This window comes from Stegostoma tigrinum, chromosome 5 (assembly GCF_030684315.1).
Source record: "Stegostoma tigrinum isolate sSteTig4 chromosome 5, sSteTig4.hap1, whole genome shotgun sequence".
NCBI classification, from domain to species: domain Eukaryota; kingdom Metazoa; phylum Chordata; class Chondrichthyes; order Orectolobiformes; family Stegostomatidae; genus Stegostoma; species Stegostoma tigrinum.
Genome location: NC_081358.1, coordinates 28693275 through 28765363, shown reverse-complemented (window position 1 = coordinate 28765363; position 72089 = coordinate 28693275). Strand labels below are relative to the sequence as shown.

General features: G+C 40.9%; 2 protein-coding genes across 3 annotated transcripts in view; both read right to left on the bottom strand.

Annotated features, from left to right (window-relative positions):
- The window catches only part of ncoa2 (nuclear receptor coactivator 2), a 282597-nt gene extending 266662 nt beyond the window's left edge, over positions 1-15935 (bottom strand). For both annotated transcript variants that reach the window (XM_048528567.2, XM_048528568.2), the window contains exon 1: positions 15731-15935. The gene's annotated coding sequence lies outside the window, so the exon portion shown is untranslated. The remainder of the gene's footprint in view (positions 1-15730) is intronic.
- Positions 15936-43429: 27494 nt separating this feature from the next.
- On the bottom strand, positions 43430-70298 carry tram1 (translocation associated membrane protein 1). The gene is made up of 11 exons (XM_048529372.2): positions 70062-70298; positions 62172-62235; positions 60345-60463; positions 60148-60264; positions 59999-60057; positions 55314-55398; positions 53713-53783; positions 53224-53328; positions 50201-50344; positions 47174-47334; positions 43430-46387 (listed from the first exon to the last, which is right to left on the bottom strand). Exons 1-11 carry the CDS (start codon positions 70179-70181, stop codon positions 46314-46316), a joined length of 1119 nt encoding a protein of 372 aa, XP_048385329.2. The 5' UTR covers positions 70182-70298; the 3' UTR covers positions 43430-46313.
- Positions 70299-72089: the final 1791 nt, after the last annotated feature.

Here is a 72089-nt window from a genome sequence, read left to right as displayed (position 1 = left end):
CCAAGCGGAGGCTTGGGGACCACTTTGCAGAACACCTACACTTGGTTCGTAATAAACAACTGCACCTCCCAGTCGCGAACCATTTCAGCTCCCCCTCCCATTCCTTAGACGACATGTGGCACTGCAGGAGGCCCAGGACAAACAACAATGCCACCCGAAAGCTGCACGAACAGCAACTCATTCTGCTTGGGAACCCTGCAGCCCAATGATATCAATGTGGATTTCACAAGCTTAAAATCTCCCCTCCCTCCACTGCATCCCCAAACCAGCCCAGCTCATCCCCACCTCCCTAACCTGTTCTTCCTCTCCCCTATCCCCTCCTCCCACCTAATGCTGCACCCCTATTTCCTTCCAACAAACCTCATCCAGCCCCTTGACCAGTCTGTAGTGCCCAGACTGACCTATCCCCTCCCTACCTTAACACATCTCTACTGGGTCCATCCCCACCTCTTTGACCTGTGTCTCCTCTCCACCCTTCTTCTCCTCTATCCATCTTTGATCCGCCTCCCCTTCTCTCCCCCTGCCCCTTATCTGATGGTCTCGGCCCGAAACGTCAGCTTTTGCGCTCAGAAGATGCTGCTTGGCCTAGTGTGTTCATCCAGCTCTACACTTTGTTCTCTTAGATTTTTAAGGATATTCCCGAGACTAGAGGGTTTGAATTATAAGGAGAGGCTGGGACTTCTCCCCCTTCAAGGTAGGAGGCTGAGGGCTGAGCAAGATCAACAAGTTGAGAAAACCTAGTTGGCATGGGTGAATTGGGCCAAACAGTCTGATCCCATGCTGTGTGGGAACAGAAATCAAACAAAAATCAGAAAATGCTAGAAACACAGTGGGAAAGTGGAGGTCCACTCGTTTAAGATTAACCGTGCATGTGAGAGACAGAAAAAAAAAGTGCAAGAAAAAAATGAAGTGAGAATTAGCCAGAGAGCTCAGCAGTCCACTTGCCTCCAGTGAACATGCTCTTGAAAACCAGCTCCTCTTCCTTCCTCCTTTGTATGCACATGTCCATTATAAAATGGAGTTTGCATAGGGTTTACATGTAACTGAAATAGGTTTTGTACACTGTGAGAGAACATTATGTTTGAACAGGTTAATGAGTTGGATTGCTACAACTCAGCCACTTTATTGTGTACAACGTGATGAAGTGTAAGATGTGATGAGGTGTTAACAGTGCTAATCGGTAAATAGTACCCGTTAAGATTCTGCAACTGTGAACTGTAAGAATTGAATTAGCTGTTACTGACTTTGATTGAGGCCCCAAATGGAGTGACAGATGGTACAGAAAGGGCTATTTTCCTAATACAGCATTTAGAGAAATAAATTAAATCACAATTTCTGGAGTTTTTTTTCAGCTAAACAGCTTCTTTTTGACCTAAAAGAAATATTTTGGTAAACTGAGTTTATATTTCATTCTATTACTTATGCAAGCTTCACCACATTGTCAATTTAACAACAGAATTACACATACAACATTCAAGTGTATAAGAGCAGTCAATCCTGACATAGTTTCCAGAAACACTGACGAAGTACGTGTCATCCACTATATCCTGCACAGATGGCTCAAACCTGCAAGGCTCCGTACTGACCTGCAGCACCAGTCCCCACTGGTATTATCAGGGTAGTTTGCCTAGACTGTAAAAGATTGGTGCCAATCTGGACAATCGAGTTCCTGCAACTGTTGGTCAACCTGAAACTTTCTTTCAGAGTTCTACTTCATGAAACACCATTTGTGGTGCTGGAAACTCTCAACAACATTCACTTTAAAAGTGTGCTCTTAAGTCCATATTTGGTCAGAATTTTTTTTAAAAAGACACTTGTGCACAATGCCAAGCATTCCTTGTGATTCTCCCTCATCCCCAAGAGAAATAATATTGCAAAATTACCTTTTTCCACACAGAACCTGTTAAACAGTTTCTTAGCACAACGAAGCATTCAGCCTAATCCTCAGTGAATGAGAAGTACAGCTATTAGACAATTAAATAAAGCTTGGCTATCTTCCAGAAACTCCAAAAGCCATGACATGAAAATGGTACCACTGAGGCTGTGGCATTCACACAGGCATGCCTGTACTCTAATGTCTGACAGAATCACAGAATTATAGAAATCCTACAGTATGGAAAGAAGCCCTTTGGCCTATCAAGTCTGTACCAATCCTCCAAAGAGCAACCCAACCAAACCAACTCCCCTACCTATCCCTGTAACTGTGCATTTGCTACCTAGGCACATCCCATCACTACAGACAATGTAGCATGGCCAATGCACCTAACCTGCACACCTCTGGACAGTGGGAGGAAACCAGAACACTCAGCAGATGCCCATGCAGAAATGGGAAGAACATGCAGCTCCACACAGAGTGTTGCCTGGGGATGGAACTGAACCTGGGTCCCTGGCACTGTGAGGCTGCAGTGCTAAACACTGTGCTGCCCCAAAGGAGTATTTGCTGGGGAAAATCAAACTGGGCTTCCCACGTGGTAGGCAAGAATTCTATCACTGAACCACCTAATAAACGCAAAATCCTTGTGAATCTTGCTTGCATATAACCAGAATTCCAGTACAGACAACAATTCACCCCCATGTATTCAGAAAACTTGCAAATGGAATTTGTATATAGTAAGATACGCAGAATTGGCTCAATAGTCTTCAGCTGTCCATATTAGTTGAGTTCAGCCAGGATAGTAACAGCTATCTTTTAAAAAAACAACAGAACAATGGATGCTGTAAATCAGAAACAAAAACAAAATTTACTGGAAAAGTTCAACAGGTTTGACAGCATCCGTGAAAAGAAATCAGTTAATGTTTTGGGTCTGATGACCCCTTCCTCAGTTCTGTTTTTGTTTGTGAACTGCAATCTTTTGATGCTTAATTGATATTCAATTAATTTTGCTGATAAATAATCAAATTTTATTGTCGATGTCTAATTTGCTCATATTTAATGAATGTTCATTTAGGGTCAACCTAATTTTTATACAGGGCCATAGCGGTGTACAGCACAGAAATAGAGCCCTTGCTGACCAGATATCCTAAACCAATCTAGTCCCATTTTCCAGAATTTGGACCTCTAACCCCTTCCTATTCATATACACATGCAGGAGCCTTTTAAAAGTTGTAGTTGTACCATCCTCCACCACTTCCTCTGGCAGTTCATTCCATGAATGCACCATGCTGCGTGAGAAAAAGTTCCCCCTTAGGTCCCTTTTAAATCTTTCCCATCTCACCTTAAACCTATGCCCTCTAGTTTGGGACTCCCCCAACCCAAGTAAAATTTTTTAAAAAAGTAAAATACATTGCTTATTACCTTATTTATGCCCCTGATGATTTTATAAACCTCTGTAAGGTCATCCCTCAGCCTTCAATGCTCCAGGAAAAACAGCCCAAGCCCATTCAGCCTCTCCCTATAGCTCAAGCCCTCCAATCCCGGCAACATCCTTGTAAATCTTTTCTGAACCTGTTCAGGTTCCACAATATTCTTCCTACAACATGGAGATCAAAATTGCATACAGTATTCCAATAGAGGCCAAACCAAGGACCTGTACAGCCACAACATGACCTCCCAACTCTTACATTCAATGCACCAACCAATAAAGGCAGGCCTCCTCATTATGTGGGGAGGTGGTGGCCTTGTGTATTATCGCTGGACTGCTAATTGAGAGACGAAGATAACATTCTGGAGATAGTAGGAAATGTAGATGCTGGAAAATCTGAGATGACAAAGTGTAGAGCTGGATGAACACAGCAGGCCAAGCAGCATTAGAGGAGCAGGAAGGCTGATGTTTCGGGCCTACACCCTTCCAAAATCCCAGGGGTCTAGGCCCGAAACGTCAGCCTTCCTGCTCCTCTGATACTGCTTGGCCTGCTGTGTTCATCCAGCTCTACACCTTGTTATCTATCATTCTGGAGACCTAGGTTTGAATCCTTCCACAGCAGATGGTGAATTTGAACTCAATAAAAATATTGTTCATTGCTGGAAAAACCCATCTGGTTCACTAATGTCATTTAAGGAAGGATACTCCCATCCTTGCCTGCTCTGGCCTATCATGTGTGCCAGACCCACAGCAATGTGGTTGACTCTCAATTAGGGATCGACAATAAATGCTGCCTAGCCAACGACGCCCCACATCCTATGAATGATTAAAAGGAAAAAAAACAAATGCCTTCTTTACTCTCCTATCTATCTGCAACTCCACTTTCAAGGAACAATGAACCCGCACTACAAGGTCTCTATCTTCAAAATATATATTTGATCACACCTCACAGAACACACAAGTCAGTAATATAAAGGATATAGCTTTACTACTACCACTGCCATAAGATCACTGCTCCACCAAACGAGGTAGCTCACACAGGCAGTGTGTGTCATTCCCAAGAATCATTGCATTTACATTCATCTTTAAAAGAAGCTCTGATTTTAGTTTTTGGCACATTGAATGATTCAGTCAGTACAAACAAACACAGCTTAAGCATCAGTTATTGTGGAATTCATGGCAAACAGTAAAAGTGGTCATGAGATGAAATTTTTAAATAACTCCATTAAACTTTAGTATGAATTGTAGTTACTGCTGCATTTTAAATGTTCCAAAATCTGTTTGTTCCAAAAAAACACAGGATTGAATAGTGAAAAGTATTGGGTTTACCATGTGCCTTTGTCTGAGAAATCAACATAAAAGAAAGCCTTGCATTTCTCACAACCTCAGGCAATCCCAAAGCAAACGAAGGACTTTTTGAAGTATAGTCACTCTAGTATGTAGAAATATGGGATCATTTTTGCAATCTGCGCAAACAGCCAAATTCACACGTACATAGGTTACTGAATCCAAGTTCCCGATGAGCATAATTCCCTTCTGGTGGGAGGTTTAAATGGTGAAAATACTCCTATCATTTCTTCCTCTTCCCATCACAAACACCAAACGATAACATGTAGCTATAATACATTCCGATGAATAATTAGTACAAATTAATGCTCTACCATCATTTCCAAAGTCACATTTGTTCTGTTGATCTAATTAATAAAAGGAACAACACGTGGAAACACAACAAAAAGACCCATGACAAAATAAAAGAACTGCGGATGCTGTAAATCAGAAACAAAAACAGAAGTTGCTGGAAAAACTCAGCAGGTTTGGTAGCATCTGCGAAGAGAAATTAGAGTTAATGTTCCGGGTCCGGTGACCCTTCCTCTCAAGAGCCTGAGACTGTCAGCCCACACTGAGTTACCTGCTCTCCGCTCGAGTCGCAATTTGAACATTACAGCAGTCTCAGCACCCGAAGCTCGGCGGTGGGGGTGGTGAAGCAGCCGGGTTAAAAATGTCAAATATTAACCAGGGCTCCTGCTCATTGATTATCTAGAGATGTCTTTTGTAAATGTCCTACGTAGTTAAATGACCTGCTGATAAACTGGCCAAAAACATGTGGGAAAAGAAGTTATTGGTTGAGGTGTCAGGAGGTAATCGGTATTTGTGAAACTACATCTCAACAAGTCAATGTTTTGACAAAATTTGCCAACAAGCCATTATTTTCTATTTCACTTTAAAACCATAACAATCCCAGTGTGCTTTTTATTCAGATAAATACTTTCATAATATTGGGATTGATGTACTTTACTACATAATGCAAACAGTAACATTCCAACAAGCAACAGTCAACAGGCACCTGACTCCATTAGCACTTAATTACACAATAAGCTTCATGTAGATTAAGCATTATTGTTTCAGTGCTGAGTAATAAGTCACAGAACAATGGATTGTAATGCCACTGAAACTGTTTTATATACATGAGTCACGCAGGAACGTAAGCAGTATTCGTTTATTTCTGTCCTGCCCTCAAGTTTTTGAATACCTGATCTGAAACCTGTTCACAAATCAGTCATTCATACAAGGGCTCTCCTCAATGGCTAAGCAAGTTTACTGAAACAAGTGAACTGAAAAGATGCTTGGCTGAAGTACTAGAATGGGTGTTTGCAGTTCTATGGCTACCAGCGGGAAAATAGGAACTATTTTTGTGAAAAAGGTATGACGATCTGGAATGTGCACCTAAAAGGGTGGTGAAAGTAAATTCAATTTTATCTTCCAAAACAAAAATCTGATAAATTCATGAACGGGAAACATTTGCAGGGATGAGATAGAGACCCGAAACAGAAACAGAAGTGGCTGGACTCATTGATTATCTCTTTCAAAAAAAGTGACTCAGGCATGATGGGTCAAATGGCTTCAGCCCCATGGGGCTGGAAGATTCCGTTGCCATGATGCATCCATACATGTCACACTAAATAGCAAGATGCTGGAGATCTAAAATAAAAACAAAACATGCTGAAAATACTCAGCAGGTCAAGCAGCATCTCTGGCAAGGGACAGGATTAACATTTCACATCCACAATGAGATCTCACTGAGAAGTCATGACGAACTGCCACAAATTCTTTAAACTCAAGAGGGGTTGCAATTCCAAGGTCTGCTCTCTCCCTCACCCAAACACCACTTTAATTTTCTTGGTATTAAGCAGTTTTAACTTGTCGATTCCAAGACTGAGTTTTGATTGTGCATCAACAGACTATTTATTTCACTATGGGGGACAAACCTGTTTCTGATCCTATCCTCACACAAAAATCAATAGATAATGGGCAGGCATCATTGTACAACTGTGAGGAGTGGGAGCCCTAGCTGATTTTAAATCTCATTCATAGCCTGGAAAAGTAAACCCAATTACAATATTCTATTGCTATAGAAACTGAGTCAGTCTAGACTCTGAGCGAACAAGGTGCCATTCTGGTGTTTGTGTTTCAGCTCTCACCAGACAGGTCTCCTGCTTCCTAAGCCTCAGGTTGCTATTCATGCTTATCTTTACAGCACAAAAAAATTCTAATTTATATCAAACCTCTCCCAGCCTGAGGGCATCTCAGAGCATTTTATCCAGAATAAACTAAGCTTGAAACACACATAAACCCACACAGTAAGATTCCACAAATAGCATTGAGGCAATTAATCTGTTTTTGGTGGTATTGGTTGAGGGATAAACATTATTTAGGACAGCTCCAGGCTTCTTTCAGTGTTGCTACGTCATATTCTACACATATTCCAAAACTTCTGCTCTGTCAAGCCGGTGGTTCTCCTACTAATTGTCAGCTGAAATGGCAGCTACATTATATACACAAACTTTATGTAAGCCCAAAACCTTTCAATTCATGCACCACTTAATCAAAGTTGAAAACTTTCATAATAGAATGAGACAGAAATATTCAGCAGGTCAGGCAGCATTTACGGAGAGAGAAAGAGTTATTATTTTGAATCTTAAGATATTCTGATGAAAAGTCTTGTTAGGTTCAAAACATTAACTTGTATCTCACTCCAGATGTGAGTTTTTCTAGCATTCTCAATTTTTATTTCCAATCTCCAATGTTCATGGTACTTGGCTTTTATTTGAAAGCTTTTATGACTGGCAGAATCTATTTTGTAAACTACAAACACTAAACATAATAGTTATGGAAATTCAAGAAACAGCTAATTTATTTTAAAAGAGGATTTTTAAACATAGGAAGCATCTCAGTGATCTAATCATTAGATACAGTTAATCACTGCATTTACCTGTGTTTTCCAATGTTATTTTCATATACAGCAAGATTTTTTTTAAAAAGTCTAAATATTTCTTTCCCACATTCAGAATAATTCTATGAAGGAAATTGAAGGAAACATTCTATGATATTTCTATGAAATTGTGCTGTTTATTTCTGGGCATGCAACTCTACCTTATTTGGTCTGATGGGAGTAAAAGCAGAAAGGTATTTAAATTAGAATGTTAAACATGACAAATACAGCTTTGGGACATCTAAAATTGTAAGCATAATTTAAAATAGTGTAATAATCAAGGTTTGTCGTTCAGCTGCTTGCCTGGGTTCTGAATAATTATACAGCAAACAAACACTGATGGCACATCAGGTTTAAAAATCAGTCAAGAATTATACTTCAGCAAGTTCAAAATTCAATTTAATTATTGTTGGGGGGGGGGGGGGGGAGAAAGAGAGAGTGTTTCATTCCATTGATACTGTACGTTTCCCACACTACACTGTCCCAAAGGTGTCAAAGCTTAATGATATCCCTCATGCATGTGAATTAGAAGTTTCTGGTTTCAACTTCCGCTCCAGAAACTCGAGCACAAAACTGAGGTTGACATTTCACTGCAACACAGTTCTAGAACGTCAAACCTGTTATCTTTCAAATGAGACATTGAACATTTGGATGTTAAAGCTTCTGAGGACCAGTATGAAGAAAATCAGACCTCATCCCCAGTGTCTCCCTAATATTTGATCCACATACAATGTTGCAAACTGAGTGGTCACTATCATTTTTTTAAAAAAGATTCATTAATGCAATGTGGACGCCATTAGCAAGACTAGAATTTACTGCCCATCCCTAATTGCCCAGAGGGGCAGTTAATAGTCAACCACATCGCTGTGGGTCTGGGAGCCTGGATTGCAGTTTCCTCCCCTAAAAGGACACTGGTGGGGCAGATACGTTTTTCCAATAATTGACAATTCATGGTCATCATTAAACTCTTAATTCCAGATTTTATTGAATTCAAATATTCCACAACCTGCTGCAGCAGGATTCAAACCAACGTCCCCAGAACTTTACCTGGGAGTCAGGATTAACAATCCAGCAATAATGCCATAAGGCCGTCCCCTCCCCTACTGGCTCTAAAACTTTGCTGATTGCAAATTAACTGTTTCCTGCACTACTCTTTCAAATCTTCATTTTACTGCTGTATTCATCATTACACCACAAATTTAAGATTTGATTAATACAGGAACATTTCAACATACTCAAATCAACCCAGTTTTAGTATTGTCAAAACAATGTTCCTTTCCCCAGCCCAGTATAGTGCTTTGATGGACCGTAACAGTACAGAATAGCAATTTATTGTCCCTTGTATTTATGAAAATACATTGAGATGTGCATATGTTGCCACAATTTGGCACCATTTTAATTACAGAAATTATAAAAAGGAATAATTGAGACAAAGTTAGGACAAAGTTCATCTTTTGTTTCCTCCATGGCAATGCTGTGGGATGCCACTGCCAAAGCCATCCGTGGGGCTGCCAAAGCAGGGAATTATTCAGCAGCACAATGGGAAATCAGAAAATACTAGAAAAGCATCCACATCACATAACTTTGTTTTCTTTTAGCTTATCATATAATTCAGAGGCAAAGTTACGAACATTTACGATTTAAGAATTATACTAAATAGTTACAAACAGTACACAAATGTTCTAGAAAAATTCCCTATTTAAGTATTGTAAATGTTGGCTAATCACATTTGCTTCAGCAAAACTAACTGCGAATACCCACATTAAAATAAACATATTTATAATTATAGCACAAGTGTAACAAACTGGGCTTGTATTGGTAGATTGTGGAGTTGTGCCTGGTGTATTAATAGGAACAGTCCAACTTTTCCAACTGGCAAAATAGCTTTCAAAATATCTGGTGAAGCAGCAGCCAGGAGAAGAGGCGAGTTTCAGGGAATGTTGAAAAAGATAAAAGGAAAGACAGGAAAATAAGACAAGACAGACCTTGAAGACCCTTTTATCTTTAAAATCTCTCACTGTAAATCACCCCAAAGTTGGTACATGCAGTTTGCTGGTTAGTACTGGTTGCTTTTCTTACGAAGAGCAAATAACTCCCAGTCAGTTTCTAGATTCGCAACTAAGGTCAAATAACTAAATTTCCTTTATAGAGGAAAACGATTCAGCATTTCTACCTGCATCATTATAAAATAATAGCTTCTTCCACATTAGCTTCTTAAGTCCACAAAGAAAATATGCCTTTCGGATGTACAAAAACTACAACATAACAATCCAACTTCTGTTAACAGCCACAGAAAAAGAATGTGCAGTTACAGAAAATACTGCTACATTATTACAATATCTGCTTAAAAAAAAGGTGAATCATAGTTGAATAAACTGCAGAGTTTGAAATGTCAATTTTGCTCACGATTCGTCTGCTACATTTCTGACTTCAAATATATATTTTAAGGGGCGGGGGAGAAAGGGATGGAACGCAGACGACAAAACAATATCTTTACTATAGAACAGAGGAAGAAAAACGGGACAGTCAACACAAATCAGATATATCAATCGTATTACTTCGCAACATTACTGGAAGCCTTGGAATAAGTTTTTCACATACTATCTCATCCACAGAATACACGTACCAAACGGAAAGAAGAAAATACTTTCTTTTGCAGCTCAAACAAAAACATAATTTTTAAAAATAACAAAGTTAATGTCTTCCATGAATGGAACTACACCCAAATTAAATCAACAAGAGCTGCAGATGCTGAAAATCTGAAACAAATTCAAAGTGCTGGAGAAACTCCAAGTCTAGCAGCAACTGTAGAGTGACAAACAGAGTTAACATTGAGTCCAATGATCCTTTGTCAGAACTAGGTGGGAAAGGGTGATATTTATGATGACAGGGTGACAGAGCAGGGGGAGGGTAAACAGAGTACATGGAGATGGAGCCCAGAAAGGAGGGAGCAAAAGGGATAAGCAACATATAGCTGATAAGGTGAGAGACAGAGGATGCTAACGAGAAGTTTACATACTTGAAAATAGATTGACTGTACTGGCAGCAACACATACAAAACAGAACTCAAGGATACAGGGAGTAGGCTAACAAAAATAGAAGTGTCCATGTTCTGAAATTATTAACCTCATTGTTGAATCCTGAAGGCTGTAAAAGGTATCTAGTAAGAAGATCAGGTACTTTTCATCCAGCTTGCATTAAGCTTTGCTGGAGCAATACAGCAGGCCTAGGACCAAAATGGTGACAAGGGAACACAGTGGTACGAAGGGGCAGGAAACTAGAAACCCAGGGGCACTTTATGGACAGTCAGCAGGGGTTCTACAAAATGATCACCCAGACAGCGCTCGTCTCCTAGTGTAGTGTACAGGAAACTACATTGTGAGCAGTGAATACAGTGAAGTGCAGGCAAATCGCTGCTTCACCAAAAAGGAGTGTCTGGGGCTTTGGATAGCGAGGAGGAATAAGTACATGGTCAGGCATTGAACTTTCTGCAACTGCATGGGAAGGTACCATGAGAATCGAGGGAGATGTTCAGAGTGGAGCAGGAGTGCACCAGGGTACAGGGGCACTTAAATTGTCACAACCAAATTATAGTTTTTCCTTAGGTCTAATAAACCACATTTAAGGAGAGCAGATGCTAAGAATGAAATGCTATAAAAGGAACAATTGGGAATTATTAAAAAGGATTCAAAGGAAAAATGCAGCAGCATTAAGAATATTTACCAAAAATTGGCAGAGAGCGTACCCTTGAAACCAAATTAAAAAGAAAATCAGCAAAGAAAGTGGAAATATTAAGGGATGCGAAAATTGCACGACAAATTGTGGAACATACAACACCCTGGGGTTCAAATCCAATCTGTGCAGAATAGGAATTTCAGTAACAGTTTACAACTTAAACTTACAACACAAAATGTGATTGGTGGAGTGGGCCACGAGTATTGGAGTTTCATCAAAATCCAAATGGTACACTCAGGTCTTCCATGAAAGAAATCTACTGAACTTAACCAAATCAGGCCTATGTTTGGCTCTATTTAGCCACCTGGCTTACTTGAAGCTGTCTTCTGAAGAAGCCTACTTATGATTGTACCATTCCATACTTTAGAAAGCTTACTTTTAGAGGCAATTAAAGATGGAAAATAAAGCTGGCATCCCACATTCCCAAGAGCTGTTTTTGAAAGGAACGCAGGAACAACAGTCAGCTGCTGTATTTGACAATAGCTGATAGCAATAAGGGCATGGTCTGAACAAAGTTCTGTACAACAAAAAGCAGTGCAAAATGAGAGGAAGGGTTTGGAAAGCCTGTTTGGTTTTTCACTGAAAGTGAAGGTAAATAGGATCCAGGCCAACAAATTCCTTTAATGCTTTTGGCGGAATTGTTTGAGGAGACGGCAAATCTCTTCACTGGCATCTACTTGAATACTTTGTTAGGTTTGGGAGATAATTATGGACAGAAAAAGATCTCATTTGGAAAGGACACATAAGGACAAGTTTTGCCTGGACAGCTGACTGTTTTATCTAAGGAAGTTAAAGAGCTAAATGGATCTAGCCAGGTTGATCTTGGACAGGACAGCAGCAAATTATCTCCTAAGAGCTTTCATGTCCCCAGAGCATTCCAAAAGATTTCACATCCAAGGAAGTATTTTTTGCCACGTCGACATTCTTGTCATGTTTAAGAAACAGGAAGCGTATCTTCAAATAAGAGCCATGGAATCTTTTGCTTCCACCTGACATGGCTGGTGCAGCTTGCTTAAAATGTCTCATTCAACAAATGGCATCTTTGACAACTACTTAAACTTACACAACAACTTAACATAGTAAAATTTCCCAAATGGCATCAGAGATGCAGAGATGAAATCTGACACAGAGCCAAACATGGAAACATTAACACAGGTGATCAATAGCTTGCTGAAGGAGACAGGTTTTCATGAACCTGCAACATAATCCAGAGGCAAGAATGTTAACTCTGAACTAAAGCTGACAACAGGACAACAGAATCACGTCAGAATGAAAACTAATCATTGATGCAGTCCCAAGGGTTAACTGTTGGAGCTACTGTTACATATAGAAATGGAACATTGATCAAGCTAATGAAGTTTATGGTTGCCAAAACTGGAAGCAAACCAATGTCCAACTAATCAAAATGATCTGATCAACAGGAAAAGTGATCAACATGATATTAGTCAGATGTAAAAATATAAAAGTTATAAAGTAAGATGATCATGACTTGAGGCAAATGCGTAGAAAACAGTGCGAAGGGTCAAGGAAGTTGACGGGTAGGTCCATCAAGCCTAGAGTTCAACATTCACAGATGGAAAGAAATTAAAGTTAGTGATGCAATTGTATATGTCATGGTGGAGCCGCATCGAAAAAATTGCTCAATTTTTGCATCTGCATTAAAAGGAAAGATGTGCTATAAAAGAAGGGAGTTCAGAAATGAGTTGATGACACCCCACCTATCTGGGTGGGGTGTCATCCTCCAAAGCAACTTAGAATTGTTTCTGGTATAGAAATTTCCCATTTTGGTGAAAACCAGAAATGATTGCTTCTGTCAGTCATATTTGATAATCAGAATACACAGAGTTTAAAGTTAGGCATTTTAGAAAACCTATTGAAATAAGTGGATGAAAGAACGGAGGAATAGGGTACTGATAAAGCTGGTGGTATCAAAACTCCTGGCTGTTTAGAAAATAATCTATAGCTACTGGCAGGTTAAAGGTAAACACAAGGTAGCTTGGTAAACTAATCTTTTTTCCCCCCCAACCTAAGCAACAAAATGGGTCCTGAATAATTGGAGCTTTAGTAAACTCTACAGGGCAAAATCTCCTGGCAACTTAGCTGGTAATTACAGCATTAATGGAGTCAATCAAAACAGTAACAGCCCAAGATAATTCTCTGACTTGTACAAAATCAATTCATGAAAGAAAGTTCAGGCACTACATCTACCTAGACCACCGTTAACTCAGTTTTGTTACCTAATCTCCAAGCCACAACGTCAAGATCTTCAGCATGGGTAGGTCACAGCAGTGTGTACTACCCACAAGATGCACTTGAGAAATTTGTTAAAGATCTGTTGGACAGCAGTTTCCAAACCCACAATCATTTCCATCCAGGGAGGACAAAGGCAGCAGATACTTAAGAATACCATCACCTTCAAGTACCCCTCAAAACCACTCACCATCCTGACTTAAAAATATATCACTGTTCCCTCACTGTCACTGGGTCAAAATCCTGGAATATCCTCCCTAAAACCATTGTGGTTTTCAAGAATGCAGGTCATCACCATCTTCTCAACAGCAACTAGGGATGGGCAATAAATGCTTGCCAACCAGAAATGCCCACATAAAAAACAGAACAAAAAAAAATAAGAGGGTGGTGGGTGCCTGGGATGTACTGTCAGTGGCAGTGATGGTGGAAGCAGGCACGTTAGCAACAATTAAGGTGTAACTTGATAGACATGAACGGGAGGCAAACAGAGATGTAGAAGCCATGCATGGGCAATAAAATAGTGGGTCTAAATAACGATTAGAAATCGGTGCAGGCTTGTTCCTATGCTGCACTGCATTGTATTGACACAGTTCAATGATTAATTCTGTGGACAACTAAACATTATCATGGACACAAAGTCAACCAACTTTTGAGAAACATTCCTCTTTTGCAACAGCAGTAAAGAGAATATTCCCAAATTGCAAAGCAAAGAGAAAGGGGCAAAAAATCTGCAATCACAACTTTGCAGCCTTTCTACAATAGATCCTTGGTGCTTTTCCACTTCTCATTTCTGAACATTAACCGCCACACTGACGAGATGAGGCAGAAGAAACCCCGCAAAAACCTCAACAATAAATAAATAAATATATGTGGTGCCTGGTGGACATTTGATAAAAGGAAGGGCTGGTAAGTTTTACTCTGTTCAATGCAGATCGACCAGGATCAGCTGCATTCAAATAGCCCAGAAGTTGCCTTTGGCCCGACTTTAATCACTGTTTCATAGGGGGAAGGGGGAAAGTGGAGGGGTGAGGGGGAGACATGAAGCGCTGGGAGGGTCTCCAAGGCAAGGGAGTAAATGGGTGAGGGGATAGAGACAGAGGACAGGTGGATGAGGGGGGTTGAAAAAGATGCAGTATCTCGAGGTGGATGTGTAGGGAGAGTGATGGGGAACTATCCATCCCCGTAACCGACATCCCTGGGAGTTGTAGTCCTGCATGGCCCACCGGTAACACAAGCACTCAGAGGAAATCACACTGGCAAACTACAACTCCCGAGAGGCATTTCGAACGGCGTCGAGGCGCCTGCGCAATAAGTCTACTGCCCGTGGTGTTTATCATTACTGTTGATGAACCATTTATCCAGCTAGTGAAACCGAACTTTAAACCCCGAGGGGCATTGGGCGGGGGGGGGGACATGGCCCCGCCCGCGATTCCGCAAAATCAGGTGCCAATTGGCTGAAAGGGCCGCGCCGAAGCACCGGAGAGGCTTTCGAATTGGTCGAGCCGGCTGCCCATCAACGGCGCTGATCGGGATGTTTCCGTTGAAGTTAGGTTGAGAAACCAAAAGCAAAATCTCGCATTTTGGAGAAATCCTTAACCCGATTAAGGGAAAGCGGCGCCCTCCCGGCACCAGGTCTCTCTCTCTCCTCACCACCCCCAGGAGAAGCCAGTAACAATAAAAAAAGGGATATAAAACACACACGAGTAGCATTTAGCGAGACACCGAACATTTCATGTGAAAACACACACTTTGGTCACCTCGGCGGAGAAGTTGGGGGTTCAGGCGGAGGAGGAGGGGGCTTTTTCTCTCTCTCTGGAGAGCTGCTGTTCCCGGGGGCGGGCGGGGGTTAGTTGGAAGGTTCTAGAAAACCCCATTACCCCTTCACTTTCTTGTTTAGGGGGTAGGGGTGCAACGAAACCGGCTGCACGGAGTTGGGGAGGGGGTAGGTAAACGAGTGGGAATTGCACCCCCCCCCCCCCCACCCGGCGGTTATCGGAACAGACCCACGCCGCCTCCTCCTCCTGTCCCTGTTTCTCAGCCCCGGGTAAGTAAAATCAGAAAGGAAGAGAAAAAAAAAGGAACAATAATATTTTTATGCGCGCACGCACACACATAAATATATAAAAAATAAAAAGCAGCTGTCCGGCCCGATTCCCGGGAGCTGCCTACTCACCGGTTGGAAACGGGCGGCTTGGAGGGTGAAGGTCGGGCTGGAGAAGGGTGATGTGTGCGGTTTTGTGTGAGAGAAGTCACAGGCTGGTCCGGTCAGCAGGAGCAGCGCCTCACCGTCGGGCTGACCTTCGCTTGTGAAGAGGGGCTCTCCCAACTGTCCGCCATGATGCTCCTTGTGTATTTAAATGGCAACTTCCCACAACCGAGTGAGCGGAGGGGGAGGGACACCACACACACACATATACACTCACTCACTCACTGAGTGTGAGAGGCACGGAGAGAGAGTGACAGGGGGGTGGGGACGGTAAAAGGAGGAGGAGGGCTGGGCTTTGGGCCCTCAGTCCGACCGATCAGACACACACACAGGGAAGCGACGGGCCATGTTCCTCCAACCTTCCCCTTCTATCTTTTCTTCCCCCGTTTTCCCTCTTTCGTCCCCTCTGCCTCTCTCTTCCCCCCTCTCTCTCTCACTTTTTTCCTCTCTTTTTCCCCCTTCTCTCTCTTTTCACCTCTTTCTCTCTCTCTCTTGTTTTCCCCTCTCTTTCCCTCTTTTTTTTTCTAAAAAAAAAATTTCTTTTGCAAACACCGCTCCCGTGCAGGAATAAAAACAAAAGCTTCCCCTCCCCTCATAAATAAAACCCCTGTCACCTGTCAAGGAAGGTGGCAGCTGTATGGGTCTATCTGCCTCATGGCAGACATTGTCCCTCCCCTGTTCTTAATTCCCCCAAACTCTGCTTCTCTCTCTTTGCCTCCACATAGACGCTGCAGATTTCTCCAGCAAATTTTTCCCCCTCTCTGTTTCAGGATTCTCCTCCAATTGTGCCCTGATGTCCCTACATAATCTATACAAGATTCTCTCTTTCATTGTGTTTGTTTTCACAGCAAGTTGCCTGTAACTGATAGCATGGGAGTGTGGAAAATCCAGAAGTGGCCAAACTATTGTTGCCAAATGATGGAAAGAAAGTGAACATAAACACCCAGTTGTCATTTTGAGGAAATAGATGAGGTACCTTACCATCTCTGACTAAATTTGTTGCCAATTATGTACAATTGTTCTGGTTCAAAGCAGGATAAAGTGTCTTGCAGTCATAAAGTCATACAGCACGGAAAAGACCCTTCGCTCCAACTAGTCCATGCTGACCATGTTCCAAAACTAAATTAGTCCCACCTGCCTGCTCCTGGCCCATATCGCTGCAAACTTTCCCTATTCATATACTCATCCAAAAGTCCTTTAAACATTTTAATTGTATCCACAGCCATTACTTCCTCAGGAAGTTCATTCCGCACCTGAATCCACTCTGTGTAAAAACTTAGCCCCCATGTCTTTTTTTTTATTTCTCTCTCTCCTCTCTCCTTAAAAATGTGCTTCCTAGTCTTGAAATCAATAAAGTATGAATGGGCTGTGCAAAGTGACAGCAGATTGACATCTCCACCAACCCCGCCATGCCACAACCTCTCATCAAGTAAAATTGGTCATAAGTTTATCGACACCTGTGGCTTCAGTTCATTTGGCTCTTCCCCAAATGCCCCAGGACTCTGCAGTTTGCCAATCACAGTGAAGAGAAAACACCTAACAGGGTCACTCCAATTTTTGTGTAATAAAGAGCACTGATTAGCACCACGTCCACCACCAGCCGCTGATTCTGGGACCATGCGGGTGTCCCATGAGGTGGATCAAAACTGCAAGCCAATGCGGATGAATGTCAGGCTGGATTCAATTTCGAAAACATCTTTACCTTGTTTACTTCAAAAACTAGAGTTTGAAGAACAGAGAGTTCGAGCTGTAGGGCTGGAGAATGTTACAATGATAGGAAATTGCAAGGCCACAAAAGGATTTAAATAGGAGGATGAGAATTTTATGTATTATACTGTTACACTTTGGGATTCAGATGTGTCTTCGGGAACAAAGACTGTTCATGTCCTATTAGGAGTAATGTACATAAGTAATGTGGACACAAATAGATTTGCAAACAAGTAGCGTGATTCAGCCTTTAACAGAAATGCTTGTCCTGCTGTGTTCATCCAGCTCCACATCTTGTTATCTCGGATTCTTCAGCATCTGCAGTTGCTATTCTCTCTGATTCAGCCTTTAGATACCTCTACATTGGCACTGTGAAATGCAGAGAAGGAAGGGCACTTTTCAGGCTAAATTTGCATTTATATTTAGCATTTTTATTGGCACTTCAGAGTCATAATTAGAGAAAAGTAGATATTAAGCTAGTGAAGGAGGTTGCAGGAGGGCAATGAGTTGACGCTTAAAAGGGTCAGAAAGAAAACTTGAAGGTGGAGAGGATTAGGAAGGAAATTAGAGCCTAGGCTGGGAAAACTGTAAACATAATTTTCAACTTTAGGGCAAAGAATGTAATACAAGTCCACGGTCAGAGAAATGTCATTCTATTGTTTATGCGGGTGGGGGTAGAATTGTAGGGGCTTGCGTGAGGTGGCTGAGGCTGCGAAGGATTTACTCATGGGTGAGAATTTAAGATGGCATTATTTGGGGCCTGAGACCTATGGTAAGTCACCAAGATCACATTTAATTGGAGAATAGATTTCCAGATAAAATTAATTGCTTTCATTGGTCTGTAAATGTTAACTATCAAAGTGAATTGTTGATACTTGGGGAAGAAAGAATCTGAGTTATCTGAAAACAGAAGGAAAAACTACAAGCACAGATTCATAGTGTTTAACAAGATTTAACAAAATGGGTGCCTAAATGAGGTAGCATGGGAATCAGTTGCTAGGAAGGGATATATTACGTTAAGAATCAGAACAAATAATGCATTAAAATATAATTGGGATATGTATATGAATACACCAATGAAAGGAAGTTTTCTAATGACTGCCTTTCTTTCCCCAGTTTTTGCACTCAGCTTTTAAGAAATGTATGTCCACAGTACCAAAACTATTAACGAGGGTTGCAAAATTGAAGCAACATCAAGACAAGGTGTTTAGACACTATTGCTGTTTAAAATGTCTTCAAATCAAGAGGCCTCAATGATGAATTACACCTGTTTTGCACATTTCTGATTATGATTTTTAGGCTTGTTCATTTGCTATATGTGCACTGACCATCTGCTCAGGGGGCCATAGAGTAGGCTGGTGAATTGTAAACTACTCAGATCACTGATGAGAAAGGACAATCTAAGAAGAATCTCGAGATCACAGGAGAAATAACCAATAGAAGTAAGAGCATGAGAGAGGGCAGGGATTAGTAAAGATATCAAGAAAAGAGTAACAAAAGAAATATATAAAGGGAGAATAATAGACACTGAGAGAAAAAGGAAATAAAAATAATCATGATAAAATAATTTAACACATGACTTTATGGGTGTGGGAAAATGAATTTATCTCAAATTTCCGTACATGAATGTTTGAAATATTAGGAACAATTTATTTTTAGTAAACTGAGAACCTTCCTGGAGGGGAGTTCATTAGAAAGACTTTGTTTAACAATGACGATGTTTCAGCAAATGTGCTGATAATTTTCACTGATGTGAAAACATAGAAAAATAGGAATAGCCAATTTGGCCCCTCTAGCCTGCTCCACTCTTCCCAATTGTAGCTGATCATCTATGTCAACACCAGTTTCCTGTGCTATCCTCATATCCCTTGACGTCAACAGTATCTAGAAATTTATTTATTTCTGGCTTGAACATACTCAATGATTGCCCAGAGGACTGTGGATTCCCAGAGAATTCCAATGATCACCATCCTCTAAGTGAAGAAATTCTCCTTATCAGTCCTAAATGATTTCCCCCTAATTCTGAGACCCTGTCTCTGGTTTTTGAGACTCCTAGAAATGGAAAATAATCTTTCTGCATCCACCCTGTCTACCCTTTAAAAATTGTGTAAGGCTCTTCTAAACTCTAGAGAATGCAGGATCAATTGTGTCCAATTTTGGGCCCCACACCTCAGGAAGGACATACTAGCCCTGGAGCATGTCCAGCAGAGATTCACACGGATGATCCCTGGAATGGTAGGTTTAACGTAGGATGAACGGCTAAGGATCCTGGGATCGTACTCATTAGAGTTTAGAAGGTTGAGGGGAGATCTAACAGAAACTTTCAAGATAATGTATGGTTTAGAAGGGGTGGACACTAGGAAGTTGTTTCCGTTAGGCGGGGAGCCTAGGACCCATGGGCACAGCCTTAAAATTAGAGGGGGTAAATTTAAAACTTAAATGAGATAACATTTCTTCAGCCAGAGAGTGGTGGGCTTGTGGAATTCATTGCCGCAGAGTGCAGTGGAGGCCGAGACGTTGGATGCCTTCAAGGCAGAGATCGACAAATTCTTGATCTCAAAAGGAATCAAGGGCTACGGGGAGAGTGCAGGCAAGTGGAGTTGAAATGCCCATCAGCCATGATTTAAATGGCGGGGTGGACTTGATGGGCTGAATGGCCTTACTTCCACTCCTATGTCTTACGGTCTTATGGTCTAAGCTCTTCAACGTATCCCCATAGGACAATCTGCCATCTGGTAAACCTCCATAAGTACATCCTACTTTGGCTAAGCTGCACATAATACTTCAGAAGCAGTCTCACTAAGACTGTTTGTAATCAAAATCTTTGCTGTATCAAGTCCTTGTGGTAAAAAGCCAACATACGATTTGCCTTCCTAATTGTTTGCTGCACTTGCACATTTGCTTTAAATGACTTGTGCACAAGGACACCCAGGTCCCTTTGTTCATCAACACTTCTCAAAGTCATTTAAGAAATATTCTGCACCATTGGTCTTCCTACCAAACTGGACAACCTTACCACATTATAATCCATCTGCCAAATCTATGCTCACACACTCATCCTGTCGTAATCCCACTGAAGTCTCTTTGGATTCTCTTCACAATAATAATTTTCACTGATGTTTGTGTGACCTGCAAACTACATTTGGTTCCCACATCCAAATTGATATATATTGTGAACAGCTGGAATCCAAGCATTAATCCCAACAGTACTCCGCTAGTGACAGTCTGCCAAGCTGACAGTGATTCATTTATTTCTATTGTGTTTTCCTTTCAGTCAACTAATCTTTAATCTAAACCAATATATCACCTTCCATCATATGTGCTCTAATTTTGTTTACTAACCTCCTCTGTGGGACGAGAAACAAACTGTACTTTTATGTGGATGATTATTAATGCAAATGAACATATCTAGGCTAGGGTGGGTGCATTATGGATATCCAGGCAAATGGGGAGTATTTCATCACACTCCCAAATTATGTTATGTAGATGGTAGAAGACTGTGGGGAATCAACTCACTGAAGTATTCCTCGGCTTTGACTTGTTGTTGTAGCCACTGTATTTATAATTGTACGATCACTGAATCCCTACAGTGTGGAAACAGGCCATTCACCCCATCAAGTCCACACCAATCCACTAAAGAGCATCCCACCCAGATACACCCCATCCCTGTAACGCTGACTTTCCTATGGCTAACCCACCTAAGCTGCACATCCCTGACACTACAGGCAATTTAGCCTGGCCAATCCACCTAACCTGCACATCTTTGGACTCCGGGAGAAAACTGGAGCACCTGGAGGAAACCTGTGTAGAAATGTGCAAACTCCACACAGACAGTCACCTGATGGTGGAATTGAACCCAGGTTCCTGGCGCTGTGAGGCAGCAGTGCTAACCACTGAGATTCCATGCCACCCCCTAACTAATCCAGTTCAGTTTCTGGTCAACAATAACCCCCAGGATGTTGATATTGGAGGATTTAGTGATGATAAAGTTATTGAATGTCAAGAGATGATTGTTAGATTCTCTCTACTTGGAGATGGTCATTCCCTGGCATTTTTGTTGCCTGAATGGTACTTGCCACTTGTCAGTTCAAACTTGGATATTGTCTAAGCTTTGCTGCATTTAGATATGGACTGCTTCAGTATATGAGGAGATACGAACGGACTTTGCACAATCATTACCAGATATCTGGACTTTAACTTTATGATAAATTTGAGATAATTAATAAGCAGCTAAAGATGAAGCATAGGATACCACCCAGCGGAACACCGAAGATGTCCTGAAGCTCAGTGAGATAACTGACTTCCAACAACTACAATCATCATCTTTTGTGTAAGGTATTACTCTTATAAGCAAAGAGCTTTCACCTTCTTCCCATTGACTCCAGTTTTGCCAAGGGTTCTTGATGCCACACTTGGGGAGATGCAACCTTGATGGCAAGGGGCTGAGAGGTTATTTCCTTTTGCGGGTGAGTCTAGGACCAGAGGGCATTATTTCAGTACAAGGGGTCACCCATTTAAGACAAAAAAAGGAGGAATTTCTTACCTCAGAGGATACTGAACTCATGGAATTCTTTGTCATAGCTGTGTGGCTAGGAATAGTCATAGAACCACAGAAATGTTGTGCTGCATAAACAGGCCGTTTGACCTATTATGCCTGCAGTAGCTTGTTAAATAAGCATCATTACCTAACACCATTCTCCTGCTCTTTGCCCGAAATTATTTTTAACCAAGTAATTGTCCAGTGCCCTCCTGAGTGTCCCAATTGAACACCACATTTTCAATGGGCTGAATGGCCTTCTTCTGCTTTTGGACTAAGTGTCAGAATGGAATCCAGATGGAAAAAGATTGCAACCTGTTTCACTGATGCTTCCTGGATGGGTTGCTGGGAGCAGAGAGCAATAATGGGTGGTTGTGGCGGGATTGGGGCGCTGGAGGAGAGAGATGCAGTTCTCTAGCGACAGGAGGAAGAATGCTTGTTTAAGAGTGGAGAGAAAATGCAGTTTGCTAATATTCCTGTTCCCATTGTCTCCAGGCTATTAATGTAGTCTTTTGCAAAACCAGTGGTATGCACTGGGTAATTGACATTGGAAGCATGAGGTGCACCATTCTGCCCAATAAAGAGTAACACCCAATGACGGGGATAAAAATCACAGGCCCCAGTGCTTCTTCTGACTGGGCCCATTACCTCACCCTTGGTTCCCAACCCAGGCACAGTGACCATGCATCTAACCCATGTACAATAGACACCCTAGAAGGGACAAAAAAACTGCAGATGCTGGAATCCAGTTAGACTAACAGGAGACTGGAAGGACACAACAAGCTAAGCAGTATCTGGAGGAAAGGAGCAGTCAATGTTTCGGGTATTACCTTTCTTCAGGACTGTTTGTGAGGGCAGGGGCAAATGCAGATAAAGAGTGGGGGAGAGGAGTGATTGAAGAGCACCTTATCTTCTACCTGGGCACCCTACAGCCTGGTGGACTCATAATTGAGTCCTCCAATTTCAAATAACTTTCCCACCCATTCCCCACTTCCCCTTCCAGCCTCCCCTCCCTTCCATTCTACCTTCTGACCCTCCTTTCCAGCCACCAACCGGATTCATCCCTCCCATCAACCAACAGGTTATACCTCTTACCAGTGTCTACCTTTCACCACCATTCCACCTCCGCCCCCTCCTGCCCTTTATCTGCAGCTTTCCCTAACCCCACATACAGTCCTGAAGAAGGGTAATACCCAAAATGTTGACTGCTCTTTTCCTCCAGGTGCTGCCTGGTTTGCTGTGTTCATCTAGCCTCCTGTTTGACACCCTATATCCCCAGGGACCCCATTTCATGCATTGATATACACCCCATTCCCCTGCCCTAGTAATATCAATAGCTTGAAAAAGACAAATGTGCGCTATTCAAGTGAGACATGTGGAAAAAATGAGCAAACAGTTGTGTGGTTCCACTAAAAGAGATGATGCCAGTAAAACAGAACTATCAGGTAATGAACATTGCCAAATGGACAACCATGGAAAACCAGCCACCTACAGAAAGAATATGTGGACAGAATGGAACAATTCATGCCATTAACAGTTCATGGTGGCTTATTGGTTAACAGGGCTACATTGCACCGCCAGGGACTCAGTCCAGCTAACCTGCACATCTTTGGACTGTGGGAGGAAACCAGAGCACCCAGAAGAACCCCATGCAGACACAGGGAGAATGTGCAAACTCCACACAGACAGTTGCCAGAGGGTGATTTCACACTCTGTTAGTGAACTGGCGTCTCCTTTGGCTGATGCCGTTAAATGGAGGGAGAAACAGATAATTCTCCTTTGTCTCATTCTGCACAGCATGATCCCCGTGACTTCCCCCAGAGGTATATCCTGCTGCTACCACAACCACTTGTGAATATGTTTCTGAACATTTATGTCAAAAACCAGTAAAAGAAAATCACTGGCATTCTTGTAGTGATTGGAATGAGCATTTACCATGAGATCCTTGATTGGCATTGTTAATCTGGACCAATCAGGGAGTGCTGATTGACAAATATAAACAGAAAGTCAGAGAACATCATCATTCTAGGGATTGACCCTGAGTTGGCTAGTCAGAGTACATGTAAGTGACTGGATACTGGCCTTCTTTGAGTTATTTCAGTTCTGTTGTGGGGACTGAACAAATTCCTGCCTTGTAACTAGTGAATGCCAAATAGAAAGCATGAATTGTTTCTAACATAAACATATAACATACAAATATGGTGAACCTGGATAAATAGCTGGAATAAGCAACATCAAAGCCAGATTCCAGCAAACCATCAAATGATCAAGACAAGCTGACACACTAGACTGTGACAAAAGTGATTCTTAATTGAACCAGAAAATACACTGGTTTGCATATATTGTTGTAAATATCTATATTTTGTGAGTGGATATATGCAAGTATCTGTGAATTAACAATTTAGATCTTTATCAATTCCAGACTTTTTAAAAGTGAAAATATCAAATGTATTAATTGAGTAAATTCAAATCCCTCTAACAGCTGTGGTGGGATTTGAACCTGTAGCCTAATGTTATTAGCTTGTCTTCAGGAATACTAAGCTACAGACATGGCCACTATGCCACAATTTTCCCAGGAGCCTTGCTTTCCTCCAATGAAACAGGTAAAGCCATCACCAGGAGTGGCTGATGGTGTCTTTACTAAATCATTACTAATACAGTCTGGTCTATTTTGTTGCAATGCCACTGGAATTGTTGTTTCTGGTGGTATAGCCCAAACCACCATATATTTTAAGGTATACATGAAGGGAAATCTTTTGTTATTTTCAATTAAATGCATCAGTATATGAAATGTGAATGGCTGATTAAATATACTCTGGAAGAAACTGAACGTTTAAATGACAATGTTCATAAAGGATTTCAATGAACTTATTTCCTTTTAATATGTTCTACAGATGGTTTTATAATACATCAGATTTTTAAGAAGAGAAATTCCTGAGAACGTGCTCTTAAACATCAAATACTTTACATGGAATACTCCGAGCAAAACCGGTCATTATCAACCACCCGTACTTGAAGTCAAGCAATATGAAGACGCAAGGGAAAGCTACCTCATTAGTGATGGATAATAGGGAAATCGTTCGACGTGAATTGCTTTGATATTCTGGTATATTTTTCAACCAATGGGATTAGTCTGACTGCTATAGACTAACCAAGAAAGTGTCAGCATATTGGGCAAAAATCCCTTTCTTCAGATCTTCAGTCTGTTTAAAAAAAATCAGGAGATGACCCTTTAATAAAGCCTTTGCTGAAATCAGGGATTCCCCACCATGTATGCTGCAAGGACAGGCACGGTAGGACCTTTTAGCTGGTTACTTTTTTACATGTCGAACGGAAGGAATTATCACAGGAATAATTTTGATATGGAATTTCACTCTGGATTTCTTACAATGGAGTTTGTTTTTTTTGTATTGTTATATTTATGCTTCTTTACGTGTCTTTTTTGAATATTTGATACCAGGAATTTTGACTGCCACGATTACAAACAATTTTTGTTAAGCAAGGAAGTAACACATAAAAGGTTCCGGAAAAGGCAGATTTGGTTGCACTGACCTTGATAACTAAGCTGCCCTTCGCGCAAACCCAATTGACAACTACCTGGAAATGTCGAAGGTGTAGCTTTTCAAAGGCTCCATTTCTCTGGGGAGCATGTGGCGGAGTGCCATCTGCTGGACGTTAACATACAAGACAACCTGCCGGGTAGCGATGTCTCTCCCTGAAATGTTATGCCTCGGGCTCAATACAAGCTAAAGGTATCGGCAACATCCTCATTAGTCGAAAGTGCATAATGCATCGAATATTAATTAGTTGACAAACTTAATCATTTTCGCTTGGGGGCAATGGTAACTAAGGATCACGAAAATTAGCAGCTAACATAAAAGGTGATCTGACAATCTTTTGAACTGAAAACAAAAAAACGCTGGAAATCATAGCGGATCAGGCAGCATCCGTGGAGATACAGAGCAAGCTAACATTTCGAGTCTGGATAACGCTTTATCAAAGCTGATGTGCAGTGTGGAGGGGACAGCATTTATGTTATAGTGCGGGTGAGTGGGGAATGCTGGGGGGAGAAAGGATGCTGATAGTGCAGATTAGGTGATCAGAATGTGAGGAGGTCTAACTGCCAGACTGGAAAGAACAGACAGTCCCCCTGGGGTAGAGGTAAGTAGAGAGGACATGATGACAGAGGATGTAACAAGTAAAACTAAAAGAAAGGGAATAAATATGTGAGGTCATAATCTGAGGGTGTTCACCTCAGTATCAAGGCCAGAAGGTTGAAAAGTGCCAAGTCTGAGCATCTGCATCTGAGATAACAAATTGTGGAGCTGGATGAACACAGCAGGCCAAACAGCATCTTAGGAGCACAAAAGCTGATGTTTCGGGCCGAGACCCTTCATCAGAAAAGCTTCTGAGAACAGCATCTGCAGTTCTTGGTATCTTCAAGTCTGAAGATGGGATGTTCCTCCAGTTTGTGTTGTGGTTCGCTGGAGCATTGCAGCATGCTGAGGGCAAACAAGTGCGCGTATGATCAGGACGCTGTGTTAAAATGACTGGCTACATCCTGGTACATGGACTGAAAGTGTTCTGCAAAGCAATCACCCAGTGTGTGTTTGGTTTCTCCAATGTAGGACAAGCTGCATTGGGTGCAGCAAATGCAATAGACCAGATTGGAGGAGGTACAGGTGAAATGCTGCTTCACCTAGAAAGACAATAAAATCCTTTTTAAAGGTACAGCAAATAAAAGGATAGTTAAATGAATGGTGGTGCTGATTAGGACCAAAAATAATCTTCTGGAGGCAAAGAGCATAACAAGTTTTCAATGAGTACCTTGCATCTGTCTTTGTAAAAGAAGAGAATAAAATTAATATTGGAGAATGGAGCAGATGTTGGATACGGAAGGAAAAAGACAGATTGAAAGGAGGTTCTAAATTTGTAATCGAAGTTGCCAAGTCACAGAGATGTAAGGGAAGTTAGGATGAAGCTAGCAGAAACCCTGACCACAATAGCTCAATTTTCATTAGGGTTAACCAGGTGGATTTTTACTAACATTGCTTTCTAAAAATTTGTTCATTGGATATTGGTGTTGGTGGTCAGACTAGTATGTTTTTACCCATTGCCCTGGTCCCTGGTTTCATGTTCACCATTATTTGCATGAGCTTTCAAACATGGAGTTTGTGGCAAAATGGGAGCAGTTTTAGAAGACAACCAGAGCTGAAACAGTTTGGAGAAATAAGAGATTGGAACAGAGAGGGAGGGAATTGTAATTTTCAAGGAAAAGAATTCCAGAGTTTTTTGTCATAAGGATGATAGTGGTATATTTGGAAGAGATGAACAGCACCTGGCAAGAGAACTGTAAACTTGGAGACAGGGAAGGAATTTGGTGGGCATTTAGTTGGAATATTCCTGAGGGAATAGGAGATGGGTCTTAGAGATGTCTCAGAGATGGCAAGAATGGAGGGAGAAATAAATGCATGTTCATGGCTAGGGCAAGGAGGAACCTTGGAATAAATCTATTCCAGTGGGTTACAGGAAGAGAGTGAAGTGGCAGATGCAGCTGCTTGAAAAGTCTCCAGGAAGTGCTTGCATTTGTTGGAGTTGAGAGTGGAGAAGTTGGTTTTCAGCAAAGGAAAGAAGCCCAGAACTATCTTTCCATTCCAGGATGATCTTGAAATAGCTGTGCCAGATGAAAGCAGGACCCAATAGTGCTGTCTGAGGACCAGCCACATATGACAGTGATTCATTATTCCGTATGTTTGTCTTTATCCACTCAAGTGGAGTTAAAGGAGGGTGCTGAGAGCTGATCTTCTAGCGGAGTCCATAAGGTCAAGATTAGGAAGAGTAAGTGAATGGGAGTAGAAAGGCAAGGTTAGCTCTAAATTGGCACACTGAATGGGAAGTTGTGAAATCGCTGAAGTTGATGACAGCAATGAGTGCCTCATGGGACCACTCGAAGAATGACATGACCTGTTCAGAGGGGAAAGCAAGAGGGTTATCAAAAAGGGAGTCAGATCTGGGAAGTAGCTGAAGAGAGGGAAGTTAGAGGAGTATAGAATAGTTGAGGTAGGAATTTGTGAGTCCAAAGTACTTCAGAGTGTAGAAACAAAAGGAAGCATGACAACAAGAAGGGGTCACATTACTTAAACTATAACGTGACTCAATTTTAATTAGTTTTCACAGGGATAACCTCAGCAATTACAGGCCAGTTAACCTTTGTCAATGGTGGGCAAATTATTGGAAAGGGCTGAGAGAGATAGGGTTTATGATCACTTGGATAGGCATAGTTGGATTCGTGATAGTCAGCATGGATTTGTGAGGGGTAGATCATGCCTCACAAACCTTATTGAATTCTTTGAAGAGGTGACCAAACACATGGATGAAGGCAGAGCAGTGGATGTGGTATACATGGACTGAAGTAAGGTGTTTGATAAGGTTCCCCATGGTAGGCTCATTCAGAAAGTAAGGAGGCATGGGATAGGGGGAAATGTGGCAGATTGGATTCAGAATTGGCTGATCCATAGAAGACAAAGGATGGTAGTGAATGGAAAATATTCAATATGGTGCTCAGTTATGAGTGGTGTACCACAAGGATCTGTTCTGGATCCTCTTCTGTTTGTGATTTTTGTTAATGACTTGGATGAAGGAGTCGAAGGGTGGATTAGTAAGTTTGCGGACGATATGAAGGTGGGTTGTGTTGTGGACAGTGCGGAGGGCCATTCTAGGTTACAAAGGGACATTGGTGATGCAGAGCCACGCTGAGAAGTGGCAGATGGAGTTTAACCCTGATAAGTGTGAGGTGATTCATTTTGGAAGTACAAACTTGAAAGCAGAATACAGGGTTAAGGGAAAGAATTTTGGCAGTGTGAAGGTGCAGAGGGATCTTGGGTTCATGTTCACAGTTCACTGAAAGCTGCCACCCAGGTGGATAGAATTGTTAAGAAGGCGTACGGTATGTTAGCTTTCACTAATAGAGGGATTGACTTCAAGAGCCATGAAGTTATGCTCCAACAAAGAACAAAAGAACAAAGAAAATTACAGCACAGGAACAGGCCCTTCAAGCCTGCGCCGATCAAGATCCTCTGTCTAACTAGCTATACAAAAGCCTGGTTTGACCACATCTGGAGCATTGTGTCCAGTTCTGGTCACCTCATTACAGGAAAGATGTGGAAGCGTTGGAAAAGGTGCAGAGATTTACCAGGATGTTGCCTGGAATGGAGGGAAGGTCTTAGAGGACAGTTTGAGAGAGCTAGGGCTTTTCTCTTTAGAACAAAGAATGAGAGGTGACTTGATAGAGGTATACAAAATGATCAGAGGTATAGATAGAGTGGATAGCCAGAGATATTTTCCTAGGGTGGAGGTAGCTATTACAAGGGGACATGGTTTTAAAGCGAGTGGAGGTAGATACAGGGGAGAGGTCAGAGGTAGGTTCTTTACTCAGAGAGTGGTCGGGGCATGGAATGCATTGCCGGTGAGGGTAGTGGTGTCGGCCTCATTAGGGACATTTACGCAGCTATTGGATAGGCATATGGATGATAGTATAAGGTAGGGGTGGAAGTTAGATAGACCCAAGTATTCGAGTAAAAGTTCAAGAGGGAATTTAAACGTGTGGATTAGAAAGGAGGCTTTGAGAGATCCAAAATGAATATAAAATTAGTCATGAGAAGGGAAAGAATAAAATGAAAACCATTTTTTCCAGGATGGGATACTTGCAGAAGAAGTTGAGATAAGTGTCTTATGTAGGTTAAAGAGTTAGAGATCATTCAAGAGATTCTCATCTGCAGTGAATAAAGTCACAGACAAATGTTACAGCAGTAGATGCACTGAGGTATGCAATGTTACAGATCTGAAAATTGGCTGTTTTGATGGAGAGGACATAAGATCAGAAATTCAGATTGGGATCAGATCAGATGCCAAGGTTACAAAGTGTTTTTTTTTACTAATCCAGTGACTGGAGAGGAAAATAGAATTTTCAGTCAGAATACAAAATTTGTGATGACTTTGGTCTCATCAACCGGACAGAAAGGCATTGAAATCAGACAGCAGAGACCACATAAACGGAGATGAAAATCAAAATCAAGTAACAAGAGTTACACAGGAAGGAAAGAAGGGACAATATTTCAACAGGATTTGAGACTGAATAAACAACTGGAAGGAGCGCAGAGGCGTGGGGTTTGGAAATCGGTTTACTGTTTGAAGGAGAAGATACCAGATGTTTAAGTTGAGAGCATGATATGTGATTTGGCAATTTGGAAGTACCTGACAAGAGATAGTAACATTCTGTAAGAAGCATTCAGAATCTGAACTGTATATGCTGTTAAAACATAGATTCTTCTTTTTATTCTCTTATCAACTCCTTCTGTCCACAGAATTTCTGCAGTGCAGAAAGAGGCCATTCGGCACTTAAGTCTGCACCAATCATCCCACACAGATTCTCCCTGCCTCCTTAAGCCCACACATTTTACTTGTACGATATTAACATACCTGGCTTGCACAAGGGGATGATTTAGCATGGCCAAGCTACAAAACATTCACATCTTTGGACTGTGGGAGGAAACACACACAGATACAGGGAGAGCATGCAAACTCCACACAGACAGTTACATAAGGTTGGAATTGAACTCAGATCCCTGGCGCTGTGAGGCAGCAGTGCTCACCACTGAGTCCATCGTATTGGTATGTGAGAGTGTGGTGATTTTAATTGGGCAAATTGCACAATGTAATTTTCAATATATGACATCCCTCCACTTCTTAGTAATTGAGAGGCAATGATTTATTGCAATGGTTTATTTCCAGAATGTAAACAATAAACTTTAATATAATTTAAATATTCAACTTCACCAGTATCATTACTACATATGCAAACTTCTGTAATAATTTAACAATGATTTGAAAATATAAAGTCAATCACATTGTTAAATAAGTATTATGGGCATTTTCTCAAAAACAAGGATATTGTCTAATATCAGGTGTGGTCTTGTTTAACTTGTTCCTTACCTGGGATGTCAAAATCAGATTCAAAATATTAGATTTAGATTTTATTGTCACATGTGTTCAAGTACAGGAGTACAGTGATAAGTGTACAATGTTGCCACACATGACGCCATCTTAGGTACCAAGGTACATAGGTACAAAACATAAGATACAAAATAATGATAGATTTAAAAAGTTAAACATTAACTTCATAGAATAAGTAGAAAAATAAAGGAATTAAGTTAAAAGTTCAATAGTCTTTGATGAGACCCCCTTCAGTACTCTGGAGAATGATACACTTCATAGACTGCACTTAGCAGTTGGTTAGAACAAGTGGTTAGACTTTATAGAGCTTGTTTGCTTTCCATCACAGCCATCACATTTCGCAAGCAATTTATCTCCTGGCTTTAGTACCATAGCTCCAAATTTCATGTTTCACCGACACTGGCTCTGCATTCGATCCTCCTGTTCTCCACTGGGTTTATGTACATGTAGATGGTGAGCTCTGTGGGATAGCAGGGTTTTCCACAATGGTCTGTGTGCATTGGTTGTTCAAAGATTATTGTAGCTGTGACTTTCCAGTAATTAAATGAGATGTCACTTTAATTGCATAGAAAGCGATATAACTCTGTGCTCTCAGCCATAACTGTACCTACCACTTTTTCCCAGGTACGCATCAACCATGCAACTTCTCCATTAAGCTCTTGCCCAATCAGGTGCGATTTCGTTTGATGAATGAAACAGTTCTAAAACTTAGTGAACTCATTGCTATTAAATGTAGGTTCATTGTCACCTTTCACAATGTAAACAATTCTAAACAAGGCAGAAATCTTGTCAATTTTTGGAATGGCCTGTTTTTTGAAGTTGACAAAACTATTTCTTTGACTGGGAAGCAACTACAGGCAGAAATGACAAGAAGCAGGAGTACTCACCAGTAGGAATATCTGCGAGATCAAAGCCAACTTCAGTCCATTGACTAACCTGGAGATACCTCTCAGTCCCCATCTCAGGCAACCAGCTTGTATCTGATGTCCATTTCAAGCCCACCGACTCCCACCCACCCTCCTGCAAAAATTCCATCCCCTATTCCCAATTCCTCCACCTCTGCCGCATCTGCTCCCACGATGAGACATTCCACTCCCGCACATCCCAGATGTCCAAGTTCTTCAAGGACCGCAACTTTCCCCCCACAGTGATCGAGAACGCCCTTGACCGCGTCTTCCGCAACACATCCCTCACACCCCGCCCTCGCCACAACCGCGCAAAGAGGATCTCCCTCGTTCTCACACACCACCCCACCAACCTCCGGATACAACGCATCATCCTCCGACACTTCTGCCATCTACAATCCGACCCCACCACCCAAGACATTTTTCCATCCCCACCCTTGTCCACTTTCCGCAGAGACCACGCTCTCCGTGACTCCCTTGTTCGCTCCACACTGTCCTCCAACCCCACCATACCCGGCACCTTCCACTGCAACCGCAGGAAGTGCTACACTTGCCCCCACACCTCCTCCCTCACCCCTATCCCAGGCCCCAAGATGACTTTCCATATTAAGCAGAGGTTCACCTGCACATCTGCCAATGTGGCATACTGTATCCATTGTACCCGGTGTGGCTACCTCTACATTGGGGAAACCAAACGTAGGCTTGGGGACCGCTTTGCAGAACACCTCCGCTCGGTTCGCAACAAACAACTGCACCTCCCAGTCATGAACCATTTCAACTCCCCCTCCCATTCTTCAGATGACATGTCCATCCTGGGCCTCCTGCAGTGCCACAATGATGCCACCCGAAGGTTGCAGGAACAGCAACTCATATTCCGCTTGGGACCCCTGCAGCCCAATGATATCAATGTGGACTTCACCAGCTTCAAAATCTCCCCTTCCCCCACCGCATCCCAAAACCAGCCCAGCTCTTCCCCTTCCCCCCACTGCATCCCAAAACCAGCACAGCCTGTCTCTGCCTCCCTAACCTGTTCTTCCTCTCACCCATCCCATCCTCCCACCCCAAGCCGCACCTCCATTTCCTACCTACTAACCTCATCCCACCTCCTTGACCTGTCAGTCTTCCCTGGACTAACCTATCCCCTTCCTACCTCCCCACCTATACTCTACTCTCCATCTATCTTCTTTTCTCTCCATCTTCAGTCCGCCTCCCCCTCGCTCCCTATTTATTCCAGAACTCTCACCCATCCCCCTCTCTGATGAAGGGTCTAGGCCTGAAATGTCAGCTTTTGTGCTCCTGAGATGCTGCTTGGCCTGCTGTGTTCATCCAGCTTCACACTTTATTAACCTGGAGATAGTTCAGTGATCATGATGGTTTGATATTGGGCCTAAAATCACAAGTTAGCCAGACCAGGTAAGGACAGCCTATTTCATTCTTTAAAGAACTTTGGTGAACCAGGTGAGTATTTTACACCAAATGTTACAATTAGGCTAACTTTCTATTGAATTCAAATTTCACCGTCTACCAGGTTGAGATTCAGACTTATTCCCAGAGCATCTTACTGGATTGCTACATTACTAGTGCCATGACTACTGCACCATTGGCTCCTCTCACGAACTGTAATGGCTCAGAAAGCTTTCCGTCTTAAGGTATAGTTGACGAGAGTACCAAACTTTCTTTAATTGTGTTTTGATTTTCGATTTGACATGTTCAATAAGACCAGAGATGCATTTTGCTTGTAGTTGTTTCAAGTGTATGCAATATTGCTCAGTCTTCTTTTCATTTGCTTCTTACTTAGCGCATCAGAAGACAATTGTTTTAAAGGATTTTGTTTTGGGGCGCCAAATGGGTTTTTAGTTCAGTGCAGTTTCTGCTGAGTCAGCTCTTTCCATCATATACGGAATAGAATCCCCACAGTGTGAGCGCAGGCCATCCAGTCCACATAACCTCTAAAGTGCATCCCAACCAGACCCATCCCCTGCATTTCCCACCCTAGACACTATGGGCAATTTAGCAAGGCCAATCCACCTAACCTGCACATCTTTTGACTGTGGGAAGAAATCCATGCAGACACGGGGAGAATGTGCAAACTCCACACAGGCAGTCGCCTGAGGGTGGAATCAGAACCCAGGTCCCTGGCACTGTGAGGCAGCTGTGCTAACCATTTGAGCCACCGTGTCGCCCCAGACTAAGTTATCTTAATAAATCCAATGTTTCAGTTCCTCAGTGGAAAGGCAAGGCGTTTTCTCTTTTGTCACTTGAGATTGCAAAACCATCCATAATGCCATTGAAAAATGTGTCAAGTCGTTGTTCACATAAACAGACTTTCTGGACAAAAATGTGGAGGTGAGTACAATTACAACATTTAAAAGACATCTGGACAGGTACATACGTGGATAGGAAAAAGGTTAGAGGGACATGAGCCAAATGGAGGCAAATTGGACTAGTACAGTTTAGGAAATCTGGCTGGCATACACAAGTTGGACTGAAGGGCCAGTTTCTGTACTGTATGACTCTAGATGGTACCAGTGATCCTCTGGTAGAGACTGAGGAAGTAGTAATATGTGGGATAAGAGAATGGAAAGAGGGTTGCTGTTCTTGGGTGAGCTGGGCTCAGAGTTTCACATGAGGAAAACAGTCCCTTGATTAGACAATGGGCACAGGCCATTCTATATATATATATTTTCTGTTCTGCCATCTCCCTTGATCCCCTTACTAATTAAGAGACAAACAATCTCTTAAATACACTCATTGACCTGGTCTCCACAGCCTTCCATGGCAATGAGTTCCACAGATTAATCACCCTCTGGCTGAAGAAATTCCTCCTCATCTCAATTCTAAAGAGCATCCCTTCACTCTGAGCTGTGTCCTCAGTTCCTAATCTCTTCTACCAATAGAAACATCATCTCCATACCCATTCTATCTAGGCCTCTTGGTATTCTGTAAGTTTCAACGTGATTACCCCCTCATTCTTCTAAACTCCATTGTATACAGACCCAGAGTCCTCAACTGCTCCTTATATGACAAGCCCTCCATCCTCAGAATCATTCTCTTAAACATCCTCTGGATCCTTTACAACAATACATCCCTCCCTCTAGGGCCTAAAATTGCTCACAATATTCCAAGTGTGGTGTGACCAGAGCCTTACACAGCCTCTGTCGTATGTTTCTGCAGTTGTATTCTAGCCTCCTAGAAATGAATGCTAACATTGCATTCACCTTCCTAACTGCCAACTGAACCTGCAAGTTAACCTTAAGAGATCCTAAACTAGGACTCCAAAGTACCTTTGTGCTTCAGATTTCTGAAACCTTTCCTCATTTAGAAAACAGTCTATGTCTCTATTTGTCCTACCAAAGTGCGTAACCTTACACTTTCTAAATTCTATTCCATCTGCCACTTGCTTGTCCACTCTCCCAGCATGTCCAAGACTTTTTTCAGCGTCATTTCCTCAACACGACCTGCTTCTCCACCTACCTTTATGTCATCAGCAAACTTAACAACAATTCCCTCAGTTCCTTCATCCAAATCATTTAATGTATAACATGAAATAATTGTGGTCTCAACATGGGAACTCCACTTGCCACTGGCTGCCATCCTGAAATCCATCCCGAATGCCATCCCCTTAATCCCCACTCTCTGCCTTCTGCAGTCAGCCAATCGTCTGTCCATACTAATACCTTGCCCCTGACACCACAGGCTTTTATTTAGTAGCCTTTGGGGGATATGAAGAAAGGCAGTGTAATTATAACCTTCTCCAGAGGAGATTCAAACCTGATCAGAACAGTAGAGGGCACAGGAGGTGTCATGGGATTGTCATCATTAGAAGAATAAAGTCCCTGAAAGGATGGCAGTAAGACTGAAGCCCAGGAGGGAAAGCTGACATTAATAGATTTAGAGCTGTAGCAAAATTGGAGACAGAAATATACAAGGGGAATTCAGGTTACAATGGTGCAGGTGAGGTTAGAAGAGGCATGTTCTGACTGTAAGCAGGGGACAGGGAATAGACCAATATAAGAACATCCAAAGTTAAAGTCTAATCTCAAACGATAGGTTGAAATTGACTTGTAAACAGGACGGAGTCAAATCGAAGCATTAATAACGTCCAGGGTTGGAGAGGGTAAATTCAGGAGGTATTTCAAGGACTTAATACCAGTGGATTAAAGCTCAGGCCTTACCAGAGGGAATAGAGAACAGAAGTGGGAAATCAACAGCAAACTGGCAGAGGTTGATTGAGGAGTTCAGATATGTGCTGTACCATAGATGAGGAGTACACATTAGTGGATGGTACACTAAGCAGTTCTATTGATACCAGGACGCCAGAGGATAGAGTAAGTTACTGTAGTGATTGTAATGAGGTCAGCCAGCTGGACCTCAGAATGAGGGTTCCCTGACTGGGTCTGTTAATGTGGTTCAATCAGGGAGTCGTGGCAGTCATAAAATGTTGAACGTCAGGGATATTGGACCCCTGAATACTTGACTCAGTGAGAGGTAATGCTATTGTCAAAGGCTATGCTTTTGTAAGCAAATGGTGGTTGATGATGGGATGCCAACCTCTGAAGAGCTATTTCAGATACATTTACTGAATCAGTAGAGTTGAAGGAGTGAGACTGTAAATCTGTGAGGAGCACACAAGAACAAATAAGAGATGTAAAGAGTGATGTTGGAGCTTTGAAGGATGAGTTGAACCAATAGCCACAAGAAGCAATGGGAATAAAACTGCAAAACAGACATCATTTATCAGCAAGGGAGCAGAATGGAACCCTAAAGTAATAGATTAGATAACTCAATATAGAATGAAAGGTCCACACAAAGCAGCAGGAAACAGCTGATGTATGAAAGATAACAAAGATTGCACAGGCTCAGTAGAAGGCAGTGAAGGTGGAGATTACAATTAAACTGAATGTCAATAGAGAAATGAGCTTCAATCCATTGACGATAGATTTCTGTTCAGAACTCAGAATGGCCAGGTAAAGGTCAGAAGCTAGGAACGTAGTGAAGTATGGCTCTGAAGGTTAACAGAAGTGGGATGAGAAGTGGTGATGCTCGTGGCTGGAACAAATTACTGTGCTTTAAATTCAGAAATGATTAAAAAGGTATAACAGTCATAACAACCAAGGTGAACAGTGTAATCCAGCAAAGTAATGTAACTCTGATAGCCAGAGACTTTTCCCCAGGGCAGGATTGACTGCCACAACGGGTCATAGTTTTAAGGTGTTAGGAGGAAGGTAGAGAGGAGACGTCAGAGGGAGGTTCTTCACCCAGAGAGTTGTGAGCGCATGGAATAGTTTACCAGTGGTAGTCGTGGAAGCGGAGTCATTAGTGACATTTAAGCGACTGCTGGACATGCACATGGACAGCAGTGAATTGAGGGGAATGTAGGTTAGGTTATTTTTATTTTTGGATTAGGATTATTCCACGGCACAACATCATGGGCCGAAGGGCCTGTACTGTGCTGTACTTTTCTATGTTCTATGATGCAGGAAGTCCAGGAGCCCATGGAAACAAACATAATCAGAGTTCCAGGTGTTTGAGAAGAGTACAGAAAATGCTGTGCCAGGGAATCTTACACTGAAGCTTGGATGATTGTGATGAAAGCGAAAGATACGTTAGTGCCCTGGCTGATGCTCAACCTTCAGTAGTCATCACTAAAAACAAGTGACGTTTCTTTTTAAACTCATTGCTGTTTGTGACACCTTACTGTGTGCTGATTGGCTGCCACTTTTCCTACATTGCAACAATGCTTGCCTTAGGTGCTTAACTGGCTAAAAGCACAATGATGTCATGAACTTGTGAAGTACTTTCCAACTCTATTTCGAGGTCTATAAAACAGAAATAAGTCAGACTTCTGGTTTCAAGAAGTGCCTTTAAACAATTATTTCATCACAGTACACCGACAGCATGTGCTATATTCACTGCTGATGTTATGTTAAAGGTCACTTATTGCCGTAGACATCACTGTCTCCCTGATCCTTTGATACTCTTAAGCTTTATCTTACAGAACTCAACTGTTTGTGGGCTTTAACTTCTTCCAGTTCCAGCCTGCTCCCTATTATTGTCACAATCTTATTCTGCAAATAGAGAAATTTAGAATCTGTAAGTTTTGAGAATGCATAGATATATCACCCTGCAGATCACCCTGCCTGATGGTAAATTAACATATATCACATAGCTAGCTCCACACACCCCTCCAGCCCCACCACACCCGGCACTTGTCCCTACAACTGCAGGAAGTGCTACACCTGCCCCTACGCCTTCCCCCTCACTCCCATCCCAGGCCCCAAGAAGACGTTCACCTGCACGTCTGCTAATGTGGTATACTGTATCCACTGTTCCTATTGTGGCCTCCGCTACATTGAGGAAACCAAGTGGAGGCTTGGGGACCGCTTTGCAGAACACCTATGCTTGGTTCGCAATAAACAACTGCACCTCCTAGTCACGAGCCACTTCAACTCCCCCTCCCATTCCTCAGATGACATGTCCATCCTGCAGTGCCACAATGATGCTACCCGAAGGTTGCAGGAACAGCACCTCATATTTTGCTGGGGAGCCCTGCAGCTCAATGGTATCAATGTGTACTTCACAAGCTTCAAAATCTCCCATCCCCCTGGGCCCAAAACCAGCCCAGCTCATCCCCACCTCCCTAATCTGTCCTTCCTCCCACCTAAAGCCCCACCCCCATTTCCTACCTACTAGCCTCATTCCACCCGTTGACCTGTCCATCCTCCCTAGACTGACCTATCCCCTCCCTAACACCCCACCTACACTCACCTTTACTGGCTCCATCCCCGCCTCTTTGACCTGTCTGTCTCCTTTCCACCTATCTTTTCCTCTATCCATCTTCTATCCGCCTCTCCCTCTCTCCCTATTTATTTCAGAATCCCTTCCCCTCTGCCATTTCTGAAGAAGGGTCAAGGCACGAAACGTCAGCTTTCCTGCTCAGCCTGCTGCATCCATCCAGCTCTACGCCTGTGATATCATATAGCTAGCTTGTTTTACAAAAATAATTTGTAGGTTATGAATATATATTTGGTGTGATACCTGGCATTCAAAGTTTTCTTCAGATTATCCATCTTTTTCAGCTACATAACAAACTTTAGGATGAGCGTCACAGATCATATTAACTCTTTCTGCAATATGCTACTTTTGAGAAAGTTGTGTCTCATATATAAGACAATCGTCCTTTTCAAACTTCTTATATCAACTCCAGACTATAATAGCAGAAAAAACTGCCATCTTCAAAGATATCAAAATTTCAGACATCAACTCGCTGTGTCCTGCACAAAGGCAGAGGTGTAAGTAGACGTCTAAGCCAATGAAATATAATACAGCTACTTAATGACAGTGCAAGTACTCCATTGTGAGCCTACAGTGTGGGCATGAGATGTATGCTTGAAGAAAACAGTTTTTGTGTGGGGCTGGGGGGGTTGTGTGTAAATTGGTACTATGGGTACTAAACTCAATGGTATGGCTGTTTTCTCTGTACAGATGCTGCCAGACCTGCTGAGTTTCTCTAGCAATTTCTGTTTTGTTTGTTTCAGATTTCCAGTATTTAGAGTTGTTTATTTAGTTATATCATATACCTACAGAGTTTTCCAGACTCTGACAGAGGGAATGTGTATTAACAGGAATGCTGGTGGCTGGATTAAATAAGGAATCAGATAGATTAATTTCAAAAAAATAAAAAAAACTTTTTTTTAAACAGCAAAGGTAAGTTTAATTCAGTTTAATTTAGTTGAATTTGGTTAATTAAGGATTAACCTGCAAAATTTTTAATTCAAGTGATTTAACAGCTCACGTACCTGTCTAGTCAAGTAACCAGACCTTTAATCTATTAGGAAATTGTAAGAAATTAAGTACAGAAATAAATTTGCACTAATTAATTTATTGGATGTTGGAAAAATGACTTCAAGATTTATACAAGAGTAAAAATATTTACTCTTAGGTGCATAATCAAAACCAAATGTATAAATGTAAAATAAAGATTAAAATGCAACTCAACTTTAAAAACTGTATGTGCTGTCCTCAACTGTAGATTTAATGGCAATGATTTAAGTTTTCCAGTTCGTTTTGGCATTCTTTGTGCTCAATATTATTTAAAGGCCAAATCTTCAACTTGAATTTAGTTTATGAAATATTTATTGCTGCCATCTCATGGTGATTTTGGTCATTTCCAAACCAACGTGAATTTCAAAAGCCTGAAAATGGAAGTGGGAGAGTCACTTGTACGATCTGCATCCAATAGTGCAGTTCTCTACTCCCATGGGACACCATTCTCTCCAGCACACAACTCATCTCCATTCTAAACTCCCTAAAACATAGGAAACATACTTATTAGTTTAAATTGTGATCATATTCACAATATCTTGCATCACAAATCTTTCATGTATGATAAAGGATTCAGGTTTTCTGAAGAAGGATTCTGACCTGAAATATCAGTTTTCCTCCTCCTCTGATGCTGCCTGGCCTGCTGTGTTCCTCCAGGTCCACTCTGTTATCTCTGACTCCAGCACCTGCAATTCTTACTATCTCTTCCATTTATGAATCTTTTTGTCATCACAGTTTACATATTTAGATTTTGAGATGATGCTGTATTCATTCATCACTTTGAGCGTAAAGCCTTGGTGTTTTTAAGGAATAAGTCTTCACATTTTGAATGTTAAGCACTGCAATCTTACAAGTTTCTCTCAGAACATCGCAATCAATGAACAAGCTCCTGTTGATCCATTTAAAACAAATCATACACTAATTAACAGACAAATGATGTGTAAATTTCACTTCAAATAGTCGATCCAAAAACACATATGCACAATTGACATCAGTGTCTGCACAGATGTGTAATACCTGACTACAGAGATAACTCAGTATTCCAGAGATCCTATAATGCACATGCAGCTGATAACTACCTCTTCCACGGAGGGTAGAGTCAACTATTACTTCCTGTTCCTCGTCAATTTGGATCCATCTTATCACATTCCCTTGGAAACCTTGGGCTTTCGCTGTTCAGACCACTCTGCCATTTGAGATCATAAGAGTCAGTGTGGATTTCTAAAGCAGAAAATTGTATTTAACTTATCTGATGGAGGTTTTTGATTAGGTTTCCTACAGTGTGGAAACAGACCCTTTGGCCCAACAAGTCCACACTGCCCCTTGGAGCATCCCAACCAGATCCATCCCCCTATAACCCACACACACCCCTGAACACCACAGGCAATTTAGCATGGCCGATCCACCTAGCCGGCACATCTTTGGACTGTGGGAGGAAACCCATGCAGACACGGGGAGAACGTGCAAACTCCACACAGACAGTCACCCGAGGCTGGAATCGAACCTGGGTCCCTGGCGCTGTGAGGCTGCAGTGCTAACCACTGAGCCAACGTGCCACCCCTTTGTTTATCACAAAGTACAGTACAGTACAGCACAGCAACAGGCCCTTTGGTCCTCCAAGCCTGCGCCAACACTTTTTGCCCTTCCATACTAAAACTGTCTTCACTGACAGGATCTATATTCCTCTACTCCTTTCCTATTCATGTATTCATCCAGTACTTGTTGAATCCTGCTATTATGTCTGCTTCCACCACCTCCACTGGCAGCATGTTCCAGGCACTCACCACCCTGTGTAAGAAAAACCTTCCTCTCACATCTCCTTTAAGTTTATCCCCTTGCAGCTTGAACCTGTGTCCCCTAGTAATTAATCCGTCCAGTCTGGGAAGAAGCTTCATACTTTCCACTGAACCCATGCCAGTCACAATCTTTTAAACTTCTGCAAGGTTGCCCCTCAACCTCTGGCGTTCTAGTGAAAACAAACCCACTTTATCCAATCTTTCTTTGTTAAAACTCCTCAGACCAGGCAACATCCATTAATTGTTCTCTCATCCTGTCCCATCAAATTCAATGATCTGCACAATTCACAAGAATGCCAAATTTTTAAACCATTACAAGTTACACTACAGGAGAAAAAAAAGGGTGCCAATTGGTGAGTTGAATCAGAATGGCCAAGCATTGGCATGGAGATAGCAATGCAGAACTAAAGGCTCCCTAAATACCTTAGTACTTCAATGTGCACAGGCTTAAACATATTTCTTTTGTTTATAGAGAATGGGTCCTTGCCCATGAACGTAGGTGGTTGTAGAAAGCATAAGTGAGCCACAGTAAGAGATTAATGAATTACCATATATTGGTCATTAGTTATTAAACACAATCAAGATTATTGAGGAACAGTTGCCCAATGACAGAACCACATGGAATGGTAGGAATTTTGTTTGCATTCAAACAGCTGCACTTGCAAAACCCTGCTTGTACTCGGCTTACAACAAAATGAACATAATTTAATCAGCTAATCCTTGGTACTTACATCCTATGTGGCATTCACACACACTTCTCCATTGTAGGATAGGCTGGAAACCAATTTGGACTGGCAGCATAGTGTTAGTAGAAAATATCACTTCACAGTAGCAACATCTTGATGCCACTCAAACCAAATGTTGCCTTCATGTCAAAGACAATTAATTGTCACTTCATCTCTGGAATTTAGCATATTGCCCACATTTGAACCAAAACCTGAAACTGAGTGGGTCCTGATGTAACCTTAACTGAGCATTGGGGAATTTATTGTTGTACAAGTACGATTTTTGAAGGTGTTGACAATATTATCACTTATGTAGGTGACCACAAGTAGATTAATAGGTCAGTTTTTTTAATATTCTAAGGTTTTGGAAATTAAGCCCCACTATTCCTAGAGATACAGAAACGCGAAGCCTAGCACCTGGGATAAAAGCAACTCACCACATTCCTTCAGCAACAAAAAAGTTAATTTTAAAATTCTTAAACATGTACAATAATAAACAGAATTTCCAAATTATGCGATATAAATTTAACCCCTTTTAAAAATCAAACAGAAATATGATGAGTGGAGAGAATAACCAACTTCAATATTTTCTATTGTCTGCAGTTGACTGGGTCTGCATTTATTGCCTGACTCTAGTTGCCCTTGAGAAAGTGGTGGTGAGCTGCCTTATTGAACTACTGCAATCAGACCCACAATGCGATTAGTAAGAGAATGCCAGGATTTAGACCTAACAATGCTGAAGGAACAGTGATATATTTATAAGTCGAGATGGTGTGTAGCTTGGGGGGGGGGGGGGGGGGGAGAGAGAGACTTGGAGATGGTGGTGTTCACATTTATCTGCTGCTTTTGTCCTTCTAGATAGTAGTGATTATGAGTTTGGACAGTACTTAAAATGGTCTCATCCAAACTAGTCAGGACATCTCTCAGCAAATATCACATCACTGATTAGATGACAGTGTTGCATTTGTACTGGAACAGTGTACCCTGCATGGCTAATTCTGGAGCATAGGTATTCAGCATTACGCTAGAACATTGGCAGTGACCATGTGTTTTGCTATATTGGGAACATTTCGCCACTTTCTTATGCCATTGGAGTAAATCAAACTGGCCAAAGGCTGCCATTTGAGACACTGGGGGCCACAGGAGGAAGGAGACATAGATTAGAGAATTATTATTGATTTATTAAAATATTTTCAATGAAAGCAAACTATAATACTCGAAGTCTTCTCTTTCTCTCCCCTTTGACGCAAACTTTTTCACAAGAATCAAACTCTATATCTTCACTTGACAACACTCCACAAGATGAATGTGATGATAATCTCAGCAGAGTTACACAGTGCATTGGTCATTATTTCTCAGATCAAAACACAGAGAATGTAAGTGATAAAAATTATAGTCTACAGTAACTCAAAGAATTTTAAGCTAATATAATAAATGATTACACATTCTGCAAGGAGTAAACAAATTCAGTCACAAGGTAGATGGACAGTTTTACTTCAGATTTACTCTGTAATGACTGCAATTACAGTCATTCAGGCTAAAATCAAATTTTAGACAATGCATTAAAAATAAAACCTTGTCTCCCACATTAAAATCAGAAATTTCATCTTCGTTCTGCAACACATGTCACACCTTAATTAGTACTCAGCAGCATTTGCTAGCTGAGAGAAAGGTTACATTTTTCCAGCAAGGTTGACAGTGTCTAAAATAATAATTGGTACCATGCAAACCTGAAGTTAAGTAGTAATCCTGGATATTCCATTCTAAAATACAGAACTGATTTATCATTTACAAGGAAGAAGAATATTTTTCGATTTAGAATACTCAGCAATGATCAATCCCAGGTCAGATTTAGCACAGTTAAGGCACAATCAAAAGCTGTTTTAAAAAGTTTGTTTCTAATTTTCAGTGTGCCTTATCCCAACCACACTTGTGGCCAGTCCTGAGACTGTCAATGTAATGCCAAGTTATAGTTTGTACTTTGGATCATGAAATGTGTTATAGTCACCTAAACGTGTATCATACAGGAAAACACAACCAGAGAGGTCACCTCGAAGTTCAATTCAGAAACAAAGAGGCAGACACTATGCTACCCAGTCCTCATGAACTCTGCCTCAAAGACTGATCATCTTCATGGGTTTAACATTGTAGGAAAACGAAGCTATTTGGAAATTATCCTAGACTTCCAGCTCATTACCTGCACAAAAATGTTAGTTACACTTCAACCTAAATTCAGGACTGTATTTTCAAACAATTCAAGAGAAAAGTGATTGAAATCATTCATTTAGAAATATTCCTTAATTTACACAAAGAAAATGCATTATAATAAGGCTCCACCAGTCATTAGCAATTTAGGAATGTTTAGAAGCTTAATTGTAACAGATCAAAAATGACATTTTAATTTATATCTGAATTATTTTACAAAACAAGCCTTTGAAATCAGCAATTCCCTATATAAAGAATGTTATACAATGAATGTCCCTTTAATAACAGTCACATAATTATCTATCATTACATCAGCTGTTTTGCCTTGCTAAGGCCTACTATAAGTTTTTAAAAAACTTAGTAAAATTTGGCAGCCCTCTGTGTATTTTATTAGAGTAAAAAAATAAAACATTTCTCCTCTTTGAAGCTCAGCTGTAATTTATTTGCCTTTTTTTGAAAAAAATGCTTATTGCAGTGGTCTCTTCACAGACTGCCTCAAACAAAATTAACCTGAGAACGTAGAGTTTGGCTTTGAAGCTATAAAACTGATTGAAAACAGGAGAAATAGATTAAATGGAGAAGAATACTGCAGGTCTAATTGCACAAATTAAGGCATAGAAAATTAATCTGTGTCAGCAGCCTGTCATTTATTCAAATCTAATAGCCTGACAAACCTATTTAGCTTTCAAAATGTACGTGTTAATCACTTTCAATATTATTTTCCTTAAGTACCATTACCATCTATGAACAATAATAATTAGAGACTCTTATAGAATTCAAGAACATTTCTCAATTCATACATTTAAAATTAGAAATTAGGTGATGTGTTGCTGATTTGCAATATAATCAACCCTGTCATTGGGAAAATAACACTTCTTTCAGGCTGAATTAATTTCCAAAATATAACTCAACACACACCACAGGTGAAAACAAGCAAAATGTTAAAAATAAATTTTATTTTTCACATGGTGTCAACTGCCTGAATTCTAACTCTGCAGCTCACAGTTTTACATTATGCTCACAAAATTCTTATTTTCTTAATTTTTGTATTTAACTGGTATGTAACATTGGCCACAGCCTGCCAGAACAGTTGCTGGCATTTGCAGCGAGCAGATCAGTGAATTAGGGGCTGCACCCTGCAATGTCTGTGGATGTGTCCCCTGCAAGTACTGTTCCTCAAAGAGCCAGGTTCACTGCATCACCCAAACAAGTTATTTTTGCCCCACACACCCCCCTCCCCCAAGTTGTAGCAGAAGCTTTTTTTTTTCCATACCTTAGCACACACAAGTTTCTTACTAGCAGAGAGATCCTCAACTGCAGCCCTCTACTCTCAAAGATTCCACACTGTGTCCCCCTGAATTGGTACCATTTCTTAAAAAAACAGGGGAGTGTGATTCTCTGTAGAATCACAGAGATGTCAAACTTGAGAAACTACATTACAGGTTAGGAAATTGGAATCCTTGCCATAATATGGTTTCTCAAGGCTAGTGGCTCTATACCAAATCACTCAACACCCCGGAGTTGTTTCACCTCCATTGTTTCATTTGAGCTGCTGAGGGGCAATAATATACTAAAAGAAAAGTAAAAAATAAAGCGTCCATTCAAGCAATCATGTCCTTGTTATTGAACAGGGAAATTATTTGAATAAAATGTCACCTCCCCACCTTCCGCTTTCCCTTCCCTTTAGCTTTATTGGCTTTCCAATGCACAGCATTACACAAGTACTCTGAAGTAACTGTTGTTTGCTGCAGCATGTTAGAAACATTTGAAGTGCTATTTTAAAAAAATATGGAAACGAATCATGAAATTGACAACTTATGCACCAACGTAGTCTAACTTTCAAGAAGATTTTACTTTTTTTGCACGTGGAGAGTCTCTGTCTTCAAAACTGACGGTCCCATTTACTCCATTAGCTGCAAAACAGGAAAACCTGTCAGTATTGCTTTTATTCCCCAGCTCAGTCGAGGCCGTAGTTGCAACGAGATACTTACAAATTTCAAAGAGTTACAATTCTGGTCTATAACCATCCTGAACAATGTGGAATACAGACAGAAAACTGGATCCAATATAGTAAAATAGTAGTTGTAAAATACAGGTTAAACCACACAGGTCAAGACTGTTGATTTCAGAGATAAAATTAGTTGTAACTGATGAAGCCAATGTGAATGAAAAGTAGTCAGAGCACATAACATGCAATTTACTCTCCAGCTGAAGTTATATTATTGTTAACAAATAGTTCAAACAAAAGAACTGTAACACTTCAGAAATAACATGGTATTATTCTCAGTAAAGCTTTAGACAGCATCAAGCACCTTTGAGTGGGGGGTCAGCTACACATAAAAGTAAGAAGATCTGGTGTCAATATAGGAAGAACATAATAGGCACACAGTGTAAACATAAGGCAAATTAGAGGCTACAAAATATTCAAATAATGCAAATCTGAAATTAACACTGAAATGCAGCAAATATGAGGAGTGCCAGTACTTGAGAAATAATAAAGAAAGATTTCACCTTGAAATAGTCATCAACATTTTTCCTTTCACTCATCTACCAATTTAAATCACTTTCTATTTTGACCACAGTATGACACTGTTGTAACATATTACAGAAAAGAATATTCAAAAGGTTGAACATTATTTCAAATGATTTGCATTACTGCAATATGGTGTCATATCATTTCTTCAAACAAATAAACTAACCTTTATTTTCTCCTTTCTTGGCAGCTTTGCTCTTTGTATTGGTAGCTTTCTTTTTTACAGCCTGAATTTGTGCATGTTCTTTCCACCTCTTGAGTTGAAAGTTAATGAACTTCCACATCATATATGCTTGTGTCAGGCAAATAGCAGCGAGGGCACTTATTCTGAAATTGATAATTGAGAATCATATTTGTGGATAAATTTCTTCTGCTTCAATTTTATAGCTGCATATTTACTGTTTATTAAAAACAAGTCTGTCTTATGCAAACATGTCTTATTTTACTCAATTTTTAAATTATTTGGGTTACAGATTGGAGAAATATTTCTCAAAAATTTTCTTCCATTCTGCCTATAATATAGCTGTTCCTAGTGCAGCACAATTCAACAGACAAGCCTGCAGTGCTTACCTCTTCATGTCTGAGCCTAAGCATAAGCATAAGCATCAGCATCAGCATCAGCATCATTGTTATTCCCAATTTCACATGATACAGTCAGAGAGATATATAGCGTGCAAACAGGTCCTTTGGTCTAACTCGTCCACGCCGACCCGATATATTAAATGAAGCTAGTCCCATTTGCCAGCATTTGGCCCATTTTCCTCTAAATCCTCCTATTCATATACTTATCCAGATGCCTTTTAAATGTTGTCATCGTACCAGCCTCCACCACTTCCTCTGGCAGCTTATTCCATACACGCTCTAGCCTCTGCATGAAAAAGTTGCCCTGGGTCCCTTTTAAATCTTACCCCTCTCATCTTAAACCTGTGTCCTCTAATTTTGGACTCCCCCACCCAAGGAAAAAGGCCTTGTCTATTTTACCCTATCCGTGCCTCTCATAATTTTATAATCCTCTATAAGGTCACCTCTCAGCATCTGATGCTCCAGGGAAAATAGCCCCAGTCTATTCATCCTATCCCTACAGCTCAAACCCTCCAACACTGGCCACATCCTTTTAAATCTTTCTTGAACCTTTTGAAATTTCACAACATCCTTCCTACAGCAGGGAGGCCAGAATTGAAAGCAGTATTCCAACTGGGGCCTAACCAATGACCTGTACAATTGCAACATGACCTCCTAACTCCTACAGTCAATGCACTGACCAGTGAAGGCAAGTATACCAAATATCTTTTACAATATCCTGTCTACGTGTGACTCTACTTTCAAGGAACTCTGAAGCTGCACTCCAAGGTCTCTGTTCAGCAACATTCCCCAGGACTCAAATCATTAAATGTATAAGTCCTCCCCTACACTGCCTTTCCAAAATGCAGCACCTCATACTTATCTAAATTAAGCTCCAGCTGCCACCACTTGGCCCACTGGCCCATCTGATCAAGACACCATTTTACTCTGCACTAACTTTCCTCACTGTCCACTACATCTTACTACCCAAACTTCCCAGGTTCACATCCAAATCACGTATATAAATAACAAAAAACAGTGGACCCAGCACCAATTCTTGTGGCACACCACTAGTCACAGGCCTCCAATCTGAAAAGCAACCCTCCATCATCACCTTTTAAATATAGATATCATCAAATCCCTAGCGTGAAAACAGGCCATTCGGCCTAACAAGTCCACACCGCCCCTCCGAACAGCATCCCAACCAGACCCATTTATCTTCTACCTTCAAGCCACTTCTGTATTCAAATAGCTAGTTCTCCCTCTATTTCATATGAGCTAACCTAGTTCACCAGTCTACCATCAGGAACCTTGTTGAACACCTTACTCAAGTGCAAATAAATCACGTCTACTGCTCTGCCCTCATCAATCCTCTTTGAAGTAGTAACAAAAAACCCAAATCAAGTTCAATTTAAATACATTAAAAAACAGACATAATAACTCTGGCCAATTTTTACCTTATTTAGTTCAGAGCCACTTAAGTCAATTGTATCTCAAACTGATTGTCCGTTAACTTGGTGTAACTGTTTTGGGTTTTTTTTTGAAAGAAAAATTAAAATAACACTGTTGGCATTAAGGAGAGCATTTATTGTTCATCCCCAATTATTTGAAGAGGTGAGCCACGTTCCTGAACCACTGCAATCCTTGTGATATAGGTATACCTACAGTGCTGTTTCAAAGGGATTTACAAGACTTGCCCCAGTGACAAGGGCAACATGTTTCCAAGCCCAGATAGTGGATGATTCTTTGGCTTAAAACTATACCACTTAGTGCTATTACCAATGGGACAACGGGCAATGCAGAGCTAAAAATATTTCTAAACCAAACCAGACAGGTAGTTTTGTGGTACTGTCAACTGAGAAGCACGCTTAGGCTCTTGAGTCCTCACAATTTAAATGAGGGCATAATTCAATAGGAACGATGGCAAACACATCCATCAATTGGGAACTGGGAAAACTAAGTATTTCAATTCTCACCCACCCTTCTCCTATCTCACAAACACAGTAACGCAGATGCTATATAATAGTTCCGATTGAGGCTGAATATCTACATTGAAAATGGCGAGTGATTGGCTAAATTTAGTTCACTGGACATTGAAAGGGCTGGGAACAACTTTATAAATTCAGCTAAACGGCACAAGTTTCTAGTGCAGCTCTGGCCTTGCACTATTGGTTAAATTCGCTGGAGTAAAGCTAGACATTTAGAGTGAAAGAATGGGGAGTTACCAAAGATAATAAGGAAATAGCGGACTAAATGAACCAAAACTTTCTGTCTGTATTTGTTACAGAAGATACAAGAAGTGTTACATCAACAGTTGTAAATCAGAAGGAAGAGAGGAATTTGCAGTTCTGATTACCAGGGAAGTGGTACTGAGCAGAATGATGGAACTGCAGGATAACAAATTCTTGGGTCCTGACAGACTCTTTGGGGTCTTTAAAAGGGATGACTAATGAGGTGCCAGATGTTGAGTGTCCATTTTTGAATATGATCTAAATTCTGATAGGTTTCAATCAGACCAAAAAACAACAGATACAATTCTTCTATTCAGGATGGGGAGTCAGGTCAGCCACCTGTTCTCTCCTGACCAAAAGCTCAAGGAAACCATATTTTTCAGCACCAATAAGACATTTACCTTACAGCCAAGATGTTAAAGTTTCCAGCAGTTAAATCGAGACTTTGATTTTGAGCTCCAGCAAGGCCAAATCCAAATGTGAGAACAGAAAGGGAGAGGGTAAGTAGTCGTGCCACGACAAACAAGAAAGCCCAAAGGGTAAATCTAGGATTAAAATGGGTGAAATTAATAAGATAGTAAGTACAATATCATCTTAACATTCAATTTTTCTTATAAGAAAGAATTGCATCTTATTAGCGTTCTTGATTGGGTGTGATATTAATGTTTTTTGACTCACGTGCTAGAACACCTCTATCCCTCTGCACCTTCGAATTCTACACTCATTCTCAGTTTAAGAAATGCTCTGCATCAACATTCCCTCTAACGTACCTGGCCACTGAGGTGCCCTGTGCACTGACTGAGGTCTGTGCAGCAGCAAAAAGAAAATTACAGAAAATGCTATTCTGCTTTTTCACTCTTCCTGCCAAAATGAACAACCTCACATTTATCTCACATTGCACGCCACCAACTAGATTTTTACTCATTCAACCCATGTATATCCATCTTCAACCTCTTTTATGTTCTTTACAACATATTTTCCTATCATGGTGTGATCTACAAATTTAGCTACCATGCCTTCACTGCCCTCTAAAACTGTACAGTGTTGAGACCTCAATAGAGCACTGCAAGATTCCACCTGGCCAGCTAATTTTGTATCCACGCCAGTATGTTAGCTTATATATCTTTTTCCTTCTTGTAATAATTTTTGATGTGGCACCTTACCAATTATCTTCTGGAAATCAGAGTACAGATTCCCCTTTATCCACAGCGTGTGTTACTCCTTCAAAGATCTCCAATCAATTGGTTAACTATTTCACATTCATAAAACTATGTTAACACTTTCCAACTACATTGACCTTTTCTAAGTATACACCTATAATCTTTTTCCTTATCGATTCAAATAACCTTCTCATAATAGACATTAACCTAACTGGCCCTGGCCTGTCATGTCCTGCCACCCTCCCTTCTTGAACAGGAGGATTATTTTGTTACTTTCCAGTCCAATAGAATCTTTCCTGAATCTAGTTAAATTTGCAAAATTAGCAACACACATCTAATACCTCATTATTCATTACTTTTAAGACCCTAGAATGAAGTCCATTTGGACCTGGAGGCTTATCAGCTCACAGTTCCATCAGTTTATTAAATACTGCTTCTCATGTGATTATATTTTAGTTAAGTTCGCTCTCCCTTCCATGTCCTACTTTATAACTATTACTGGAAATTTTTTCATGTGCTCTATAGTGAAGTCACAAGCAAAATATTTATTTGTTTCATTCGCCATTTCTGAACCATCTAATTGTTTTCTATTTCCACAGGACCAACCCGGTCTTTAATTACTCTTTAAAAAAACTACTAGAAAGTCTTGTTGTCGGTCTTCACATTCAAGTTCCTGCCTCCTGATTAAACTTTTAGTCATTTGCTGCCATTACATTCTGGCCAAATCACCTGAACTGCCACGTACTTTCTTGTAAACTAAATGCTTTTTACTCAAGTTTGACGCTTGTCCTAACTCCTGCGTTTTAATTACCTGCCACTATTCGAACTAGAGTTTTCCTAATGCTAAGAACAGGCTTATTCTGGGTATTCTGAAATATCACCTTAAATGCCTGCAACTGCATTCCGTAGCGTAGCGGATTAGTTGACTTCAGCTACCTCAGCTTTCATTCCCACATCATTGTCTTTATTAGGTTTAAAATAGTCTTAGATCCACTCTTCTCTCTTTTAACCTGGTTACAAATTTGAATCATATTGTGGTTGTTATCTCGGACTCCCATTGTGTATAAACAGCAATCCATTCAGGGTACTGTCTGAATTTATGAAATCAATTATTGTATGGCATTCAAAAATTAGTATCAACCTCATTTATCAACAATAATTCATAAAGGTTAAAGCGATGATCAGTATGATAAAGGATAAAAAAAAGCCATGCCAATTTACATTTTATATCATTTCCTGTAACTCAGGTAGTTGCCGGGGCAGTGAATACTTACCAGTAAAGATTAAGTAAGGGCATCCGACATTCAGTTCTGTCCAAATATGATTTAACACTTCTCACAAACATATTACAATTAGGCATTCAAGAGAGTGTATACAAATCATCTGCAGATAGCATGTGATCCTAACTGCCAAAATAGGTATTAAGTAGCAAGCCTATTAATTTTTTCTTCAAGTTTTCATCTCCTACAGTCAATTAATTTTATAATCTAATATTGCTCCTGTCCTCTTTCACTGGACTGTTCTAACAACGTTTGAAGCTGAATCACAACCATACCCTTGACTTTGGACTTAGCTTTCTAAATATCCTGGTGTTATTGATTAGGTGGCAAAATAGAAGTCAAAGAATTGACGTCTCAAAAAGCTCATTCCAATTTGTTGTGAGCCATAATTTTAGTGCATCACATAGATGAGAGCAATTTGAATTGATGTTTACTGATGTTGATGTTGTAAATGGCCACATTGTCTCTTTACCGAGAGAACAAAAAGTCATCCAGGATTTGCGTTCTGGACTTCTGTCCGGTCAAGCTTGTGGCAAAATTCATTTGTGGCCTATTAGAGACTGACATGTATGTCTTCCAATTGGTGACTGAATTAGGTATAACTGTGATACTTGCAAAATTCAATGCTTTTGCCACTACTCTTGAATGGCCATTTTGATAAAATACCAGAGATGTGACAATGCTTTTGGAACTGTATATCAACATACGTAACCATACTGAGGGAGAAATTAAGAGTACAGGAAGACCTAAAATTAACGTCCAGGAGTATTAGTGAAGATGCCAGAAATTTTTCACAACCTAATTAATTTTCAAACAAAGCTTCAACAAGTAATTGGCCAACTCTGTATATTAACTTTTGATCCAAGGGGCAGAGCTTCAAGATTTTCACTTTGAATATTTGGTTAATATTGAATAATTTACATATGTGCTGGACCTATCCATTAATCAGCCACCTAGGCAACTGGAAATGCAAGTTGTACTCACCCTCTTTCATTCTTTTCATTACTGAAATAAAGCAGACGAGAAACATGAAACAAAAGTTCCACGAAATAATGCAGCACCAGAAGTACTAGGCCAAAACGGTTCAGGCTAGAAAGAAAATGAAAAAATCATTCACTAAAATCTGTGTTAAATTCGTAAGTAATGGCATGTATAGGTTTTGCTGAGACATTATTCACAGCAAACGCTAAGGTGATCAACATTTTGAAGAACCCGATTCTCAGTTTTAAATGCAGTATATATGGTACTAGTATGTTCCATCTTAGATTACTAAAGTCTCTGCACAGTATAGTGAATTTATAATTTCAGTAGTTGTGCAATGCAAGACATGAAGGTTTTTGAAAAAGAATACAAATGCATAATATTCAACTGCTACACTTAACATCATAGATAAGGGGATTGTTTGACTACTCTCTACATTGGGAAATAAAAAATAAATAAATCTAGGTGACAATCACAATTTTAAAATCTTACTTTAACAGATAAGCTCCAGCAATGTGGAAAACATACAAACTGGTATACACAAGCTGCCGGGGAATATCTTCCTGAAAACAAAACACAAAGGTAATTAAAAATTTATAATTTGTATATAAACAAAATAATTTTTCTGACATATAGTCTATCACTACAAAGCACCGTTTCAGCAATACATTTAATCAACAATTTGCAATAAATTTACATCTCTGGATTTAGTACATTAGTATGCCACCCATTTAGCTCTTTTAAATATCAATGACAACCCGCAAACACGCCTAGTTAAGTCCAACTCAAAATATTCACAAAGAAACCGATCTGTTCTTTGAGGGAGCAAGAATCTGTATACAGTGTCTTAAAAAGCTTTCCTCTCTTATTAGAAGCGGTAGAAGCTACTTCTACTCAATTTCTCTTCTTCCGAAGTTTTACTGAGGGATGGTTCCCTAAGTGCTAGCTGTGCTCTCATACCTCTCAACCGACCATTGTCTAGATGGAATTTAATGTTTCCTCTACAAGTGGGCTGATAGGCTGGATGGTTGTAAGGTACAGGGAAGAAAAGGTGCAGGTTGGAGGCTGCACTGCTTGCCTGTCATCTCAATTAAATCTACAGATGGTGGTGCAGAGGACAGATTCCCTGCGCAGACACCAAGTGTTCATTTAAGGGCCTCTTTCCACCACTGCTGATATTCAGTAATTACAGACAGCAATCATATTGTATGGGGGTACTAGGTAAACGCTGGTAGGCGTCCCTTCTTCTGTGACATCCTGTGTCAGACAGAGGACCCATAGCAACAAGGAAGGAATCGGTGGGAAAACAGAGCCACTTCCCTCACAATCAGCCCTCTTCCTATCCTTGCCTGGACTATCCTAACTGGATCTGAGAAAACAATTCTCCACCTGCAGGCTTCCTGAAGTATGTGCACTGGCCAGTGCTCAAGGTGGCACTGCAAGAACTGAAGAACTTCCGATCTGATTGGTTGACATCTGTGTCACTGCTGCTGGAACCAGGAACTGAAAATGTTGTTAGCCAATGGTTAGGAGAGTACATGCACTTTGACAGATTCTGATCATTCCCTAGCCCGGAGACTCAAAGACAAACTATCTGCAAACAGCACAGAAATGACAGACTGGCAACTTAAACCAGATGCTGTGTGTCTATGAAACTATGTCAAGTCCTGAAGAAGGGTTTCGGACCAAAATGTTGACTTCCCTGCTCTTCACATGCTGTCTGACCTGCTGTACTTTTCCAGCTCCACATTTATTGACTATGTCAAGTAGTAGTCCTGCTATACAAAAACAAAAATTGCTTGAGAAGCTCAGTAGGTCAGGCAGCATCTGTGAAGGGTAAAACAGAGTTAATGTTTCGGGTCCAGTGACCCAGCCTCAGAATGCATTAGTCTTGCTATCTCAGTTAGAAGGGAGTTTGTTTCTAAAATGTAGGTCCAGAGGTAATTTTATTATGGCCCATTGACCATGGATCTTTGTTAGCCATTACTGTGTTCAGGAAATTAGGTCTACAACTTTTCTGCCACCATGTTTGCACCAGTAACTTTTTACTGGGACAGCAAAATCACTCGATAAACAAGAGTGCTAATGCTCACCTTCCGGGTTTTCTGGAAATAAAGTTCAGGCAAAGCATGAAACCAATAAGCCAACTGTGCAATGTAGAAAAACTTCATCTGAAATCTAAAGAATAAAATCTATTTTAAATAAGACATTGAGAACTGCCAATTTAATAAAAAGAACATGCTGTGTAGTTCCATGAAACAATAAAAAATGTACAGAACAAAAACATACAAACAGTTCAACACGCAAAAAAGAAACAGTATTTGAGAATATTAACATTAATACAAGTAAAACACAAAGCTCATGTATCCTAGGGATTCTACATTATCCATTACCATCAAATAATATCTTTACACTAAACCTTAACTAAGTTTTGGTGGAAAGCAAAATATAATAATTTTGTTCATTTTGAGAAGACAGAACTTCTCTTTCTTACACTCATTTGAACTGGCATTGCTCTGTGATACGCCAACAATCACCAAGCAAATACATAATACCACATTTTCCCACTTAACATTCTTACTACTGGTTTGCAAAATGTAATACTTTGGACAGTCATCTTCCTTCTAAAATTTTCTTTAAGGTTTTGAGTTTCTGAAATTATGACAATTGTTGTTCCATTTTAATGCTTGTACAAAGTTAAATATGCAGAAAACGTAAATAAAAATTATGCTTGCAGCAATAATCTCATACAAATCATATGTGCCCAATAAGTTTATCATGATATCCAGAATGGAACTTGCTTTGGTCCCTTAATTTCCTTATCCATTTTTCTGAAGGATGTGCAACTCTCGTCTAACATGCAAGAGGCAGTTACTTAATGTTTCTGAAGAAGGGTCCCGACCTGAAACGTCAAGCTTTCCTGCTCCTCTGATGCTGCTTGGCCTGCTGTGTTCATCCAGCTTCACACCGTGTTATGTCAGATTCTCCATCTTCGGAAGTTCCTACTATTGCAATTACTTAATGTGAATGTCTGGTCAGTGAGTGACAATATGAAACTTGATTGTAGAAACTTTAAGCCAGTGTGAGCTGTTGACCACAACAGGTTAGGAGATCAGAGGATTTGTTACTGTGGAAAAGATCAGACATTGAAGAGATATAATTAAGGACATTTAAATATTTATGGATGGTTACACAGGCAGCACAAAGGGCATGCACGAGTAAAGAGGTACTCTATATCATCTTAGTTTACAGAAAAGAGCCACCTCAAAGATGTCAATTTTGAAAGCTCAGGAAATCTTTTCAGCTCGAAGCTCCGTGTGATTCAGAACTCGGACAGATGTAGGCTTCAGCTGACTACGTACAGGTTTCCCCCAATGATGGGAGAAGTCTTCTCGACTGCTGCTCCATCGCTACGCTTGCCCCACCAGCCGGTTCACTCCAGATGTTGCACTGACCAGGTAGGAGCCCCTCCCAAAGCTATGTCTGAGGGTGGCAGCTGCTGTTGCTCCTAGTTGTCCCCAGGCCCAGCTTCCGTCTGTCCCTTTTCCCCAGCCAGTGGTAAACAGAGCAAGTTCCCGGGCAACCTCAAAGTGGCCCTCTGTGCAATTTTCACTCCAAAGAACTGGAACATTTTGTTCCTTTAAGTTCATCCTTAGGGTATTGCAAATGCTTGCCAGGCCAGCATTTTATTGCCCTTGAGAAAATGAGAAACAAATGCTAGTCTAACCAGTTGTGTTCACATCCCATGAATGAATAAAAAGAAATGGCTCCACTGTAACAGTTGAGAGCAACTAACTCAACATAGGTCATAAACCAAACTGCAGGTTTAGGCCAAAACTATCATCACAATCCTGAGATGTACAGCAGCCTAATAATACTAAAAGGTACGAAGATGTAGGAGCAGAATTAGGCCATTCAGTTCACTGGCTGTGCCATTCAATGAGATCACGGCTAACCTGATAATTCCCGCCTTTTCTGTATAAACACTGATTCCTTTGCTGAATCTAAGTTTGTCTATCTCAGCCTTGAATACACTTAATGCTCCAGCCTTTACAGTCCTCTGTGGTATGTATCCTATTAATTGAAACTTTTTATTACAATTCATTCTTCAATGTCCACATTGCTGGCTAAGCCAGCATTTGTTGTCCATCTCTAATTGCTCTAAGGGAGTGGTGAGCAACCCTCTTAAACTGTTCCAGCCAGTCTGGTGTAGGTACATCCACAGTGTTGTTAGGAAAGAAGTTCCAGGATTTTGCTGCAATAATAGTGAAGCAACAGTGATAACTTACAAAGATATGCTGCGTGGAGTTTAGAAGGATGAGAGGTCATCTTAGTGTACCATACAAAACCTTGAGGGAACAGAACACAGTTCACAGATAGACAATGTTTCCTCTGACAGACCAAAGGACATTGTCTTAAATGTGAGACCTCTTGCTATTAAACTGAGATGAGGATAACCATTTTCTCTCAAAGCATTGTTACATGGCAGACTTCTAAAGAGTGTGACTCCACCACTACCAGAATAATGTGATTGTCTGGTCAGCGAGTGACAATGTGAAACTTGATTGTAGAAACTTTAAGCCTTGCTGACCAGACAATCACATTATTCTGGTAGTGATGGAGTCACACTCTTTAGAATTCATTCAAAGCTGGGATGTTTGGATGTTTAGATGTTTAGAGAGGCAAAGGAGTCAGGGCGAACAGGTACAGATGTAAAAATGGAGATGAGACCAAAACCAGATCAGTCACAATCATGCAGAGTGCTTCAGCAGGTTCAAAGGACCAAGCGGCCCACTCCTAAATCCTATGTTCCTATATAGTTCCAGCTTAGAATAATGAATGACCTGGAGGGGACCTGCAGGTTGGTTGTTCCCAATACTCACTGCCCTTGTTCTTCTGGTTGTTAGAGGTTATGGGTTTGGAAGGGATTGTTGAAGAACTATCGCTGCAGCATTTGCACATGGCACATACCACGTGGAAGCAAGTGGCGTTGCAGTGAAGCTTTTAAGTCGTATGGTGTGACAACCAAGATGCTTTGTCCTGTATAGTGTTCGGCCTAGGGACATAAGAGCTAGGAGCAGGATTAGACCATTTGGCCCTTCGAGCCTGCTAAATCATTCAATAACATCACAACTGAGCAGGTTATAGTCTCAGCCGTTTTCCTGTCTGCTACCGGTCAGAATCTTTTGTGAATAAGGGAGTCAAGAGCTATATAATTCTGCAATGAAGTAATCTAGAGTGGTGATGGAGCTACATTATTTTGGGAAAAGAATAGTATTCTATCACTGTCCTGACTTCTGCCTTAAAAAGGTGCTGGACAGGCTTTGAGGAGTCAGAACGGTAGTTGCTTGCAGTAGAATTCCCAGTCTCTTGGGCTATTCTTGTAACAAGGTTTCTTGTCAATGGTAACCTCCAGGATGTTGACAGTGAAACTTCAGAAAGTTTGGCTCTCTAAATGGGTAAATAAAGAAAAGTTGTAACTCAGCTGCACAAAACAGAAGGTATCTAGTTGGAATTACCTTGTCCCAGTTGAAGTGACAGCAAAGTTGTTCAGTTACTGAAAAAGGAAAGACATTCAAGCTTCCCTAATTGCCACCAAGTGTTTCCTATTTAAACAAAAGGGGTATCTGTGGATCAGAGATAAACATGGAATCCAGCTTGGCTGTTCTGCTGAGTCACAAAACTGTTATGGTTCAGAAAGAGGCAATTTGTTCTGTTGTGCCTGCACTGGCTCGCAGAACATTTTAAGTCAGTGTCAGGCTACTAACATTGCCCAAAACCCTGCATAGTTTCTACTTAAATAATCATTCAAAGCCCTTTTGAAAGCCTCAATTGGACCTGCGTCCACCACACTTTCAAGGGAGTTAGATTCTCACTATTTACTGCATGAGAAAAAGTATTTTCTCATAGCATCTTCATTTCTTTTACAAAACACTTTAAAACTATGCCCCCAGTTCTCAATTCGTGAAGGAGCAGGAACGGTTTATTCCTATCTAAGCCGTTCAGACTCAGTTTTCCTCATGATGGAAGTGTCTCATTCCTGGAATACTCTCGTAAACTCCTGCTACACTGTCACCAGTATATTCACATTCTCCCAATAGTGCGGCCAGACTGTACACAATACTCCAGCGGAGGTCCAACTAGTGCCTTCCATAAAACCATAACTTCCCTGCTCTTGTATTTATTCTATTCTTAACAGCTCCTGACCTGTCCTGTCACCTTCATACACCCAGGTGTCTCAGTTGCTGCAAAACTCTTTAGAATACTACCCTACAATTTATACAGTCTATGTTCTTTGTACATGTATCACTTCTAACTTCACTACATTGAACTTCACCTGCCAACTCCACCAGCCTGTTAATTTTGTTTTGAACCATCTCCCTCACAACTTATAATGCCTGTAAGTTTTTATGTTGCCCATGAACTTTGAAATCATCCCCTGCATGCCATTAGTCTCTGTCAAAGGTTATACATAAACAACTATTACATAAACCTGGGGAACCAAAGGTAAATCTGAACCTTTGCACTCAATAACAAACAGCACTCCAGTTGGCAGCATTAAAACTATATCATAGCTTCAGTTCTCCAAGCCATATACCCCTCAGCATAGCTTTGTATGTGCACAATCATTGACTTATCCTAGTGTATCAAGCAATGCTTCAGAAACAGGAAGAGGTACAGTTTAATTAAAAAGAAAACAACTTCAATGTGACCAACGTAGTACTGATGTTTTCCAACTTGGGCACCTTTCATTTGTAAGGTTTAATGAAGTACTCACGGCATCAATGTGTGGGGATAGCTTTCCCATAAATGAGTAGGATTTGATGCATAATTTTCCTATAAGAGAAAGTGATTGCTTAGTCCAGTGAAGGAATTAATTCTGTTTAGTAAAACTAATAACCACACAAAAATAACTGCTATACATACCGAAGCTAGAATAAATGCTCCCCAGACAAAAGAAGCCAAGTAAAAGGCACTGAGTTGCCCAGATTCATTGAATTTGCTGTGCTTCGTTTTTGAAAAATGCATTCGCCTGTTGATTTTCTGAAATGGAAGTTCATGGTCATTTTACGTCTGTAAAAAATGCATCACTTCAGAGATTTGAAAAAAATAATCATACTCACATCAAGCACATACTCTTGCAAGATGGCATGGAGAATGATAGCAACCAACATGTAAAAGAAAACTGTAGCCAAGTCCTTAAAGCCATAATGGTAAAGAATAAATTGATCCACCTTTTCACCTAAGAAATTAAACACAGAATTCATGATTTATTATAATCAAGACTCAAATTTATATGAAAAGCAAAGTATTATTAGGTTCAAATGCGATGACTGTTTCTAGGAATATACAAATTCTGCAAAGAAAGAGGAAGTTTTCAGGCTTTTTTTAAACAGAGATGAGGTGAAAATCATGTTTTAAAATTATCAATCATCACTATTGAAACAGCATACCATGCAAATTCATGAAAGGACCTAGGGTCATAACTTGTGGTAACAAGCCCTTTGAGCTTGTTTTATCATTTGATAAAATCACAGTTGATCCAACTGTGGCCTCAACTCTCTTTTCCTGACTACCCATTATAGCCCTGTGATCTTCTTGTTTATCAAATATTTATCTAGGTCAGCCACAAAGTATTCAATTACTGAATCTGTTATGTGGAAGTAGAATTCCACTACCAAAATACATTCAGAGAAGAAAATTCTCATCTTCCTTTGAAACAGGAAACCCTTTAATTCTAATCTGTGTCCTCTATTTCTCATTTCTCCGACAGAAAAACTTTCTTTTAAACATTGACACTGTCAAGCCCAAGTTTCAATAAGGTCATTTCTCATTCTAAACACCAATCGATGTAGGTAAAGACCTGTCCAACTGTTCCTCAAAAGGCAACCCCTTCGTCTCGAATCAACTGCACGAGAGCAAATTTTAGATGGGTGAACGGCAAGCTAATTTGCATTAATTAAAAAGAAGAAATTTGTAGATTAAACTATAGAGCAAGATAGGGGTTACAAGAAGAAGTTGTAAAAGTCCAGGTCAGAATATTCAATTAAGCATAAAAAACTACAAATTTTAAGATGCATGATTTTGGTTAAGGTTAAGTTAGAAACCAATTATAAATGAAGAATGCGCGCAAGAATAAAAATTATAAAATGAGAAACAAAAGAGAAATGAGAAAAATAACGAAATGTAGGATAATGAAAGCTAATACAACTAGTTTCTGATTTTTCAATCTTTCATTGTGAAATCTCTCCATTAATATTACATTCACAATAAACAAACATGAATCTATAAAATAATTAACTCCAGTATTGTGGAGACATCAAACCTAGATATACACTGATTAGTACTGTGCAACAATTAACATTTCCCCCCCACTTTGGAACTTTATTTCAATTAAAAAATGTCAAATTAAGCTGATTTAATTCACAGTCTAGAAAATATTTGCCTCATCTTCAGATGACTTACCACCCCTTTTAAAAGTTAGAGAAGGGTTATGTTACGTTCATAACATCTAAAAAGCAACTCAATGAATAAGTGAATCTTAGTTGAAGTAGATAGCAGGAACTGCAGTTGCTGGACTCAGAGACAACACAGCGGGTCAGGCAGCAGAGGAGCAGGAAAGTTGGCGTTTTGGGTCAGGATTTCTGAAGAATGCTGCAGATCCCCAAGAGGTACACATGCCTTCAATATTGGCCTTTCTAGCATTCTCAATCTTAATCACTCCACCATTAAAGGCCCTGAGCGCAGGAATTTTCTACCAAAGTCTTTCCACCTGTTTACCTTATTTTGTTCCTTTAAGCTGATCTTTAAAACCTGCCTCTGCTCTGATGTCTTCTTTGTAACCAGTCAAATTTTATGAAGTACTTTGAAGCATTTTACTAAATTAAAGGCAGAATATAAAATATGAAAATATATTTTACACAGTATAAGAAAATGGTGACAAAACATACCTGTTTCAGGCAATGTGACATTGTACTGAAGAGTGACAAAAGAAACAGCTATCTTAGCAGTCACCTGCGAAACAATGAAGTTAAAACATTAGCTCAGCTATCTTCAATAAGAATTATACTTTAATAAAATTAGGAAAAAAACTAACCCAAACTTCAAACACCAAACAGATGGTAAAATGTAACAACTGACTTCTCTTTTAATGATAATGAGCCAATTCCAAGAAAATGTAGGTTCAGGGACTGATGCGTTACTCTAACTTCTATGTTAACCTTTCTCTTCAGAAATTCTAAACAACAATGTGGTAGTCAAATTATTTACCTGCCACAAAGAACAATGGCTGCAAAATGTTAATGCTTTAAGCAATTTGCATGTATGACTAAGAATAAACAAAATTGTGTTTTGGTCAGACTTAGTGCTGGAAGGAAGCATGTTAAAAATTGCTCATTATGATCTGATCATGGTCGCACTTGATGTGTTTTAAGATCTGAGAAGGAAGAGAATCATCTACAAATCTCACACTGATGTCTATCTGCCCATATGCATACTTTGGCAAGTAATGAGGTCAGAATTGGATACTACAGTCAACTGCTGATCTGCACTGTTTAAACCGAGGTTAGTTATTGGTCACTGAGACGAGAAACAACTCCATAAGGATGTGTGGAACCAAATCCAACATCTTCAAGAAAATAGGGGAAAGGCTTGTCAGGAACAAACCATAGACTTTTTAAAGCCTAAAATACATCCAGTGATTAAAACAAACACTAAAAAATCATAACGTATTCTTTCTTTTTGCAATAAATGATATTGGAGTTATTAATGCTGAAGGAACAACAATTTGTAATTATACAGCACAGTGAATATAGAAAGATATCACTATGTGGTTCTAGTGGATTAGTTGAAAAAAGTAATGCCATACAATGACAACAGTAACTGACAACCTGGGCAAACAGTGGGGATCTTAAAAGAAAAAAGTGAGGAACAGAAAGACAGACATTAAAAGGAGGGGAATTACAAACTATGACACCCAGTTTATCAATGACACCAAGTAAAGATAACATTAGATAAAAGGTTACTCAGAGAGGATTGGCGGTAGTGGAAAGTGTGTGGTAGTGACAGAGATGATGGACTGGAAAGCATTAGAGATAGGAGAGATAGTTCACGACGGGATTTAAACCTAGTGAGAATTTTAAATTCGAGGCATTGGCGTGACACACGGTGAATCAAGGGTAATTTGATACGGGCCAGAAGAATTTGGACTGCAAAATTTAGGTTGTTCCGAGGGTTGACGCCAGCCTGAAGATTAGAACTATTGATTGTGGAACACAGAAAGCAATGATAAAGATTTCAGTAACAGCAAGGCTGGAAAAAGGACAGGGGTTGTTAATTTTAATGAACTAGATAGGGAAAGAAGATGCAATGGATAGAATACTGAATTGGAAGTTCAGTTCAGAGCCTTGCAACCCCAAACTTTTCAGCTGACAACCCTACTAGGAGTAACAACAACCTATTGTTTGGGAAGCTCTTCAATTGAGCCTCAAGGAACTCCAGAGCAAGACGTCAGAGGCAGGATAAAAGGTCATTAACTGGAGATGACCTATCTTCCATTGAAAATCAAGAGTAGAACCAAGTTGGGTATTTCTGCTAAAATGGACATCGGAAAAGCGACCTCAAAACAGGGTAGTGTGGTCAAACTTATCAAATGTTCAAGGTATCAAGAAGCGGTTACATATCATAGTTATTGAGGTTGGCATTTGAGAGTTAAGGGGACTGATTAAATGCTGAGGTGGGGCAGAATACTGAGTTGAAGCAATGTGGATGTACAATACAGGAGACATGGCATTGAAAGTGACATTATGTTCAAGGGAGTTGGAGGTAAAAGGGATGAAATAGGAAATAATTTGTAGAGACAGAAGGATGAGTGGTATTCTTTTCAGAAAGGAGGTGCCAAGTTTCTAAGATATGGGAAGTGACTAAATTTTAGTGAGAATGGTGGTTATTCAATGCAATTTTTCATGTAGATCATGGATTATGGCATTCTGAATGATTTTTAGTTCATAAATAAGACGTGGTAGAAATGCAATCGTCAATGACAACTACCAAAACACCAAATGGAAGACTATGAAGTTAGAGATTTACTACAGATGCAAGTAGTAAAGACACAGCCAGGAAATGTTCCACGGGACCTATTGGGTATGGCATGTTGCCTCCTGAGTGCAATGGTCAGGGATGTCTCTGGTTGAGTCTACAGGATTCTTAAGGGGGAGGATGAGCAGCCAGAAGTCAGTACCAATGACATAGCTAGGAAAAGGGACGAGGACCTGAAAAGTGAACGTTGGGAATTAATATTGGAAGCTAAAAGCCAGGATGAGCAGAGTAGTAATCTCAGGATTACCACCAGTGCCACGGGCTAATGAGGCTAGGAATAGATAGCAAGTGCAGTTGAGCATGTGGCTACAGAGCTGGTGTAGGAAGGAAGGCTTTAAGTTTGTGGATCATTAGGATACCTTCAGGGTAAGGTGGGAGTTGTACTGAAAGGACAGGTTGCACCTGAACTGGGTTGGGGGGGGGGGGGGGGGGAAGGGGGAGACACCAATATCCTGGACAGAGGTTTGTTAGAGCTCTTTAGGAGAGCTTAAACTAGTTTGGCAGGGGGACGGGAACCAGAGCTACGGAGCAGAGGATGGGATAGCTGGTGTACAGGCAGATAGAGCATGCAGACAGTATGTGAGGAAGGATAGACAGTTGATAGGGCAAAGCTGTAGTCAGTGTGACAATTTGAAGTGTGTCTATTTTAACACAAGAAGTGTCAGGAATAAGGGTGACGAACTTAGAGCATGGATCAGCACTTGGAGCTACAATGTTGTGGCTATTATGGAGACTTGGATAACACAGGGGCAGGAATGGTTGTTTGATGTTCTGGGGTTTAATGTTTTAAAAGAAAGAGGGAGGGGGGTATAAGAGGTGGGGGAGTGGCATTGATAACCAGAGATGGTATCACAGCTGCAGAAAAGGAGGTCGTGAGGAGGGTTTGTCCATTGAGTCAGTATGGGTAGAAGTCAGAAAGAGTAAAGGAACAGTCACTTTATGAGTTTTCTGTAGACACCCCAATAGTAACAGAGACACTGTGGAACAGACTGGGAGGCAGATTTTGGAAAGGTGCAGAAGTAATAGAGTTATTATCATGGGTGGCTTCAACTTCCCTAATATAGACTGAAACCTCCTAAATGCAGGTGTGTCCAGCAAGAGTTTCTCACTCAACATGCAGATAGGCTGACTAGAGGGAGGCCATATTGGATTTGGTGTTTGGCAACAAACCAGGCCAGATGTCAGATCTCTCGGTAGGACAGCATTTCGGTAATAGTGATCACAATTCCCTGACTTTTACTACAGTCATGGAGAGGGATAGGAGCAGACGGTAAGGGAAAGTATTTAGTTGGAGGAGGGGGGATTACAATGCTATTAGGCAAGAACTGCGGAGCATAAATTGGGAACAAATGTTCTCAGGAAAATTCACGACAGAAGTGTGGAGGTTGTTTAGGGAGCACTTGCTACGAATACTGGATAGATTTGTCCCACTGAGGCAAGGAAGGGATGAGAAGACATGTGGAACATCTAGTCAAGAGGAAGAAGGATGCTTACTTAAGGCTGAGGAAGCAAAGATCGAATAGAACTTGGGAGGGCTAAAAAGGAATATGAAAATGCCTTGGTGGGTAGGATTAAGGAAAACCACAAAATGTTCTACACTTTTGTGAAGAACATGAGGATGGCCAGAGTGAGGGGAGGGCCAATCAGGGATATTGGAGTGAACTTGTGTGCAGAGTTGGAGGTCCTTAATGAATACTTTGCCTCAGCATTCAATAGTAAGAGGGGCCTTGATGTTTGTGTGGACAGCATGAGACAGGCAGATATGCTTGAACAGGTTGATGTGAGAAAGGAGGATGTGCTAGAAATTTTGAAAAACACAAGGGTAGATAAGTCCCCTGGGCCTGAAGAGATATGCCCAAGGTTAATATGGCAAGCGAAGGAAGAGACTGCTACACCTTTGGCAATGATCTTTTCATCCTCATTGTCCACTCTTGTAGTACCAGATGATAGGAGGGTGGCAAATGTAATTCCCTTGTTCAAGAAAGGGAATAGGGATAATCCTGGAAATTACAGACCAGTCAGTCTTACTTCTGTGGTGGGCAAATTATTGGAGAGGATTCTGAGAGACAGTATTTACGATTATTTGGAAAAGCACAGTTTGATTAGAAACAGTCAGCATGGCTTTGAGGGGGGCAGGTCATGCCTCACAAGCTTTATTAAATTCTTTGAGGATGTGACAAAACACATTGATGAAGGCAGAGCAGTGGATGTGTTGTGTATAGATTTTAGCAAAGCATTTGACAAGATTGCTCATGGTAGGCTCATTCAGAAAGTAAGGAGGCATGGAGTTCAAGGAAATTTTGCTGTCTGGATACAGAATTGGCTCTCCAATAGAAGACAGAGTGTGAAGGTAGATGGAAAGTATTCAGCCTGGAGCTTGGGGACCAGTGGTGTTCCACTGGGATCAGTTCTGGGACCTCTGCTCTTTGTGATCTTTATAAATGACTTGGACAAGGAAGTGAAAGGGTGGGTTAGTAAGTTTGCTGATGACATAAAGTTTGGTGGAGTTGTGGATAATGTGGAGGGCTGTTGTAAGTTGCAATATGACATTGACAGGATGCAGAGCTGGACAAGGAAGTGGCAGATGGAATTCAACCCAGAAATGTATGAAGTGATTAACTTCGGAAAGTCAAATTTGAATGCAAAATACAGATTAATGGCAGGATTCTTGGCAGCATGGAGGAACAGAGGGATCTTGGGGTCCACATCCATAGATCCCTCAAAGTTGCTACCGAAGTTGATAGGGTTGTTAAGAAGGTGTATTGTGTGTTGGCTTTCACTGGCAAGTTTAAGAGCTGCAAGGTTGTGCTACAGCTCTACAAAGCCCTCGTTTGACCACACTTGGAATATTGTGTTCAGTTCTGGTTGCCTCATTATAGGAAGAATGTGGAAGCTTTAGAGAGGATGCAGAGAAGATTTACCAGGATGCTGTCTGGACTGGAGATCAGGTCTTATGAGGAAAGATTGAGGGAGCTAGGGTTTTTCTCATTGGAGTGAAGGAGGATGAGAGGCGCCTGGATAGAGGTGTACAAGATGATGAGAGGCACAGGTAGAGTGGATAGCCAGAGACTTTTTCCCAGGGCGGAACTGGCTATTACGAGGGGACATTGTTTTAAAGGTGACTGGAGGAAGGTATAGGGGAGATGTCAGATGTCTTTACACAGAGTGTGGTGGGTGCGTGGAATGTGCTGCCAGCAGTGGTAGTGGAGTCAGCTACATTAGGGACACTTAAGCGACTCTTGGATAGGCACCTGGATGATATTAAAATGTAGGGAATGCCAGGTAGTTTGATCTCAGAGCAGGGCAAGAGGTCGGCACAACATTGTGGGCTGAAGCATCTGTACTGTGCTGTACTGTTCTACGTTTGTTTAAGAGATTTACCAGGATGTTGCCAGGTATGGAAAGTTTGAATGAGAAAGAAAGACTGGATAGGCTGGAACTTTTTTTATTGGAGTGTAGAAGGTGAGAGGCAACCTGATAGAAGTTTACACAATAATGAGAGATATAAATAAAGTGAATGGTAGTTGTCTTTTCCCTAGGATGGGGGATTTCAAGACCACGGGGCACATTTTTAAGGTGAGGGGAGAGAGATTTAAAAAAGACAAGGCAAATTTTTTTTTAGACACAAGGTTGTTTGCATGTGGAATGAACTTTCTGAGGAAGTGAAAGACATTTAGATAAGTACATGAATAAGAAAGGTTTGGAGAGATATGGGTCAGGAGTAGGCAGGTGGAAGGAGTTTAGTTTGGGAATATGTTCGGCATGGACCCAAAGGGTCTATTTCCATACTCTACAACTCTAAATTGCTGGCAAAGAAATCAGCAGATCTGGCAGCATCTGTGGAGAAATATTGGATAATGTTTCAGGTCCAATGACTCTTCTTCATAACTGAACAATGGACTGGGTTTTTCCAGAAATTCCTATTTTTGTTTCTGAATTCCAGCATCCAGAGTTCTTTTGATTTTTTAAATTTAATGTTCCATGGCTGCTGTTGTTAGCATCAGAGGACAATCGTATAAACTTCCACGCCAAAGGCTTTGTAAAGTGTCAGCAGCACAAGGATACACAATGCAGTAAGGATGTCGGATTGAATCTGGCGGAGGAAGCGGAGCTCCAGTTCAAACAATAAAAGAAAGGTTCCAAGATTGACAATGGACTTGGAGCTCAGGCCAGACAGATGTCAGTAAAAGGCTGAAAAGATGGCTCTGGGGTTTCTGATATTAAACTAGTGAAGACCTCAACAATGATCAACAAATTCGACCAGAAAAAGGAAAGTAGTAACAACAAAACTACGAAAGAAACTCCATTAAAGCTTTGAATGGGGAAAGTGAAAAAGTACTGAACATTGTTTAAAAGAGTAACATCAACATAATGCAGAGATAATGGGAACTGCAGATGCTGGAGAATGCAAGATAACAAAGTGTGAAGCTGGATGAACACAGCAGGCCAAGCAGCATCTCAGGAGCACAAAAGCTGACATTTCGGGCCTAGGCCCTTCATCCAGCTTAAAAGGGCAGAGAATAATAAAACCAAGGGACACAAATACAATTTAGCTCACTACTTTAAAACAAAAATTGCTGCTCTTACTTGCAAAAATATACATCTTTATGGCTAAATTTATTACAGAGAAATCGCCTATGTCAACATTTACAGTTAAACTATACCCGCGGTGCCAATAGTGGTGTAACAGGCCTCCTTCAGGAAGGATATAATCATCGTGGGGTAACTCAGGATTGCAATTCACATTTTAATCTCAAACGTATAAAATTAAGAGTTCTGACATATACAAGATATTTCTCAAGGATTTTGTGGAACAGATGGGAAAGTGGACACGAAGCCAAAGGTCAGCCAGGTTTCACCGAATGACAAAGCAGGTTGGAAGGGATAAATGATATACAACTGCTCCTCTATTTCATGCTTTTATACCAAATGATGTAAGATACGAAAGTTTTCCCCTGCATTTCTTTCCACACAAGTCAAATTTCCTACATTAGCTAGACCATTTTGAGTAGCTCCAGTAATACCTTTGGCAAGCGTCCAGGCAAACTTTGCGAAGTAGAACAGACAAACACAAAATTATGGAAAACACAAGGGCTCGATAACTTTGTGTTTCAATGAAATCAGTTTTGAATCTCAAACTAAGTATTTACTCTTTTACTCAGTTCTGAAGTCGTATTTGACTCAAAACGTTAACTTTCTCCCTGCACGGATACTGCCAGATCTGCTGAGTTCCTTCAGCACTTGTCTAATAAAAACAAATTTAATAATTTTTCGAGATTGAAGTAAATGCAGAAGGTGAACGAATTCAGATAATCTACAAAGTGACTTTAGAAACGACAGGTGAACATAAAGCAGGAGAGGCAGGAAACGATACCACACAGAATTGGACACGTCAACCCAAACTGGTCATGATCAAGAATGAACCCCCTTCCCCGAAGGGATGCTCACGGCGCGCACTGCACTCTGGGTGTTGTAGTCCACAGTCTCGGCGCCATCAGTCTGTGATAGCGTAAGGAGACTACAACTCCCAGAGCGGTCGGCAGCAGCGGCCCGGTCTCAAACGAGCGGCTCCGAGCCCTGATAAAGAGGACGGTCCGGCTCGTCTGAAATATGGTTAGCCGGAGCAGACCGCCACGCATTCCCGGACCATCGTGCAGACCCTTGCTCATCCCCCACTGTGACCTTGACTCAGACCTCACTCATCACCGGCTCGGGCGCATTCTCAGACTCAGGTCCCCGCTCACCTCGAACATTAGCCCGAGCAAGAAGACCATGGCGACACAGGACACAATGTCGGCGTGGTTCTGGATGATAAACTCATGGCTGAACACCGGCGGTGTTTTGTTTTTCTTGCGCAGCCCCATGGTAGTAGTGGCTCCGGGCTTCAGAGACACACGGTAAAGCCGCCCCGAACCGGCACCACGTCGACAGGAGCTGGACTCCGAGTTGGCCCCACCCCCTGGCTCAGCTCGGCCCGAAGTGGCCTCCCAGTACAGCACCCCTTAAAGACCTTGGCAGGTATTATCCTGAGATAACAAGGTATAGAGCTGGATGAACACAGCAGGCCGAGTAGCAGGAAAGCTGACGTTTCAGGCCTAACCCTTCATCACAAAATCTTTGTTATCTAGGAAGGCTGACGTTTCAGGTCTGGACCTTCCTGAAGAAGCGTCCAGACTCGAAACGTCAGCTTTCCAGCTTTTCTGATGCTGCCTGGTCTGCTGTGTTCATCCAGCTCTACATCTTGTTATCTCGGTTCTACTCTTGGCTTTTCAGTGGAAGACGGCTCATCTCCAGTTAATGATCTCCTATCCTGCCTCCAACGTCTTGCTCTGCAGTCCCCTGAGGATCTGTTGAAGAGCTTCCCAAACAGTGGGTTGTTATTCCTAGATAACAAGGTGTAGAGCTGGATGAACACAGCAGGCCAAGCTGCATGAGAGGAGCAGGAACGCTGGCGTTTTGGGCCTAGACCCTTCTTCAGAAGTGTTATTCCTAGTAGGGTTGCTCGCTGAAAAGTTTGGGGTTGCAGGGCTCTGAACTGAACTTCCAATTCAATATTCTATTCATTGCATCTTCCTTCCCTATCTAGTTCATTAAAATTAACAACCCCTGTCCTTTTTCCACCCTCACTGTTACTGAAATCCTTACCATTGATTCAATCATTAGGGCCTTTAGGGTCTGCTACCACCTTTCCAATGCTCCCTGGGATTCAGGATGGTACCCACTTGATTTAATGTGTTTTGATGCCTAAACTATTCATGACCTCCTTAAATAATTTGGCAGTAAAATTAGACCCTTGGTCTGACTGAATCTCCCTCAGTAGCCCATAACAGGTAAAGAAAGCAAGCAAACCCTCCACAACCTTTTTTTGCCCTGACATTCTGCAATGAAATTGCCTCTGGAAACCTGGTAGACACATCCGTTACGGTTAGCAAATACTGGTTCACACTTTTGGTTTTACGGAGGGGACCTACACAATTGATTTATAACCTGTCTAAAAGTTTCTTCGACTGGGGAGTTGGCAACAATGGTGCTGGTTTTATTATAGCCTGTGGCTTCCCTACCATCCGACATGTATGACAGGTATGGCAAAATTCAACCACATCTTTATGTAATCCAGGCCAATAAAAATGCTTCTGTATCTTAGCCTGAGTCTTCCTCACTCCTCAATGACCTCCTACAGGTAACTTCTGTGCTACCTACAGTGCTTCTTGACTGTAGCCTACCAGCAACACAGTCTGGTGAACTTCCGCCCATTTCTTATCTGAACTAACCTGCCTAGGTCTCCATTTCCACCTCAAGATTTTATCCTTAAGATAAATGCATTCTGGAATACACTCTGATTCCTTTTCTGAGTAGGCTTTATGATATAAATCCTTTAGTGTCTCATCTTTTTGTTGCGACTCCATTAATCTTTCAGAACTAAACACCTCTGCCTGATCCTCTACCTTGCTTAGGTTTTTCCATTACCATTTCATCAAACAGGGTGTCAGCTAACTAGACGTCAAATCCTTCACCTTTCTCTTTTGTTTTCCCTTCTTGTTTTAACTTAGGACTGTAGCACCTTGTCACTACACAGTCTGGAAAAAATCCAGGGTACTTTTCTATTAACTCCTCAGTTCCCTGGCTTTCTTTTGGCTTTTCCACTACAATGGGTATCACTCCCACCTGTGATCCACTGTATTGTTTCCAAGAATAAACTGTATTCCTGGAATAGCCGATTTTTCTATCACTTCCACTGTCACTTCCCCAGTCCAGATTGGGATTTCTAGCCT

Coding starts and splice junctions, on each gene's coding strand:
- tram1 (XM_048529372.2), bottom strand. CDS start 70,181: ATGGGGCTGCGCAAGAAAAACAAAACACCGCCGGTGTTCAGCCATGAG. Junction 55,399..59,998: donor TATCCCCACACATTGATGCC/GTGAGTACTTCA, acceptor TTTATTCTTTAG/ATTTCAGATGAAGTTTTTCT. Junction 46,388..47,173: donor CAAGAAAGGAGAAAATAAAG/GTTAGTTTATTT, acceptor CCTGTTTTGCAG/CTAATGGAGTAAATGGGACC.